General features: G+C 38.7%; 1 protein-coding gene across 1 annotated transcript; it reads right to left on the reverse strand.

The window, feature by feature from the left end:
* On the reverse strand, positions 27878-47868 carry LOC109716229 (caffeoylshikimate esterase-like; the record flags this gene model as incomplete). Its single annotated transcript, XM_020241561.1, has 8 exons — positions 27878-28430; positions 32902-33000; positions 33179-33316; positions 33396-33526; positions 42397-42543; positions 42997-43123; positions 44194-44223; positions 47734-47868. Coding segments are annotated over 8 exons (1035 nt in total), but the record flags the coding sequence as incomplete, so codon positions are not given.

Here is a 72089-nt window from a genome sequence, read left to right on the forward strand (position 1 = left end):
AGTGGTCCCTCTTAGACTACATTTGGTATAAGAATTACTGGGGAATAATTCATTTTATACTCTTTATTCTACGAAACATGTATACAATATAATTTTTTTTCTAGAATAACCTGTTAAAATAATTGTACTCTCACCCTAGAATAGGATTTATCACTGGAGATAATCAAGGGCAAGGTAATAATAGCCCTTTCTCTTTTCCCATTACGCCTCATAATTCCCGCCGCTTTACTCCCTCCATCCCACCAACCCTCTTTCCTATTATACATATAAGAAAATTATTATTGCTTAATCATAATAATAAGATATTTAATTAGTAAAATAAATAAATTATATTTTACTTATATATATTTGAATTTAAATAATTATTAATTTGTTTGGTTGACAATAGGATTTGGAATTGGAATCAACTTATTATTATTATTCGGTTAAGAAAATTTTAATTTACTATTTAAGCTCATAATCATAATTTAAATTAAAATCAAAATTTATAGTTTAAATTTAAATTTAGATTTGTAATTTAAATTTAATTTCAAAGTCAAAATGTAAAACTATATGTAAATTCAAATATAAAACATATATTAAAATTTAAATTTAAATATAAAAATTAATAAATTTTGAATTTATATTATAAAATTAAATTTAAAATTATAATTAAATCTACAAGAAATAAATTATATTTTTACTTATATTAAGTATTATTGTCACGCCCCGGATTACCCGTTTTCCTGGCCACGCCAACAGACCTGCCGTATACAAAGGAATTTTCCATACATACGAAGTGATAGCTGTACCTGTAAACAAATCCAAGCTATAACTGCAAGGTAAAGAGCTGCTAAACTGAAAAGTAATATATAAACCCTCGAGGGGTTCCAGTACATATAAAATGTCTACTACACTACTCGCTCCAGCGAGTACCCAGGTAACAACCATATGTACATAAATACCCCAAAACTACCTGTGGGAGGTACTCCTCTAGTACTGCAGCAATCTGGCAAGGATCTAGCTCGCAACTTTCCACGATTAGAATCAACATCAATAGCAGCCGCAGACGAAGAGGGGTCAACAACTGAATGTGAGAACTACTGCAAAAAGAAGTAACCCTCAGTGGGTACCACTACCGACCTCACGGCTCACCCATTAAGTCTACAGAAAGTATGCACAAGGATATATAGTAAAGGATGCTGACAAAACACTACAGCTATATGCCACTATACTATCGCTAACCACTATCTGTAGATAAAAACTGCACTCTCTGACCCAATCTCACTAGGGATTGTGAACACACCCGTCCCGCCTGTCGAAACTACACCAACCACCACCACGCTGGGTTGTCGTGGAGAGCACGTCCAACCAGGACACTACGACATCAACGCAAAAGCACTAAGCTCGACTCCGGAGCGACACTCGTGGGCGCTACCCAACCGAGTATGCAAGAATATCTCTGTCGAGCTCAATCAGGCTCTCACAGGCTGTAATCAATGCAAATGGGCCTAATTAGTCTAACAACCAAAGCTCATGTGCCCTTGGCACAATCTGATACAAATACAGAAATCTGGGTCCACCGTCAACCGCGACGGCACCCGACAGTCCGAAACAGTCTATACACTATTATAAAATAAGCTCGGCATCCTAGCACGAGCGTAAACTCATCATATACTAATCTGGGTATCTACCGCATACGAACAGCGGCGATACAAACGAACCACAGCTCCTAAAGCTAAATCTGGTAATTTTCAGAAAGTGACAGTATAGGATCTATATGTTTTCTCCTAAGTCAATTCCAAGTCCAACATGTAAAATTATCCTACTAGCTTAACTCCAAATTTAGATTTTATCTCTAATATTCATGAATTCAAGTACTAGCAAGAAAATAACCCAATGAAACATGTCGACGATATAAGAACTTAGGAGGTATTCCGGCGATTTCGGTAAACTTCAACCCACCTCGGAAAGCTCGTCCAACTACGGCGAGAAGTCAAAAGAAGAGGAAAACACACGCTCGCTCGGTCTCCAACGGCGCAACTGCGACGCAAGCATGCTCAAACGGCCCTCCGGATCGACGTCGAAAATCTCTCGAGCTTGAGTCGCGATCTCCACCTCGAACACGATCAAAAACTAGAAGGGGAGAGAGAGCAGCAAACAAAACCTCTTCTCAATGCTCTCAGTAAGTATATAAGGTTGAGGATAAGGTTGAAAGTATCGATACTTCAAATGACCAAAAGGCCGCTCATCAACTCAAAATTCCAGCTGGAGTATCGGTACCCGATTTGGTTACTGGTGCTCGGCCTCTCAGCCCGCAAGCTCGCACACCGAGTACCAGTACCAGCGCGATGATGTACCGGCACTCAGCATCAATTGGCGCAACCCGAGAGCATACTGTCCAGGATTTACACTGGGGTACTGGTACTTCTCTGTATGGTACTGGTACTTAATACTGAGAACCTGCACTTTGCAGATTCCAATGTTAAAACTCTGCTCTCGTGTCGCACTGAGTCCGTTTTGCATATATTTCGCGCCAAAACGACTCCGACTTGTCCCTACACTCTCCAGATGTGTCGACAAGCCTCAGATGCTGAAATCTCACTGGCAACCAACTACAAGGGATACTACATCCTCCCCCACTACAAAAAGTTTCGTTCTCGAAACTTAACGCATACCTCAATCCTGAGCCTCAAACAAGTAAGGGTAAGACTCCCGCATCACCGTCTCCGGTTTCCACATCGCCTCATGCTCCTCGTGATGAATCCACTGCACTTTTACATAAGGGATGACCCGATTGCGCAATTCCTTCATCTCACGAGCAAGAATCCGCACTGGTCGCTCCTGATATCTTAAGTCCTCGCCAAGCTCCAGTGGAGTGAAGTCGATCATGTGTGAGGGGTCAAACATGTATCTTCTCAACGTCGAGACGTGAAATATATCATGAATACCGACCAAGCGTGGGGGTAGAGCAATTCTGTAGGCTATTGATCCGACTAGCTCCAAAAATGTGAGACAAACCTCGAGTTTCGATCCGATACTATCGAGGTAAGCACACCATGCAATCTAACGATCTCATCCAAGTACAACTGAGCGAGTCTCTCTCTGGACCAGGTGGTCTGTACTGGTAGGAAGTGAGCAGACTTAGTCAGTCCGTCCACTATCACCCAAATAGTATCGAAACCACCTTCTGCTCTCGGTAATCCCACAACAAAGTCCATCGTGATCTGCTCCCATTTTCATTCTGGCATTAGCAGATTCTGAAGCTTGCCGGCAAGTATCACTACTAGAAAATTAGTCATTAGTGGCATTTATTTATACTGCTAAATGATCAACAAATGCTGCTAAAAGTTTTAGCAGCATATGACACCAAATGCTGCCTATGCTAATGTTGCTAAACATATTAGCAGCATTCATTATAAATGCCTTAAATATAAATCAATTAGTGTCATTAGGAACATGCCGCTAAAAGGAATTAAATGCTAATTTTAAATTGCTTATTAGTGGCACATAAATATAATGCCGCTAATACAAATATATGATTTTAGAAATTAAAATTTTAAAATCTTAATTTTATGAAATTAAAATTTTAAAATTATTTTAAATTTAATTTTTTTGAGATGATACCTGCTTCGTTTATTTTTTTTTTGAAATGAACTTTGCTGGAAATGTGAATTAACTAAGATTCGAACTTGAGACCTCGAGTACCAACCACCAAGCCCTTTGCTACTTGTGCTAGCAACTATTAGTTATTTATATTTTAATTTTTTTTAATTTTTAGTCTTCTATTTTAAAATTTTAAAATTTTAAATTTTAAATTTTAAAATTTAAATACTAAATTTAAATTTTTAATTTTGAAATATGAAATTTTAAGTTTCAAAATTAATAGTTTTAAATTTGAAATTTTAAATTTAAAATGGATTTAAAAATTTAATGTAGTATCCCTGGTGTGCAGCATTTGAGGCTTGTCGACACGTCGTGAGGGTGTCGGGACAAGTCCAAGTCGTGTTGGCGCGAAATAGACGCAAAACAGACTAGTGGGCACGCGAGAGCAGGAGTTAACATTGGAATCTGCAAACTGCAGATTTTCTGCTTGTTGTACCGATACAACATCGGAAGTGTACAGGTACACTTTCTATACCGGTACAACATCGGAGGTGTACCGGTATACTTTGCCTGTTTCCGCACAGCTGCTCTCGGGTTGCCATTTGTACCGGTACAGTTGCTCGTGTACCGGTACACCAGGGTAAGTGAGAGGGCTTTTTGGTCTTTTCTCACCTCGTTTGTGTCACCCTCTTCCCCAGTCTATATGTTTGCGTAGAGAGGAGTTGAGGGAGAGTTTTTCTGCTGGTTTTCTTCCCTCTCTTTCTAGCTTGGACCGAGTGTGGAGGAGCTCTCGGGTGGAGTTGTTTCGTCGCCGGCGTCGCGTCGCGGAGCCATTCGAGCACACGAGCGTTGTGGTGGCTGCGTTGGGAGGCTGAGCGAGCGTGTGATTCCGCCGTTTCGACGTCGCGCCGGTGTTGGATTAGCATTTGAGGTGGGTTTATCATCGGATTTCTACTCCTAAAGTCTCGGTTAATGGCATGTATATTTTGTGTTATGCATTTCATGTGTAATAGCTCGAATTTGTGAATTGTTCATGTCTTTGACATCTAAACTGAATTTGGAGCATAGTGTTATTGGTAGATAAATTAGACATGTAGACTTGGATTTGACTTAGAAGAAAATCCGCGAATATAACCCGTCATATGCTTACACTACCAGTTTAGCTTTAGGAGCCGTTGTTATTTGGTATCGCCGCAGTATCAGCGTGGTGGATACCCCAGGTAGTGTAGATTGCTGTTACGCTCGTGCTGGGATGCCGGGCCTATTTTTTTTTACAGTAGTGTTCAGACTGTTCCGGACTGTTCGGGGCCGTCGAGGTTGACGGTGGACTCAGATTGCCGTGTTGGCACCAGATTGTGCCGAGGGCACGTGACTTGTTGGTTGTTAGACCAGTTGGACCCTGTTTCTTGACTTTAGCCTGTGAGAGCCTGATTGAGTTCGACAGAAATACGCTTGCATACTCGATTGGGTCGCGCCCACGAGTGCCACTCCGGAGTCGGACTTAGTGCTTTTGCGTTGGTGTCGTTGTGTCCTGATTGTACTTGCTCTCCACTAACTACCCAGCGTGGTGGTTGTTAGTGCAGCTTCGACAGGCGGGACGGGTGTATCACAGTCCCTGTTGAGATTGGGTCAGTATTTACTTTTACTACAGTTGGTTAGTGTAGCGCATGATAGTGTAGGGACATGTAGCTGTAGGTTGTCTTCCAGCTTTTCCTACTATTTTTACTTCCTTCTGTAGACTTAGTGGGTGGACCGATGATGTTGAGGGCGGCACCCACTGAGGACTATTTATTTTACAGTAGTTCTCACACTCAATTGTTCCTTTTCGTTTTGTAGAGCCGTCGTCGTCGGCTACTACTGATCCTGATCGTGACAAGGGCGTCGCGAGTTAGAACCCTACCAGACGAGCCAGAGCTAGTGGAGTACCAGCTACAGGTAGTTATAGTTTTTGGTTCATTACATACTGATGTTATACCTCGCTGGAGCGAGTGTTTTTGTACCAGGATACTGTGTATGTACTGATCCATTTTTATTATATACTCATGTTCTTTTTCCTAACAGCTCTATACTACTGGTTGTAGTATTGTATTATTGCAAGTACAGTTACAGCTTCGCTTCGTTTACGGAAAAAATTTCTATGTATACGGCGAGTCTGTTGGCGTGCCCGGAGAAATGAGTAATCCAGGACGTGACATTTAAAATTTAAAAATTAAAAATTTTAGAATTTAAAATTTAAAATATAAATTTTAAAATTTTAAAATTTAAATTATAAGTTAAATTTTTAAAATTATATGTTTCGAATTTTAAACTTTAATTTTAGAATTTTTAATTCTAAATAAAAAAGGAATATATTAATTAGTAATGATATTTAGTAATAAGTGCTGCTAGTTTATTATATTTAGCGGCATTCACTAATTTATACTGCTAACTTATCATATTTTGCAACCTTAATAGTAAATTGCTGCTAAATAATTAAATCTAGCGGCAATTATCAAGTAATGCTGCTAAATATATTAATTGGTATGATTTAAATAAAATATTGCGGAGCAAATATTGCGGCATTTAGCAATAAGTGCTTTACTTTATTACATTTAGTGTCATTTTTTATAAAATGGCGGCATTCACTCATTTATGCTGCTAATTTATTCTATTTTGCAACATTAATAGTAAATTGCTGCTAAATTATTAAATTTAGCGGCACTTATAAAGTAATGCTGTTAAATATATTAATTAACGTTATTTAAATAAATGCTGCGGAGTAAATACCGCTAAATCATGAATTTGTAGTAGTGCACCTGATGCTCAGCTTTCACTTATTGGCAAGTCAGACACTGAACCACATATCTACCAATGTCCCGCTTCATTCCATTCCACCAGAAGTGCGCGTTCAAGTCCTTATACATTTTGGTTCTACCAGGGTGAACCATATAAGGTGAGTAATGAGCCTCTCTCAAAATCTCCTCTCGGTTCTCTGAATCCATAGGCACACACAGTCGGTCCCTGTACCGCAGTACTCCCGAACTGTCCACAGAAAAGGCCTCCGCATGTCCCCTCTCTAACTGCTCTCGAATCCTCAATAAGTACGAGTCTCCACTCTGTTTCTCCCTGATCCTGTCTAACAGAGTAGGCTGCAAGACCATAGACATCAGTCTCGGAGTAGACCCAGGGGACACTACCTCGAGCCTTAACCGCTGCAGCTCCTCAAGTAACGGCTTCTGCTGAGTAATCAACATGCCCAAGCTCTGCACTGAATTCCTGCTTAACGCATCTGCCACCACATTCGCCTTGCCGGGATGATATTGAATACTAATATCATAGTCCTTCAATAACTCTAACCACCGGCGTTGCCTCAAGATTAACTTCTTTTGGGTGAACAGATACTTGAGACTTTTATTATCAGTGAAAACCTTGCAGTGCTCGCCATACAAGTAATATCGCCACAACTTCAAAGCAAAAATCATCGTAGCAAGCTCCAAGTCATGCGTAGGGTAATTTTTTCTCGTAATTATTCAGTTGCTGAGAAGCATAAGCAATTACCCTACCATGCTGCATCAGCACACAACCCAAACCACTGTGTGATGCATCACTGTAAATCACAAATCCTTCCCCTATAATTAGGAGGGCAAGGATAGGAGCCGACATCAACCTCTGTCTCAACCCATCGAAGCTCCTCTGACAATCCTCACTCCAGATAAATTTAATTTCCTTTCGAGTCAATCGAGTGAGGGGTGTAGAAAGCTTCGCAAAGCCTTCCACAAACCGACGATAATATCCAGCTAATCCAAGGAAAATCCTCACCTCGGTCACCGTCATCGGTATGGGCCAATCCCGAATAACATCAATCTTCTTCAGGTCCACTGCTACTCCAACCGCAGAAATCACATGGCCCAAGAAAGAAACCTCCCACAACCAAAACTCGCACTTCTTCAGCTTAGCATACAACTTCTTTTCCCTCAAAAGCTGTAACACTATCCTCAACTGCTCCTCATACTCGACATTACTCCAGGAGTATATCAGAATATCATCAATGAACACCACTACGAATCTATCCAAGAACGGCTTGAATACTCTATTCATCAGATCCATAAATGCGACAGGGGCATTCGTCAATTAAAAAGGCATCACAGTGAACTCATAATGCCCGTATCGAGTCCGAAAGCCTTCTTGGGAACATCCTCTGATGCAGAATCGGGTGCGGATAGGATTGATCCGTTTAGGTTTTAAATTTTTTTCTAATTTTCAGAATTATTTTACTTTTTAATTTGTTTTAGTCGTTTTTGTGAAGATTTTTAGGATTTATCATATGGAATAAATTACTAAAAATTAGGGATATGGTTTAGATTTTTTTTTATATACTCAAATTAGGAAAATATCTCAAAAATCTTGAGATTTGAATTAGATTAGGATTACGGTTGGAAGGTTATAACTATAGCCTATAATTTGTAATTTGGGAACGAGTTATGATAGAATAAAATTTGGGTTTGTGTTTTGACTGTGGTCATGGTATCTTCGTCCCCTCTCATTCTCTGCCGTGTGTATCAGCAAGATCCTTCTCAAGAGGTTCTATCTTTTTCTTTCTCTTCTTCTTTTCTCCTTTCATCTATTTCTCTTATTCTTCAATCTTCTCTTAATTTTCTTTTAAAAGAAAATGTCTAAATCTTTTTTTTTTCTTAGAGCCGTACTACTTTTTTAATTTTTTTCCTCTTTTTTTTATTACGAAAATTAATTTAAAATTTATTAAAATCTTTAAAAAAATATTTTAAAAAATCTAAAAATTAATCTAAAATTTTTAGAAAATTCTAAATTTGGTTTTAAATTGATTTTGGGCTCATCACTTGGAAGATAGATTATGGTTTTCTTAATCTGTCCTGCATCAGTTTTGGTATCAGAGCAAAATTGATCAATAAATTAATTTTCATAATGCCGACAAACGCAATACTTTGTTCAATGCTTGAAGAATTTAAATTTTCTACCAACACTCGTTTTGAAAAGTTAGAAACTAATTTGCAATCAACTAACCAACAATTAGCGAAAATCAAACAACTCCTTGAAAACCTAATTCATTCTAAACCTCCACCGCTCACGAGCTCGTCTATAACATCTGCAACTTTCGTCCCACCTTTGTCCCACCAGAACATCATTTCTATTTCTTTTATCTCTTCTTTCCAAACTGTTCTGAGATTTGATGGTGTTCATTCTCGAGTGCAAATTAATCAGCAATTTTCTCGTAATCTTATTTCAAGAAAATTGGTAGAAAAATTAAATTTTATGCCCTGCCGTTGTTCTTCTCCTTATCTTATTTCTTATGGTGGCACTATTATCAAATCTAACTATATTAAATCCGGCATACTCACAATGCAAGATGAATACCAACAGGAAATTGTATTCGTCATGGTTGATATTGAGGGATGTGAGATAGTACTTGGACAACACTGGCATGAATCAAAAAATGCTTTTCAAGCCACAGAGGAAAATTAGTATATCTTTCATGATAATGGCATTCAATATGCTATTTTTCCAAACGTAAAGAAGCCGAAGCCGATGTAGCTACATCCAATCATGTCCGACTCTTCACCACCTTCATCGACTCCACAAACTTTGGAGCCATCTAGGCAGATTACGGAGCTGCCTGTTATTTCACCTTCGTTACCACCACCGAAGACTCCTTTTCTACTACAAGTTGAGTTTCAAACTGCAGTCGTGGCTGAGATGGTGCTGACAAGGATTATTCGACATTCAGGTGTCGGACTACATCATCATATCTGTGTTATGGTTTGGTGCTATTAACTTCTTCTTCTAAATATATTGATCTCGAGGACGAGATCCTGCGCAGCGGAAGCGAATGATGCAAAATTGAGGGCGGATAGGATTGATTCGTTTAGGTTTTCAACTTTTTCCTAATTTTCGGAATTATTTTACTTATTAATTTGTTTTAGTCGATTTTGTGAAGATTTTTAGGATTTATCATATGAAATAAATCCCTAAAAATTAGGGATATGGTTTAGATTTTTTATATATATACTCGAATTAGGAAAAAGCCCTAAAATCTTGGGATTTGAATTAGATTAGGATTACGGTTGGAAGGTTATAAATATAGCCTATAATTTGTAATTTGGGAACGAGTTATGATAGAATAGAATTTGGGTTTGTGTTTTGATTGCAGTCATGGTATCTTCGTCCTCTCTCCTTCTCTGCTGTGTGTATCAGCAAGATCCTTCTCAAGAGGTTCTATCTTTCTCTTTCTCTTCTTCTTTTCTCCTTTCATCTATTTCTCTCTTATTCTTCAATCTTTTCTTAATTTTTTTTTTAAAAAAATGTCGAAATCTTTTTTTTTTCTTAGAGTCGTATTACTTTTTTAATTTTTTCCTCTTTATTTTTAATTACGAAAATTAATTTAAAATTTATTAAAATCTTTAAAAAAAATAAAAAAATCTAAAAATTAATCTAAAATTTTAAAAAAATTCTAAATTTGGTTTTAAATTGATTTTGGGCTCATCACTTACAAGATAGATTAGGGTTTTTTTAATCTGTCCTGCATCATCTTCGGCTCTCACCCGCAACTGGTGGTAACCTGACTGGAGATCAATATTCGAAAGGACAGAAGATCCTTGCAGCTGATCAAACAGATCATCGATGCGCGGCAAAAGATATTTGTTCTTGATGGTCACTTTATTCAGATCCCGATAATCCACACACAATCTAATTGAACCATCATTCTTTTTCACGAATAACACCGGCGCTCCCCAAGGCGATACACTGGGTCTAACATACCCCTTATCCATCAAATCCTGAAGCTACGCCTTCAGCTCTCTCAGCTCTGCTAGTGCCATCTGGTAGGGTGCCTTCGAAATTGACGCAGTTCTAGGAACTACGTAAATCACAAACTCAATCTCTCTGTCCGGCGGCATAGTCGTCAACTCCGGGGAAAAAAAATCCGAAAACTCGCGGACTATAGGGATATCCTTGAGTCCCGGCGCCGCCGTAGGCACCTCTACTACAGTCGCCAAGAAAACGATGCATCCTCTACTCAACAGCTGTCTAGCCCTCGCAAACGATATCCAAGTGGCAAACAATGTACTCCTGTAGCCCGTGTACGTGAACCCCTCCTGGCTTGGCTCGCAGAACGTCATTGTCCTCGCTTCATAGTCGATCATAGCATAGTACCACGCCAGCCAATTCATACCAAGCACAACATTAAAGTCTTGCAGCTGCCGTAAGACCAACGGGTATGCGGGCATAATCCAAGAGCCCAACTGCATTGGACACGACCAACAACACTCTACTACCTGCAAAACATAGTCGAAAATCTGCACCTCTCATGCATGCAACAACGGCCCTACGTCTTGCCCATGCAATAATGCAAATGCTCGGCTAACAAAAGAATGTGATGCACCAATATCAAATAAGGTACGTACTCTAATACCAGAAATCAAAATGATACCTGCCACCACTCGGTCGGCTGCTGTAGAGTTCTCCACCTGAGCTGTATACACTCTGCCACTCGAGGACTGCGGTCGCCGCTCACTCTGCCGCGGCACAGATGCTCTGTCATCCTGGCGGTAACACGGTGATGCTCTATAGGACTGCTGAGGTGTCGGCGGTGCTGACGTCATCGAAGGTGCTGGTGATGCTGCTCGGGGCCAAGCTGCCCTCATATATCCAGGCTATCCACATGTGAAACATCGGCCCTCTCGCTGCTCACACTGTCAGGGCCAGTGTGGTCCCCCACAAATCACACACTGCGGAGTCCCCTGCGACTGTCTCTGCTGACGAGGTCCCCCAAAATGTTGTCGCCCCGAAGACCCACGATCCTAAGAGCATGATCGTGGAGGCCTCGGCGGACGCCTGCTGCTCGACTGTCCTCCATCATCTGGAATCGGGCGCTTCCTATCCTGAGTCTGCCCCGGCACCTGAGCCCACTCACGGATCGATACATCTCCTCTCTCCACCTACAACGCCTGCTCAATCGACGCATCCAAGGCCTCAACCTCTGTGCTTGTACCAACCGGAAGATCTCTGGCCTCAAGCCCCCCTCATAAAGATATGCCTTGTAGGCTTCATCCCTGACTACGACGGTACACAGTTCAGAAGCCGAGTAAACTCACGAGTATACTCCTGAACTGATCGCTCTCCCTGCTGTAGCTTCTTCAGATCCTCTTCGAGTTTCTGCTTCACGCTGTTTGGGAAATACGCCGCATACAGCATTTCGCAGAACTCATCCCACTTCATCTGTAACGCCACCAACCCTCGAGTCTACCTTATCCTCCTCCACCAGGAGTGTGTATCGCCGGCCAAATAGTGTACTCCCAAATGTACTCGTTCTCGCTCTGGTATAAACAGGTCCTCGAACAACTTCTCCATCGGGCTCACTTAGCCCTCTACAACCCAAGGCTCCGTGCAACTGCCATCAAAACGCAGTGGATCAAATCGACGAAAACGAGCAAGCCTCTCTGTCATCCACTCCCGCTCAGCCTCAGGCATCTGCGACGCTTCTCCATAGAATGTGATAGGCGCCGTAGGAACTGTGATTGGTGGGGGTACAGCTGTGGCTGGTGCGGCCACTGGAGTAGTCCATGGTGGAGCTAACTGCTCTGGTGCTCTAGGCGTTGTGCTCAGCGGCGGAGTAAATATCTCGCACATCCTCTATAACAGTGCCCCCCTGCTACCTCGTCGCCTCAATTAGGGCAGCTAACTGCTCTCTCATATCAGGGGGTGCACTCGGCCCTGCCTGCTCAGGCATCTCGTGTGGCGTGGCACGATCCCGCATCGACGGTCGACCTCGGCGTCGATACATGGCTACCTAAAACAAAAACAAGGGTCAGATACAAAACACAATCACTCTCGACCCAATCAAGCGAAAGTCTAGAAGGCCGCCCATGTTTCTCCTCAAAATTATACCGTCTGCAGCCAATATAATTTTCTTAGTCGAAACAGACACTCCTTCAATCACTCACTCCACTCAAGAAGGAGTTAAAACAATTCAATCGCTGACTTTCGCGATAAATCACGCCTCACGCCTCTCGCGTCTTCCCTTTCTAAGGTTTGCCAAGCTTAAGGTTTCCTAGGTCCCAACGACCTAATACTAAACTCTGATACCAACTTAATCTGTCACGCCAGGCACGCCAACAGACCTGCCGTATACAAAAAAATTTACCAGGCATACGAAGTGATAGCTGTACCTTAAACAAATCCAAGCTACAACCACAAGGTAAAGAGCTGCTAAACTGAAAAGTAATATATAAAACTTCGAGGGGTTTCAATCCATACAAAATGTTTACTACACCACTCGCTCCAGCAAGTACCCAGACAAAAACTATATGTACATAAATACCCCAAAACTACCTGTGGGAGGTACTCCTCTAGTACTGCAGCAAATCTGGAAGGGATCTAGCTCGCGACTCCCTTTCCACGATCAGAATCAGCAACAGCAACAGCCGCAGACGAAGGCTCTGCAAAAAGGGGTCAACAACTGGATGTAAGAACTACTGCAAAAAGAAGTAGCCCTCAGTGGGTACCGCTACCGACCTCAACGGCTCACCCACTAACTTTACAGAAAGTATGCACAAGGATAGTAAAGGATGCTTACAAAATACTACAACTATATGCCACTATACTATCGCTAACCACTATCTGTAGATAAAAACTGCACTCTCTATATAGTATCCTTGTTTGTTATTGTGAGTTGGTAAAGGGCATACTGGTCTTTGCCAATCCTTATCACCTCCACCGCCTTAATTAAGGCGGCAAGCTGTGAGTTGGAGGATTGCTAATTAATGTTGACTCTCATTTCTCTCTCTAGAATTGGAATGTAAGTTGGAGGAGGAGCTCGGTGGAGTGCCGTTGGAGCTCGGATTCGACGCCGACATCGCGCCGCGAAGCCGTTCGAGGGTACAATCGCCGCCGTAGCATCGCGAGGAGGCCGGGCGAGGGTGTTTTTCCGCCGTTCTCGATGTCGCGCCGGATTGGATTTAGCGATCGAGGTGGGTTTATCATCGGATTCTTACTTCTAGAGGCTTGTTGGTCGACATGTATATTTCGGGTTTTCACGTACTTGTATTATAGCTCTAATTCATGACCGTTTCATGTTTTGTTGATTAGAATGAGTTTAGAGCATGATTCTAATTATGGATAAATTATGAATAAGTTTAGAGCATGATTTTGATTATGGATAAATTATACATGTTGGACTCAGATTTGACTTAGGAGAAAATCCGCGAATAACCTGTCATTATGCTTACACTACCAGATTTAGCTCTAGGAGCCGTTATATTTTTGTATCACCACAGTGTCAGTGTGGTGGATACCCCAGGTAGTGTAGTCAGCTGTTAAGCTCGTGCTCGGATGCCGAGCCTATTTTTTTTCAGTAGCTTCAGATTGTTCCGAATTGTTGGGTGCTGTTGGGACTGACGGTGGACCCGGTTTGCCGTTTTGGCATCAGATTGCGCTGAGGGCGCGTGACTTTTGGTTGGTAGACCAGTTGAACCCAGTGTACTTGACTATAGCCTGCGAGAGCCTTATTGAGCTCGACAGAGATGCGCTTGCATACTCAATTGGGTAGCGCCCACGAGTGCCACTCCGGAGTCGGGCCTAGTGCTGTTGCATTGGTGTCGCTGTGTCCTGGTTGGACTTACTCTCCACTAACTACCCAGCGGGGGTGGTTGTAGTGTTGCTTCGGCAGGCGGAACGGGTGTATCACAGTCCCTAAATAGATTGGGTCAGCATTAATATTTTTACTACGGATAATTAGAGTAGAGCATGATAGTATAGTGATATCTAGCTGTAGATGTTTCCAGCTTTCCTACTATCCCAGCTCCTTTCTGTAGACTTAGTGGGTGGACCGATGATTGTTGAGAGCGGCACCCACTGAGGACTACTTGTTTTTACAGTAGTTCTCGCGCCCAGTTGTTACCCTGTGTTTTGCAGAGCCTGCTGTTCTAGTTGCTGCGCCTTCCGAGGCTGATCGAGGCAAGGGCGTCGCGAGTTAGAGCCCTACCCGACGAGTTGCTGAGATAGAGGATCCACCACTGCAGGTAGTTTCGGTTTATTTTGTTGAGTTCATGTACATACAGTTGTTATAACTCGCTGGAGGGAGTACCTTTGTATAGCGTTTTGTTGTATGTATGTGAGACTTGTTTTATCCTACCTGTTTGGTTTCTTTACAGCTCTATACTACTACTTGTAGTATTGTATATTTTCAGTTATCAATACGCTTCGTATACAGGGAAAATTCTTTGTATACGACGGATTTGTCGACGTGCCCGGGAATTGTGTAATCCGGGGCGTAACAGATTAAATTGGTATCAGAGCTTAGTATTAAGTCGTTGGGACCTAGAAAACCTAAGTTTGGCAAACCTTAGGAAGGCAAGACGCGAGAGGCGTAATTTATTACGAAAGTCAGTGATTAATTGTTCTAACTCCTCCTAGAGTGGGGTGAGTGATTGAAGGAGTGCCTATTTTGGCCTGAGAAATTATGTTCGCTGCAGACTACATAATTTTACGGAAAGATAGGTGCCGCCTTCTGGACTTTCGTCGATTGGGTCAAGAGTGCTTATGTTTATCTGACCCTGCTTTTCTTTTTGCAGCTATGTATCGTCGTCGAGGCCGACCGTCGACACGGGATCGGGCACAGTTGGCACAGGATCGTGTGGGACCTTCTGAGATGCCTGAGCAGGCGGAGCCGAGTGCCCGGCAAGAGCAGGGTGTTCGACCGGAGGCGAGTGCATCCTCGGGCTTGACTGCACAGTTGGCCGTCCTGACCGAGGTGACGAGGCGGCAGGGGGAGTTGTTGGAGAGGATGTGTGAGAGGTTAGCTTCGCCCCAGAGTTCAGCACCGAGGGCACCAGAGTCGTCTGTTCCACCTCCGACTACTCCAGTGGCAGCACCAGTTGCAGCAGTACCTCCGCCAGCAGCCGTTCCAGTAGCACCAGTTGCGCCTGCTTGGGGGCCAATACAGTTGACAGAGGCCGAGCAGGAGCGATGGACGGAGAGGTTTGCTCGTTTTTGCCGTTTTGATCCACCGATTTTCGATGGCAGTTGCACTGAGGCCTGGGTTGTTGAGGGATGGGTCAGTGCGATGGAGAAACTATTTGAGGATCTGTTCATTCCTAAGGGGGAGCAGGTGTCTTTGGGAGTCCATTGTTTGGCAGGTGATGCCCACGCCTGGTGGAGGAGAGTGAGAAGAGAGCAGGGACTGGTAGCGTTGCAGTTGAGATGAGATGAGTTCTGTGGAATGCTGTTTGGGATGTTCTTTCCCAACAGTGTGAAACAGAAGCTCGAGGAGGATTTGAAGAGGATTCAGCAGGGGGATCGTCCAGTGCAGGAGTACATTCGAGAGTTTACTCGACTCCTGAACTGTGTGCCATTTGTGGCCAGGGACGAGACACATAGGGTCTATCTGTTTGAGCAGGGGCTAAGACCTGACATTTTCAGGTTAGCGCGGATGCAGAGGTCGAGGACTCTGGATGCGTCCATAGAGCAGGCCTTGTGGGTGGAGAGAGGTGAGGTGTCATTGCAGGAGAGGACTCAGGCCGTGGGGCAGAGTCAGGACAGGAAGCGCCCCTTTTCAGATGATGCTGGACAGTCGAGTAGCAGGCGTCCGCCGAGGCCTCCACGATCACGCTCTCAGGGTCGTGGGTCTTCGGAACGTCAGCGTTCTAGGGGATCCCATCAGCAGGGGCAGACTCAGAGGACACCGCAGTGTGTGATCTGCGAGGGGCCACACTGGCCCCGGCAGTGCGAGCAGAGAGAGGGCCGTTGCTACCCTTGCGGTCAGCCAGGACATATGAGGTCAGCTTGTCCCCGTGCAGCATCACCAGCGCCATCCACTGCATCAGTGCAGCCGGCATCTCAGCCGTCCTTTGGAGCAGCACCGAGTTTCCGCCAGGAGGATAGATCGTCTATGCCGCGTCAGGACGAGTGGCGACAGCAGGCTCCGAGCAACAGGGTCTATGCAGCCTAGGTGGAGGACTCTACAGTGGCCGACCGAGTGGTGGCAGGTATCACTTTGATTTCTGGCATTAGAGTTCATACTCTCTTTGATACCGGTGCATCTCATTCGTTTGTTAGCCGAGCATTTGCATTGTTGCATGGTCTAGAGTTAGGAGCCTTGTCTCAGGCACGAGAGGTGCAGATCCCAGACCATACTTTACAGGTTGCGGAGTGTTGTTGGTCGTGTCCCGTGCAGTTGGATTTGTGGATCATGCCCGCAGACTTGTTGGTTTTAGGGCAGCTGCAGGACTTCGACGTTGTGCTCGATATGGATTGGTTGGTCCGGTACTTTGCTACGATTAATTGTGGAGCGAGGACAGTGACGTTCCGTGAGCCAGGCCAGGAGGAATTTACTTTTAGAGGCTGCAGGAGTACACTGTTTGCCACTTGGATATCTTCGGCGAGGACTCGACAGCTGATGAGTAGAGGATGTGTTGCCTTTCTGGCGACTGTTGTTGAGGTACCTACGGCGGCGCCGGGACTCGAGGATATTCCTGTAGTCCGCAAGTTTCCAGATGTGTTTTCCCCTGAGTTGACGACGATGCCGCCGGAGAGGGAGATTGAGTTTGTGATTGATGTAGTTTTTGGAACTGCACCAATCTCAAAGGTACCTTATCGGATGGCACCGGCAGAGCTGAGAGAGCTAAAGTCGCAGCTTCAGGATCTAATGGACAAGGGGTATGTGAGACCCAGTGTGTCACTTTGGGGAGCGCCGGTGTTATTTGTAAAGAAGAAGGATGGTTCGCTCAGGTTATGTGTGGATTACCGGGAGCTAAATAAATTGACCATCAAGAACAAATATCCACTGCCGCGCATTGATGATTTGTTTGATCAGTTGCAGGGATCCTTCGTCTTCTCGAAGATTGATCTTCAGTCCGGTTACCACCAGCTGAGGGTGAGGGCCGAAGATATTTCCAAGACGGCTTTTCGGACTCGGTACAGGCATTATGAGTTTACGGTCATGCCTTTTGGATTGACGAATGCCCCTGCCGCATTCATGGATTTGATGAACAGGGTGTTCAAGCCGTTCTTGGATAGATTTGTGGTAGTCTTCATCGATAATCTTCATCGATAACATTCTGATTTACTCTCGTAGTGATGCTGAGCATGAGGAGCACTTGAGGATTGTGCTACAGCTTCTGCGAGAGAAGAAGTTATATGCCAAGTTAAAGAAGTGTGAGTTTTGGTTGCGGAAAGTTGCTTTCTTGGGCCACGTGATTTCTGCAGAGGGAGTGGCAGTAGACCCGAAGAAGATTGATGCTATTCAGGGTTGGCCTAGACCGACGACGGTGACAGAGGTGAGGAGTTTCCTTGGGCTAGCAGAATATTATCGTCGGTTTGTGGAAGGCTTTGCGAAGCTTTCCGCACCCCTTATTATTTTGACATGGAAAGGGATTCGGTTTGTTTGGAGTGAGGACTGCCAGAGGAGCTTCGACGAGTTTAGACAGAGATTGATGACAGCTCCTATCCTTGCCCTTCCTGTGATGGGGGAAGGATTTGTGATCTATAGTGATGCATCGCACAACGAACTGGGTTGTGTGCTGATGCAGTATGGTAGGGTGATTGCTTATGCTTCACGGCAGTTAAAGGATTATAAGAAGAATTACCCTACGCATGATTTGGAGCTTGCAGCGGTAGTCTTTGCTTTGAAGTTGTGGCGGCATTATTTGTATGGCGAGCACTGCGAGGTTTTCACCGATCATAAAAGTCTCAAGTATCTATTCACTCAAAAGGAATTGAATCTGAGGCAGCGCCGGTGGCTAGAGCTACTGAAGGACTATGACATTAGTATTCAGTATCATCCCGGCAGGGCGAATGTAGTGGCAGATGTGTTGAGCAGGAGGGCAGCGGAGAGCTTGAGCTTGTTGATCACTCAGCAGAGACCGCTACTTAAGGAGCTACAGCGACTGAGGCTTGAGGTGGTGTCTCCTGGGTCTACTGCAAGACTGATAACTCTCGTCTTGCAGCCCACTCTATTGGATAGGATCCGAGAAAAACAGAATGGAGATCTGCATTTGTTGAGGATTCGAGAGCAGTTAATTAGGGGACAGGCCGAGGGTTTTGGTTTGGACAGCTCGGGAGTACTGCGGTACAGGGAGCGACTGTGTGTGCCTGTGGATTCAGAGATCCGAGAGGACATCTTGAGGGAGGCTCATTGTACACCTTATACGGTTCACCCTGGGGGAACCAAGATGTATAAGGACTTGAAGATCCAGTTTTGGTGGAATGGAACGAAGAGGGACATTGGCAGGTTTGTGGCTCAGTGTCTGACTTGTCAACAGGTAAAGGCCGAGCATCAGGTACTTGCTGGCAAGTTTCAGAGTTTGTCAGTGCCCGAGTGGAAATGGGAACAGATGGCGATGGATTTCGTTGTGGGGTTGCCTAGAGCACAGGGTGGCTTCGATGCGATTTGGGTGATAGTGGACAGACTGACCAAGTCTGCTCACTTCCTACCAGTTCAGACCACCTGGTCCAGAGAGAGACTCGCGCAGCTTTACTTGGATGAGATCGTCAGGCTACATGGTGTGCCAGTATCGATTGTATCAGACCGAGACCCGAGATTTGTGTCGCATTTCTGGAGGAGTTTACAGACAGCTTTGGGGACTCAGTTACATTTCAGCACAGCATTTCACCCACAGACGGATGGTCAGTCGGAGTGGACCATTCAGACTCTAGAGAACATGCTGAGGGCGTGTGTCCTGGACTTCGGAGGAGGGTGATATCGACACTTGAGACTAGCAGATTTTGCGTATAACAACAGCTATCAAACGAGCATTCAGATGGCTCCGTTTGAGGCGTTGTATGGACGCAGATGTCGATCCCCGTTGTTTTGGAGTGACGTGGGTGAGAGGAGGACACTTGTGCCTGAGATTTTGCTAGAGGCTGAGAAAAAGGTGAGAGTTGTTCGACGACACCTTTTGACAGCTCAGAGCCGCCAGAGGAGCTACGCCGATACCAGGAGACGAGACTTGCAGTTTCAGGTTCGAGATCATGTTTTTCTTAAAGTCTCGCCGTCGAGAGGGATTCGCCGATTTGGAGTGCGTGGAAAGCTCAGTCCACGTTTCGTTGGCCCTTTTGAGATATTGGAGCGAGTTGGACCAATTGCTTACCGGATTGCTCTACCACCCCGACTAGCTGGGATTCATGATGTGTTCCACGTCTCGGCACTGAGGAGATATGTTTTCGATCCTTCTCACGTGATTGACTTCACTCCACTAGAGATTGGCGAGGACCTGAGATACAAGGAGCGACCGGTGCGGATTCTTGCTCGCGAGACGAAAGAATTGTGCAACCGGGTCATCCCGTATGTAAAAGTGCAGTGGAGCAATCACGAGGAGCAGGAGGCGACTTCGGAGCAAGAAACAGTGATGAGGGAGTCCTACCCCGACCTGTTCGTTGCCCCGTCTTGAGGTATGTTTTAAGTTTCGAGGACAAAACTTTTTGTAGTAGGGGAGGATATAGTATCCTTGTTTGTTATTGTGAGTTGGTAAAGGGCATACTGGTCTTTGCCAATCCTTATCACCTCCACCGCCTTAATTAAGGCGGCAAGTTGTGAGTTGGAGGATTGCTAATTAATGTTGACTTCGTTTCTCTCTCTAGAATTGGAACGTGAGTTGGAGGAAGAGCTCGGTGGAGTGCCGTTGGAGCTCGGATTCGACGCCGACATCGCGCCGCGAAGCCGTTCGAGGGTACGATCGCCGCCGTAGCATCGCCAGGAGGCCGGGCGAGGGTGTTTTTCCGCCGTTCTTGACGTCGCGCCAGATTGGATTTAGCGATCGAGGTGGGTTTATCATCGGATTCTTACTTCTAGAGGCCCGTTGGTCGACATGTATATTTCGGGTTTTCACGTACTTGTATTATAGCTCTAATTCATGACCGTTTCATGTTTTGTTGATTAGAATGAGTTTAGAGCATGATTCTAATTATGGATAAACTATGAATGAGTTTAGAGCATGATTTTGATTATGGATAAATTATACATATTGGACTCAGATTTGACTTAGGAGAAAATCCGCGAATAACCTGTCGTTATGCTTACACTACCAGATTTAGCTCTAGGAGCCGTTATATTTTTATTTCGCCACAGTATCAGTGTGGTGGATACCCCAGATAGTGTAGTCAGCTGTTAAGCTCGTGCTGGGATGCCGAGCCTATTTTTTTTTCAGTAGCTTCAGATTGTTCCGGATTGTTGGGTGCCGTTGGGACTGACGGTGGACCCGGTTTGCCGTTTTGGCATCAGATTGCGCTGAGGGCACGTGACTTTTGGTTGGTAGACCAGTTGAACCCAGTGTACTTGACTATAGCCTGCGAGAGCCTGATTGAGCTCGACAGAGATACGCTTGCATACTCGGTTCAGTAGCGCCCACGAGTGCTATTCCGGAGTCGGGCCTAGTGCTGTTGCGTTGGTGTCGCTGTGTCCTGGTTGGACTTGCTCTCCACTAACTACCCAGCGGGGGTGGTTGTAGTGTTGCTTCGGCAGGCGGGATGGGTGTATCACAGTCCCTAAATAGATTGGGTCAGCATTAATATTTTTACTACGGATAATTAGAGTAGAGCATGATAGTGTAGTGATATCTAGCTGTAGACGTTTCCAGCTTTCCTACTATCCCAGCTCCTTTCTGTAGACTTAGTGGGTGGACCGATGATTGTTGAGGGCGGCACCCACTGAGGACTACTTGTTTTTACAGTAGTTCTCACGCCCAGTTGTTACCCTGTGTTTTGCAAAGCCTGCTGTTCCGGTTGCTGCGCCTTCCGAGGCTGATCGAGGCAAGGGCGCCGCGAGTTAGAGCCCTACCCGACGAGTTGCTGAGATAGAGGATCCACCACTGCAGGTAGTTCCGGTTTATTTTGTTGAGTTCATGTACATACATTTGTTATAACTCGCTGGAGCGAGTACCTTTGTATAGCGTTTTGTTGTATGTATGTGAGACTTGTTTTATCCTACCTGTTTGGTTTCTTTACAGCTCTATACTACTGGTTGTAGTATTGTATATTTTCAGTTATCGATACGCTTCGTATACAGAAAAAATTCTTTGTATACGGCGGATTTGTCGACGTGCCGTGGAATTGTGTAATCCGGGGCGTAACACTCTAACTCAATCTCATTAGGGACTGTGAACACACCCGTCCCGCCTGTCGAAGCTACACCAACCACCACCACGCTAGATTGTCGATGCAGAGCAAGTCGAACCAGAACACTACGACATCAACGCAAAAGCATTGAGCCCGACTCCGGAGCGACACTCGTGGGCGCTACCCAACCGAGTATGTAAGCATATCTCTGACGAGCTCAATCAGGCTCTCACAGGCTATAATCAATGCAAATAGGTCTAACTAGTCTAACAACCAAAGCTCATGTGACCTTGGCACAATCTGATACAAATACAAAAATCTGGGTCCACCGTCAACCGCGACGGTACCCGACAGTCCGAAACAGTCTATACACTATTGTAAAATAAGCTCGGCATCCCAGCACGAGCGTAAACTCATCCTATACTAATCTGGGTATCCACCGCATACGAACAGCTGCGATACAAACGAACCACAGCTCCTGAAGCTAAATCTGGTAATTTTCAAAAAGTGACAATATAGGATCTATATATTTTCTCCTAAGTCAATTCCAAGTCCAACATGTAAAATTATACTACTATCTTAACTCCAAATTTAGATTTTATCTCTAATATCCATGAATTCGAGTACTAGCAAGAAAATAACCAAATGAAACATGTCGACGATATAAGAACTTAGGAGGTATTTCGGCGATTTCGGTGAACTTCAACTCAACTCGAAAAGCTCGTCCAACTACGGTGAGAAGTCGAAAGAAGGGGAAACCACGCGCTCGCTCGGTCTCCAACGGCGCAACTGCGACGCAAGCACGCTCGAACGGCTCTCCGGATCAACGTCGAAAATCTCTCGAGCTCGAGTTGCGATCTCCACCTCAAACGCGATCAAAAACTAGAGGGGGAGAGAGAGCAGCAAACAAAACCACTTCTCAATGCTCTCAGCAAGTATATAAGGCTGAGGATAAGGTTGAAAGTATCGATACTTCAAATGACCAAAAGACCCCTCACGAACTCAAAATTTCAGCTGGAGTATCGATATCCGATTTGGTTACCGGTACTTGGCCTCTTAGCCCGCAAGCTCGCACACCGGGTACCGGTACCAACCCGATGCTGCATCGGTACTTAGCATCAATTGGCGCAACCCGAGAGCATGCTGTCGAGGATTTACAGTGGGGTACCGGTACTCCCCTACATGGTACCGGTACTCAATACTGAGAATCTGCACTTTGCATATTCCAATGTTAAAACTCTGCTCTCGTGTCGCACTTAGTCCGTTTTGCATCTATTTCACGCCAAAACGATTCCGACTTGTCCCAACACTCTCCAGATGTGTTAACAAGCCTCAGATGCTGAAATCTCACTAGCAACCAACCACCAGGGATACTACAATTGTATATATTATGCAATGATGTAAATTTGAGCCATACATAAGGGCAAACTTGGCATTTTGGAAAATCAAAATCTTTCGAAGGTATTCTAGGGATAAAAAAGTTTGTCCCTTATAGCATTATCGCATTTCCAAACGCAGCCTTAGGGTTTAGTAGTCCCCTTTGGGAATTAATATTAATTCAAGGGCCAAAAATAGTCTGGGGGTTGATCCAACAGTTAAAAAAGTCGAAAGCACCAACTATTTTATGCTTTCGGAAGCACCATATATACTCGGACTCTTAGTTGACTATATACAAAGAAGTAAAAATATAAACAAACAATTTAAATCAAAAAATTTAAGGTTAAATTTATATCTAGAATTCAAAATTAAATTTTAAAATTTAAATTTAAACTTAAATGTGAGTTGAATTTATAATTAAAAATTAAGACATAACTGAAATTAAATTTACAATTTTAATTTGAAGTTTAAGATACAATTCATAACTGAAATTAAATTCTAAAAATCAAATTTGAACATAAAAAATAAAATATTAATTCAAATTTGAATTCATAATTTGAACATATGATTCGAATTAAATTTTAATTTAATATTTGATCTCAAATTTTGAATTTAAATATGAACTCAAATTTCAATTAAAATTTAAATTAAAATAAAAGTTTGAGTTTAAATCATAATTCAAATTGAATATTTGAATTCATAATTCAAATTCGAAACTCATTTTGAAATTAAATTCAAAATGTGTTTCCACAACTCTACCACCCGGCCAATCCTTCTTACAAACTTAAATTCAACGTTGAGTGTCAACTTAATTAAAAATTTAAACTTTGAATTCATGCTTCAATAAATAATTTGAAGCTATAGTTTGGAATAATTTGAATTCAAAGTTCAAATTGAAGTTCTTAGGTAAAATAATTTGATTAAAATTTTAATTTAAATATTTTAATTTATATTTTAATTTAAAAATTCAAACTAGAATTCAAATTTAAATAAAAATTAAATTTTAAAATTTAAATTTAGATATAAATTCACAAATCTAAATTTAGAAATTTTGTGTTAAATTTAAATTTACTAATAAAATTCATAATGTGAAATTAAATTCATAATTTCAATTCAAATTTAAGTTGAAATTCAATTTTAAAAATAAATTCATAGAATAAAGTTAAGACCAAATATAATCTTTTGAATAAGCTTTTCATTTTCAGCGGCGTCAAACTTTTTTGAGCCAAAGTCTAAAGACGAAGTTATAACTTATTTTATTAATCCACTTTTATAAAATAACTTTCATATTTATTTTTACAAATCAAACAATCTATAAGACGTCACTTTCCAAAAACATTATTTCGATGTTTTACTTTCGGCTAGCCAAACAAGCAAAAAAAAGTTATATGGAAAGCTACTTTAGAAAGGACTAAAATGTTGGATTGACATTGTTTAAATCTTTTACGCCGAGAGACATTTGAGACACAGGGCAAAGTACATGGGACATTTTTGCAACCAAGCCAAAATTATAAAATTTATATGCAAAAGATTCATGATGGATCTTATAGTCTCGCCGCATTTTCTTATTTATTCTTTATTACTATTTCAAAATTTTTAGATTTATCATAAAATTATCAAAATACGTTTCTAAAACTCAGTTCCATTAGTAAACCCTAGAAAAAATAGAGATATTTGAAGAATTTTTTTTCCAAAATTAACAAGTTTATTTTGGTCCTCTAAGAATAAATAAATTATTTTTGAAGTTTTGAAGGGTATATTAGATATTTTTTTAAAAAAAATTTCCTACGAGTGTCAAACGGGCCGGATGGCTCGCGGGTCGGCCTTGTTCGCGCACGGCCCCCCACAGCAAAACCCATATGGGCCCTCCCTAACAAGCCGGCTCGGCTCGGCTCGGCTCGGCTCACACCTTCTTTCTTTTTATTATTTTAATATTTTTAAAAAATATAAATAAATCTATTTTAAAATTTATTTAAAATATATATATGTGTGTGAATTGAATATATGTTTAATAGTAATAATATGAAATGTTTAACTTAAATTTAAAAAATTTAAATAATTCATAAAACCTTTAAAAAAAAAAAGAAAAAAAAGAAAGAAAACTTTGTGCCTTGAAAGTTGGATAACGCCTAAGTCCCAATAAAAAAAGGAGTAAGGTCCCGTGAGGTATAGTTATTATTTTTTATTTTATTAAATACTAATTCTAATATAATTTGATATGTTAGGAAAAAAAAAATTACTATTATTGTTGGTTAGCTTATAATACATCGGGCTAAATATAAATCACAGCTTCTTGTAAAAAATTTTAAAAGTAAAAAAGTTTTATTTTCAAGTTTTTATTTTTGTTTTCAAATAAATACTTTAGATTAACAGATTATTTACAATCAACAATCAGATTATTTCCAATAGTCAGATTATTTAGACAAATTTTTTATTTTAAAAAAAATACTTTTGGACCAAAATATTCCCTAATAGTCAGAAAAAAAAAAAAAAAAAAAAAAAAAAAAAGCTGACTATTGGAAGTTTTGTCTTTTTATTTTTTATTATTATTATTTTAAAATTATAAATAATAAAAGTTTAAAAAAATAATAATAAAAGAAATATAATGAGACGGCACGAGGGTCTGCCCGGGTCAGCTCGGGCTGTGCTGCCCGGGCCGAGGGGCCATGCTGGACCAAGTCTAGGAAATCCGACCCGACCTGGTGCTATTGGATATTATCCGACCCGACCCGCGACTAAAAATTTTCGGATGCGGATTAAGTTATACTATGCAACTCAGAATCCGGATACGGATTAGAACTGTACTGTCCAACTCGATTTTTGCTATGATATTTTGGTAATCCAGCTCGCTATTTGTGAGCAAGCTCATGTTCGGCTAGAAATCAGCTTGAAATCGATCGCTAATATAATAAACGAGCCCAATATGAACTGGAATTAGCTCACTCCTGTTGGAGAATAATTGGGGGACGATGGACACAAGACACCTGATGTAGCTTTTCGATCACTTGTTTAATAAACGAGCCGAACACAAGTTGAGATCAACTTGCTCCTATTCGACTCATGTTCGACTAGAAATCAGCTTGAAATCGATCACTAATATAATAAACGAGCCGAACACGAACTGGAATTAGCTCACTCCTGTTGGAGAATAATTGGGGGACGATGGACACAAGACACCTGATGTAGCTTCTCGATCACTTGTTTAATAAACGAGCCGAACACAAGTTGAGATCAACTTGCTCCTATTCGACTCATGTTCGGCTAGAAATCAGCTTGAAATCGATCACTAATATAATAAACGAGCCGAACACGAACTGGAATTAGCTCACTCCTGTTGGAGAATAATTGGGGGACGATGGACACAAGACACCTGATGTAGCTTCTCGATCACTTGTTTAATAAACGAGCCGAACACAAGTTGAGATCAACTTGCTCCTATTCGACTCATGTTCGGCTAGAAATCAGCTTGAAATCGATCACTAATATAATAAACGAGCCGAACACGAACTGGAATTAGCTCACTCCTGTTGGAGAATAATTGGGGGACGATGGACACAAGACANGGTGAGTTGGGATACTCTGGTGATGGTAGGAGTGGCGTGGAAAAAAGTAGATTCCCGGCTTTTGAATTAACGTGGTTAATGAACCACAATAATTATCATATTATCGGATCAAGATTTATATATAACCAAACAACTTATGATACTAAATTGCCCATCTTTATTAGTTTTCCCATCCGGATTACCATCTTTTAAACCATTACGGTTTGCGAATTACGATAACTATCATATCATCGGTCTGAGATATATATATATATATATATATATATATATCTCAGCTTATCCTCGCTCAACTAGAGTTGAACACAAGCCGAGCAAATAATATAATCACTAGCTAAAGTTCGACTAAAGATCGGCTTGTACTCAGCTTATCCTCGCTCAACTAGAGTTGAACACAAGGTGGTTGGTTGAATAGTATGATTTAACGGGTGAAAATAATCAAGGCGGTAAAATCTAGTGGCGGAAAACTTGATAGCAACATGCATTTGGTATTATTGATAGTATAATAGCTAGAATATATATATATATATATATATATATATATATATATATATATATATATATATATATATATATATATATATATATATATCAATTATTAGATTTAAATTTTAATTTCTAATTTTCTTTCAAATTTTCATCTAGTAGTGCTAAAAAATTTGACTTTGCTGTTTGCAAGTGAGCTTATGGTCTGCTCATTAATAAACAAATCGAACACAAGCTGAATTTTTCAACTCGATATTTTAACAAGCCAGCTGGTTTTCGACTCGTTTTAATCGAACACAATCTAATCCCGGCTCAGTTGTGTTCGGCTCATTGACGGCCCTAGTTTTCAAAAAATAACATTCATGTTAAAATCCATATTTCATATTATTTTTTAAAATTTCTTTTCTACATTTTTCTTTATTATAAATTAAAAAAATATGGATAATTATATTTTGCTTCCAGTTCTATATATTTCTTAAATATTCAATTCATACTCGTATCCGATTAATACCCAACCCGAATCCTAACCTATTTTTATCGGATATGGATTTGAGTGCTAGTATCTAATCAATATCCCAATCCATATCCGAATCTGACATAAAAATATGAATACGAATCATATCCGACCCGTTTTTCATCCCTACCAGCCCGACCCGGCCCAAATTTGAAGCCGGCTGGGCCAGACGGGCCCTCAGTCTGGTTCAGCCCGGGCAAATGCCGACTGTACAGTCCCAGCTCGGCCCACATTACACACCAACTGCCACTGTCGTGGCCTGCAGGCACGCTGTGTCAAACAATTGAACATTTCATTGCTCTAAACAATTGAGCGTTTCACATTGTTAAACCTGAGTACATCTGAAACATTGTTTTAGTTTTGCCATAAGAGCATGCCCTTCACGGGGAGGGCAAAGAATTGAAACTAGTAACTCAAAGAGAAAATACAGAAAAATATGTACCAAAGAATTCACCTAAGATTATTCCAAATATACAAAGATGGATTGAATTAATTGTTACAGACAAAATAGATCAGTCCTCTCGCGAATTTTAATCAGAAAAAGAAGTAATAAAACATAGAATGGCATGGAGAAACTAACTTGGAGAATTTTGCTAGGCTTCTTGATTCTGTACACCTGATTATGATGCAGTACTTGTCGTACAGTGGGCGTTGAGCCAAGAGATGATGTCGTCGAGGACACTGAATATCGTCTCGTCGGGCTCACCTTCAAGAAGGGAATGGTATGCATCTTTGTATAGGCATAGCTTCTTGTCCGAGCTGCTCGCCTTCTCGTATAGAGCCTTGCTCACTGAAGGATCCGTCACGAGGTCGGCCTCTCCGTGTAGAATTATTAGCGGTAATGATACCTGAAAGAGGAAAAGGAGCTATGTTTCAGTTTTCAGTACTCCAGCATCTAGAGATGAATCCTATTGTCCAAACCAGCAAACGCGAATCGTTTACTTCTGATCGCTAATATGCTGAGATACTTCGTCTCCAATATCCAAAGAAATACTACCACACTGCTGCCGCAAGGCCCACAACTGCTTCCACAACCACCTCTTGTTTCAAAATCATCCTCGCTGCTACAACTGTTGCCGCTATCATCATTACAAACAACACTGGCGGCTAGTGATGTTGCCATCATAATACGTCTCTACCAACATCACAACTAGTGAGCACGTCTATTGCTGTTATCGCCGTTACCACCGACCATACAGCAGAGCTAACACTGCTAGCATCATAACCACCATAGCTGTCGCAACCACAACCCACTGATGTCCACCATTCCTGCCAGTGATACAAATGATGCCACCACAAATGCGCACTAACAATGACACTGACCGTCACTAGAGCAAGTGGCAAAAGGCTTTGTGGTTGGTACCCGAGACCCATGTTCGAATCCTAGTTGATTCACATTTCTAGCTAAGTTTATTTCTAAACGAAATAAACGAAGCAGGTAAGCGTGCTACCTATCTCTCAAAAAAAAAAAAACAATGACATAAAGACCATTATGAACACCACCACAAGCACTACCATTATTTTCAATCATGTTGCCACCACCTTTGCAACTACCATTGCCGCTCAACAGTTGTATTGCTTCTACAATCACAAAATCTGACAAGATTTACTTATATTTCTAACTTCAACAAAACAAACGATACCGACGGGAATAAGCCATTTAATTTCGGTTGCAACTAAGAACCAAATGCACTGGTGAATTGTTCACTCGGATTCCCATTTCCTCATTGCAAACCTAATGCGCCAAAATGAAGGTTTTCTATTTTTGATTCAATCCATCTGAAATTCATCATTTTTGTTCTCATCACCGTTGTCAATAAGAAAACAGAACTTGTCGTGATACTAAAGATATATATAATTTTTGAATTTAAAATACTCATATTATGAAGAAATCGAATTTTCGAAGTATGTAACACGTATTCAGTACACGTCTAACGAGTATTACTGTATGATTTGTGTATAATGGGTGCCTTATTAGTTATGTTAAATTTACTTTTTATCTTAGGGGGGGGTTTGGTTCGGCGTAAAACGAACCGAAAAATTGTTTTCAGTATGAAAAATGCTTTACCACTTGTTTGGTTCGATGTAAAAATATTTTCCCGTAAAAGTATATTTACAGATTTGATAAAAATTGTTCTTATTTTTCACTGTTTTTTAGCAGAAAACAAAAACTCAAGATACGTAAAACTTTTTCCATTCATTTTTTTTTTCACCGGACCAAACAAATGTGAATATTTTTTTCCTTTCAACCAAACAAATGTTGATGGAAAACTACTATTTTTTTTTTTTACAAACCAAACACTACAAAAAGTAAAACTTTTTTTCCACAGAAATTTTTTTTCCATGGAAAATTATTTTTCACGGTTTTACGTTGAACCAAATGGATCCTTAGGGTGTGTTTGGTTCCTCGTAAAAATTGCCCAAAAATGTTTATCGGCCTGAAAAATAATTTTCTGAATGTTTGGTTGAACATAAAATAATTTTTCACGGAAACATATTTTACAGATTTGGGTGAAAACTTGGGTTTTTGTTTTCCGCTTCTTTACGCGAAAACGAAAACTAGTTCCTCAAAAACACGCTGCTCATGGATTGTATAGTCGCGGTCCACGAGAAAGGCCGATTCTCGTGGACCGCGTGAGAGGTCCCACTATGGACCTCTCTGTCCAGATGCACCTATGGCCTTTCTTCTGATAATTGTTATATATATATATATATATATAATTGAGCCGAAATACTATTAATAGTATTGGGGCTATTTTGCTATCGAGTTTTTAACCCTTGGGTAAAAAATTATAGGGTTAGGCTGATAGTGGTCCCCTAGGGTTTAGTAATGGTCCCCCTAAGGCTGAGTGGGTGGTTGGTTGATTAATATGATCTAAAAGGTGAAATTGAATAAAGTGTAGATTTGACGGCTAAAAAATCGATAGCAAAAGAGTCTGAATACTATTAATAGTATTCTAACTCAACTCTATATATATATATATATATATATGAACTAGGCTGGAATACTATCAATAGCACCAAGCTATTGGTGCTATTGATTTTTTAGCCCTTGGATTGAGAAATGTGTGGTTAGGATGATGTGGGCCCCCCAGGGTTGAGTGAGTGGTTGGTTGAATAGTATAATCTAACGGGTAAAAATAATCAAAGGGTTAAATCTAACGGTGGAAAACTCAATAGCACCAAATCCTTAGTGCTATCGATAGTACCCCAGCCGGACTCTATATATATATATGCATAGAGTTGAGCTAGAATACTATCAATAGCAAACGGGCTCCGTTGCCACCCATTTGTTTTCGATGATGAAGCCTCCAAATCGACGATCGGCACCGTTGAACTTGATCTATACCACTTGAAGTGTTTAGAAATCAAATTTCAAATCTTTTCGACATCATTTGCCTAATGATCAAAGGGTTTCAAAATTTGTAATTTTAATGGTCGATATGAGGCATTTTTTCTCGTTTAACGGCGTAAAGATATCCAAATCAATTGAATTTTTGTTAGAAAATTCTTTAAACTATTTAAAGCAAGATCTATACTCTTGATCTTGATTACAAGACTCCTATTATTATTTTTTAAAGATTATTCATTTTCAGCCGTTCATTTTTGTGTCCGCTCGCTGGATAAGAGAACAATATCGAATATGTATGAAATTTGATTTCTAAACACTTGAAGTGGTATAGATCATGTTTAACGGTGCCGATCGTCGATTTGGAGGCTCCATCATTGAAAACAAATGGGTGGCAACGGAGTATTCAAACTCAACTCTATATATATATATATATATATATATATATAAAATAAAGATAGTATTTTATATTTTATATAAATATGTTATTATATAACATTTTATTTATAAATATATAGTAATTTATTTTATAGTATTAAATATATAATATTAAATATTATATTATATATTTATTGTATAATATATTTTAAATATACTTTATTTATAAATATAAACTATACTATAATATATATATATAGTATGATAATTATTATATATTTAATAATATATAATATATAGAATAAAAGAAATTATATATAATACTTTTTTATTTACTTTTCTTTTCTTTTCTTTTCCTTTCAACCAAACAATCGTAATGGAAAACTATTTTTCGTTTCCTACAAACCAAATATTAAAGAGTGTTTTACACCGAAAACTATTTTTCATAGTTCTACGTGGAACCAAACAGCCCCTTTAACTTCTTTGGAACTCATAATATTCCTAAGCTAAGTCTAGTTGACAAAAGTTTATGGCAAATTTTCACGGGAAAAGGAAGTAAAACTGCTAAACAACCATCAGCAGTAAATAAACCATTCAAGGATGAGGCAGAGTGCCTCCTAAAAGGAAAACCAAGTTTAATTACCTAGCATTGTTCAGCTACTAGAATGTTTCGAATATCAAATCGAAATAATGAACTGATACGACATTTATGCACCAGCACAAAGGTGTGGTCCCTTGGCCACTCCACAGAAGGCGAAATTGTAATTTCAACTATGATTGAATAGCAGTAACATGAGTTACTTGCCTTTAATAAGACATCATGAGTACATAAAAGAAGGTTACCCATGAAATTTCATTATATATGTACGTAAAACACATATGGCATATTAGCGAATTATTAACCTTTATCGGGATTATTTTATTGTTTGATCTTAATGAATGTTTCTTGCATTGACTCGAAACTTAAATATGACTCTTTATTAAGTTAAAATACATTTTATAAGCCCAACTAGTTCATCAGAACAATTATTCGCTTCTTGAATCTTCCAAAGGGTGCAATTTTACTAATGATATCCTTGTAGAAATATTTGGTGCAATGATAAATAAACATACAATGTATGCACCAATCTACTGTGCACACTCTTTAGGGTTTACCCCCACATCTATACCTACCTTACAGAATACTCTGGAAAAGATCATCCAATCTACCTTAAACACCCCATTATTATGGAGAGAGTAACTTTTCTACTCAGTAATTCATCAAAGAAATGAGAAACAAAACTACCCAACACAATAACAAAGCTCCGCACTTCTACTCCTAAACTTTTATAGATATTCTCATGACACGGTAAGTAACAGAGATATAGTTCATCTACCGAAAATCATGATTCAATTTTAGTTTGCTGAAATGTATCAGATCAACTATGTTAATTATGCTGCTGCATATCACTTGCAAAAGATATGAAAATATCATACTGCCCATATGGTATAGACAACAGAATCAAAGCATGGAACGCATGAACACAAATGCATTATCCATTGTAGCAGTAGTACTACACAAGTACAAAGAAAGGAGGTATGTAAAATCTCACCTCTTCTAGTCTGCTCTCTATCTCTTGGGTAGTTCTGAGCATCTCTAGTGCAGTCCGGAGCCGTGGTTTATCCTTGTAAGCAATTATATTGTAAGAAGTCTGCATGTAGGCAAAAGATAGAGCCTTATTAAGCTGCTAATTTGACGGAAAAGAAGTGTTACAATGTACACCTGTTGACTGGAAAATATTGATTAAATATAATCCCGCTGAATCGAAATTTTTTAGTATCTCATAGCAGTGAATATAAGAGCTTTGGATGAGGGGATAAGAAAGAAACCTGTTCTCTCTTTTTTAGATCTTTGAATGCCAACTCAGCTAAATCCTTTTGAGGAACCAACTTCTCTCTGGGAAGTATTTTAGCTATACAAATCAAAATTTGCTGAACAGGCCAGGAAGGAACAACATCTTCAGCTATCTGCTAGAAAAATTTACTTAATAGAAGGGACGATTGAAGTTCATCAAGATTCAGAAAATAAAGCAAAGGTTTTATATACCTTGCACATTGGTGCTACTAATATTGCACCATCCCATGCATCAGGCTGTTTGAAGTGTATTTTTAATGCAACTGCTCCTCCCATTGATTGACCAAATAGAAAGCTGGGAATACCTTTGTACTCAGGATTTGCTATAAATAAAAGTATACCTTAAATAAGATACCGGACAGATTAATATAAAACATCAAGAACATTATACGGACAATCTAATATTATTAGTTATATATTCAACAATTTTTAACAGGATGGAGGGCATATATGCGCCAAGATTTATATCAAGGGGAAGACGACTATACGTTAAGGGTATGTTTGGTTCATGATTGGAATAGGAATGAGAAATAAAATTGAATTAAATTGGAATGGTAAATGGAATGACGAATCATCTAGAATTGTTCGGTTCATTACTGGAATGAAAGTCGAAATAGAAATTTAGGATTTTGGTTAAGAAAGAAAAAATTGATGAAGGAAGAGGATGGGGAGGTATTTGTGAGAGAGGACTTCGAATGATTTACTTTGGGATGGGCCACTCCAAAATTAAAAGCCAAATTAGGCCATAAATGGATTAAGTATTCCCATTCCAGAGTGGAATGAGATCAGAGTCCGATTTCTGTAAAACAAACAGCAACTATCGTAATCAATGAATCTCATTCAAATTTCATAATCTAAAATAGATGAGCCAAATAAGCCCTAAGTATTACCTCTGATAAATCCGGTAAAACCCGATATATCTTAAGACAATGGATAATATATTATCAACTAGCACTCCACATATATTCATCTGTTACAATAAAAACATATGATAAAGAGCAATATCTATAACACTCTGATCCTTACTGTGGGCGATAAAGATTAGTTTGTCCATTCATAAGAGCTTAAGAGATCATCCCTTCAAGAAATTTTGAATAAGAAAGAATTTTCTGTAATCCAAGTGGTCATATTGTCTAGCCAAATGTAAGACCAAACAAGTGTAAAATTAAAAACTAATGCCACCAAAATGCACCGATTTAAACGAGAGGCTATCCAAGACTTCCTTTCTATTTGCTTACTGTGCCCAAGAATTTCTTTGGATTTGTCAATGAAGCAGCTCTTTGAGACTTTAAGAACCATCTCAAGCTCAATAGCATATGCTTGTCCTTGGCATAGTGTGACTTCAGAAGCTTTAAAACCCTAAATAAAAAATTAAAAATTTCAAAATCCTATTCTATTATGTAAGAGTGAAAAAGTGAGTACTTTTAGACTATGGAGACGAAAGCCTCACACCATCCAAAGATGGTTCATCTCTATATCAGAGAGAGAGAGAGAGAGAGAGAGAGAGAGAGACTCTGCTTAAGCTTGGAGATAGATGAGAGAAGGGTACGTGATTTTTTTTTTCTTTTTAATTGTCATGCTGAACCAATTCTTTTCTTTAATGGGTTCGTACTAAACCCACCGATCGTGACGCCGTGATGGACTCGACGTCACGGCGTGTCTTATTTTTTGTTTTTCGATGGGACACTTCACGAACACCCCCATCGAGCGTGCGTCCATGGTGTATCTGCATCGAACTCGTGTCTGACGCGGACATGTAGGAGATATGTCCGCATTGGTGACACATAGCTCTCTCTCTCTTTCTTTCTCTCCTCTTTCTCTCTCTCTCTCTCTCTCTCTCTCTCTCTCTTATCAGATTCGACAACTAAAATCAGGCTAGACTCGACAAAAGGCTATTACCTCCTTTCAACAAATCCAGAAACTAAGATATGCCACCATCTCGTCCTCCGATACCGACATCGACACCTTCTCTTGAGATGTGTAGCTTTTCGTGAAGGTTAGACACTGCCTCTCTTTATTTTCTCGCTTGCACTCCTGACCGAACCGAAATGAACCGAGCCGAACCGAAGCATTTCAGTTCAATACTAGTTCAATTCAAAGAATATTTAGTACAATTCAATCGCAAAATTGGTAAACCAAAAAATTCAATTTGGTTCCACTAATTCTATGAAAACCAGCCAAATCGACTAGCTGCTCACCCTTACACCTTCCCCTCCCCAACCCAAAAAAAACCCATTCAATTGTGAAATTGGTAAAATCAAAAAATTTGATTTGGTTCACAAAATACATGAAAACCAATCAAACCAATGCCACCCTATAAGCACACCAACCAACTCAACGTCTTCATTCTCTTTTCTTTCCCAGGTTAACATACAAAAGACAACAGGCCTTTCACCTTTCTTTCACACACAACTTTTTCCTTTCTTTTCACAAGTTTACATACCCCTCTCCTTTCTCACTGGTTTATATACCTCTCTTTTCACAGGTTGAGTAATTTAAAGCAATACATGCTTTCCTATGTACTTGGTATAATTTGACGTCAAATGAACACATATATAGAACATGGTACAATTATTCACCAAATTGTTATATGTCATAAATGTGTCAGTAGATAGATGCTAAACATATCCTTAGAGGCTTAAAGATTTAGTGATTGCTAACGTGTAATTGAAAATTTTTCAAGGCTTATACCTCGTCATAGAAAGGCCAAAGATCATCATTGCCTTCCAAGTCTACTATATTCCAAACATTACAAAGGGGAAAGTTGTTCTCCCCCTGCACCACCCTCCGCCCTCCGTTTTTTTTCTCTTCCCACAAACCAAAAATATAAAAAAAAAAAACAGCAGAGGGAAAATGTTTGAGGTCCCTTCACATTTTAGTCAAGCATGGTCATACTTAGTCAATACTAATTATATCCTGGAAAGAAGAAAATAGTTGGATGAAACATACAACTATGTGATCAACTTTGTCACAATTATGAGTTCCTAAAATTATTACTTACAGTTCATCTCTATCTTAGCATTATTCCTAATCACTATTTTTTTTTGAGAAAAGGGCAGCATGCTATGAGCTTCATTCATTAGGAAAATGAATTTAGTTACAGAAGTAAGAAATCAAGGACTCAACCCAAAAGGTAAAAGAAGACAAAATAGGTGAAGAGACAGAAGAGAAAAAAGAAAAAGAACAAAAATGAAGAACAAAAAAAAGGGGACATCGATGTGTCAAAGCAAAAGCATTAAGTTACCCTCTGCCACCATTCACGCACAAGGTTACTGCGACTAACCATTGTTTAAATGAAGCCCCTTCCACTAGTTCATCAATCACCTGATCCTATTAACGGCAAGCAGAGGGTCAGTGTTAACCTCCTTTTTAATCACCAGAAAACCCACCAGCTAGCTAATAGTACAATTAGACTCTTACTAGTCGACTGCCTCCCCTTCGCCATCCACTTTTTCTAGCCTCCTCTAACATCATCACTCAAATCCTCGATCTGCACCCCCGCCAGAGCCATCACTAGCACATACCTAGTAAAGACGCATCTCATGAATAAATAATCCATCGTCTCAAAGACACTACCACATAGCACACAAGATGCGTACCCCGTCCACCCTCTCTCGGCAAGATTGTCCGCTATGAGAGACCTCTTTTTGAGAGCTAGACAAATGAAAATTTGTACTTTAAGTGGTATACGTAATCTTCATATCTTTTTGAAATAGTCATTCCTCAATCCCACATCACTGAGCACCAAATATCTATTAACCTAAATAAAGCCACAATGTTTCTTGCCACGTGGCAAAAAACCCTTCATCTTCATAATAATAATAATATATAATATAATATAATAATCTATTAACCCCTCTCCTATATAATTCATTAATGTTTCATCAATTAATTCTATATTAACGTTTCACCTATTAATTATAATGTTTCATCTATTAATTCTTCTTTTTTTTTTTTTGTAATAACTCTCTCTCTCCCACCCTTTCCCCTCCTATTAATTATAACGTTTCATCTATTAATTCTATTTTTTTTGTAATAACTCTCTCTCCTCCACCCCTTCCCCTCCCCTCTCCTCCCCAACTATACGTTCTTGGCCGTATAGTATATGATTCATTAATGTTTCATCAATTATTTGTATATTAACGTTTCATCAATTATTTGTATATTAACGTTTCATCAATTAATGATAATTATAATCATAATTGATTGCTAGACCAATTATTCGTAGCCACCGTTTCATTCTTTCATTTTGTTAATTTTTTTATGAAATTTTAAAATATATTTACCTAATATGTAAAATAATTAGATTTTAAATTTAGGCTCTAAGTATCAATCATTACAAGATTAATTCTATTTGAATGTTCTCACGCTGATCTTTCTCTACACATTTCGCCTTTGCAATTTTCATGCCACCGATCCCATCCGTTATTATTTTTAAAAAAAATATAACAATTTTTTTATATATATTTGAGTGATTTGGCGAGAATTAGCAATATTTTGAGGTTAATTAGAATTTTTTTGGTTCAATTTGAGCGATTTGGCATGGATAAATGACATTTTGAAATGCTATGTGTTATAGAAATGCTATATGTTACTTGCACAATTATTGTTCGTATTATATTACACCTTCCAGACTAATAAATGAATGAACAATCTATATTGTAGAGTCCGGCTACTATACTTTTATGAGTATTGGCTCCCTTATACTCATAAGTTTTCGGCCCTTAGATTTATTCCATAATCATTTTCACTCGTTAGATCATACTATTCAACCAACTACCCACTCAACCTTAGGGGACCACTATCATTCTAAGTGGGGACCACCATTATCCTAACTACACATCCCATCAATCAACGGTTAAAAATTTATGAGTACAAAGGGTTCTATACTCATAAAAGTATAGTAGCCCCAGCCCTATATTGTATATATTAGTATATTTCTATATACTCTAATTAGGATTTACTTAAAATATTTTTTTTCCTGTTGCATCGATTGCTATACAATTATCTATATTGTACCCTTTTTGACATAGTAATATTTTATTTAGTTATATTGATATTTTATTTATAAATTTTTTATTTTAGCAGTAACTATCCGCCGCATCACGCAGGTACCTACACTAGTATAGATTTAATAGTGAATATTCCATTTGCATTCCAATGCCAAAACATCCCACCTGCCTCAGAGAGCCTATCTTTGAGTTCATGTACTCGTGGATTACGCCCTTGCTCTCTTATATATACCCTGTCAAAATTTTCCTCATCTCCACCCATTACAGGCGAAGCATTCACTAACTTTAGTTTTTTCCTCTCTACTCCGTCACTCACATTGAGGAACAAAAATTGCAACACAACCTCTCCGCACCCTATCTTTACAGAAGTCTATAATCCTTCCATCCCCTAACGTATATGACACCCCTTCTATGAACATAGCTTTGAGGGTGGTTACGTTCATCCACAATATAAGGTAGGACTGAACGATCTTTCCTCCCGCAACAGTCTCTTTTGTTAGTAAAGCGCTCTAATGAGCTTATTCCACTGTAATTCTAGTATCGTGAAAAACCTCCACCACCATTTAGTGGGCGGAGCATCGTTCATCATTGCTAAGTCTAAAATTCCCAGCACACCTCCATTTTTGCTCCTGCACACATTCTTCCAGGCTACTAAACACCCATTCCCTGTTGAAGTCATTCCTCCGCTCCACAAAAAGTCTTTTTTAGCAAGTCGATTCGCTTAATAAGCCATTTCGGCACCTTAAAAATTGACGAGAAATAGATAGATTAGTTAGAACTATATTTACCAGCGTAAGCCTACCAACTGTATAAATAAGCTTGTCCTGCCAACCATCTATTCTCCTTTGTATTTTCTCAATTACCCCTCGCAATCCTCCTTTTTCAGCGCCCTATCAGATAGGGGCAAGCCAGATATTTAGTCCAGAATTTTTTCACCCTATATTCCAAAATATCCGCGAGCCTAATCACATTGACCTATTTTTAGCCACTATAGAAAAGTATCAACTTCTCCCTGTTAACCTTCAATCCGAAGACCCACTCAAAGAGGTGCCATAGGAACTTAAGGTTCTTCATATACTTCTTTCTAGCTTCGCAAAAAAAAAAAAGTGTCATCTGATATTGAATAAGTATAACCCGGCTCACCCCAAACAGGTCAATCCCTTTTACTAGCTTATTTCTGACCACCTCTTTTGACATCTGAACTAAACACTCTGCCACCATCAAGAAAAAGTAGGGGGAGAAAGGGTCCCCCTGCTTCATCCCTTTCTTGCTTTTGATCCACATTTACAATGCATTGCTATATCTATTCACACCATATCTCATCAAAGACCCACCACACCATTATCCTACGTAAGAAAGCCTACTTGATCCTATTGTATGCCATTTCTAAATCCACTTTGACTCTTACTCTCTCCTTTTTAGTTTTACATCCCCACCCGATAAGGTCACAATCCGTGACGAACGAGTCAAAAATATTTCTTCCCTTCAAAAAAAGTAGATTGGGAAGGAGAATAGAATGCATGACTAATTCCAGTCTATTAGCCAAAACATTTGAAATTATCTTTTATATCCCATTCAAAAGATTTATCGATCATAAATCGTTTTCTTGCACTCTTCCTACTTGGTGACAAGGCATAAGGAGTAATTGAGATGGCCCGTAAAAAGTCTTCCCTCATACATCTCTTGAAAGATGTTTTAGATATCCTCATTCAAAGTGTCCTAGAAAGTCTGATAGAAACTCAAATGTACTTTATCACTAAATTTAGTTCACAAAAAGTAGTACAAGCTTTTTTTCCTCTTCTATCTCACGTATGTGCATGTTCATACACAAAAGAAAGCAACATGCCTAATCAACCCGTAATCCATAGCAGGACATATGTCCTCTGTGAAAGTAATATTATTATTTTACTATGCTTTGTTGCAGAATTTTTTCTTTAAATGACTATTAAAATAAATGATTATCTAAAAATATTAATAGCAAATGGAAAACAATTAAGTCGCTAAACCATAATTTTTAAAAAGCACAAGGTGCACCAAAAAGCACAGAGACTCCTACAACCTAGGTGCAAGGAATAAGGCACCAGCCTAAGAAAGATGAGGCTCACATTTACTCCAGTTTTTAGATGAATAAATAATGGTCAAAGACCTATATTACTACAATGAACAAATCGTAAGATTCAAAAATCAAATAGTAACAGTAACATAACATAGACTAAATTATCAAAATAAACAATAACACTAGTGCTAAAAAGTGGTATAAAGGAATGCTTAAAACCATAAATTACGAAACCCGTGGAGTACGTCTCCTATACTTTCGAAAGTACGGAAACCTTCGTACTTGTAAGTTGTTTTCGATAATAGGACATCCAATTCGACGATCGGCTCCGTTAGGTATAATCTACCCTATTGGAACTATCTAGAAACCAAATTTTATAATTTTTTGACATCATTTACCAAGCGATCAAAAGGTCTCAAAAATGACTTTTAACGGTCGATGTGGCATGTTTTTAAGTTCAACGGTGTAGAAGTATCCAAATTATATAAAAATTTAATAGAAAATTCTACTTAACATCAATAGCAAGATCAATACTTCCGATTTGAAATTTGAGTCCTTTATCACTGTTTTTTATGAGATTTTCATTTTCAGCCGTTCATTTTGAGGCTACTCGTTCACTAGACAAACGAAGTCAAAAAATTATGAAATTTGATTTCTAGATAATTCCAATAGCGTAGATCATGTCTAACGGAACTGATCGCCGAATCAGATGTCCCGTCATCGAAAACAACTTACAAGCACGGAGGCCTCCGTACTTTCGAAAACATAGGAACCTAGCTCAAAACCGTGTACATCAACTATATATATATAGATAACTGAAAATGGCAACTTGGGTTTCTAAACCCATCTATGTAAACTTCTAAATCCTGTTTTTGAAATCCGAAGCTTGTATCTCAGTTAGAATCACCCAGCTGATTGCTAGCCCCGAGTATAGGGTGTGTGCCCAGGCCCAAAGGTGTACATCTTAGCAAAAGCGCCTTACCTGGTGTAGATAAGACACTAACCCTGTGCTTCACATCTAGATGGCAAGGCAAGTGCCTCAGACAAGCCTTTTAAAACTACATACCAAACAAGATATATGTTTTCCCAATCAAGCTTCAACAAGTTCGAGTATGCAGCAAAGAAAATCCTCTTTCTTATCCAAGAAGTACATAATCAAAACTGAGTTGTAAGATGAAAGCTAAATGACTCTAGATTTTATTCCCTTTCATAAATTGAAAGCAAGCTCTATGAAAGACCTATTGGTGAGAAAAGATGAAATTGACCTGATAAAACAATCACCCTATAGCTCCATATTTGGAAAAATATTATGAAACTACGCTCATATGGGGCTAGCATGCTACTATGTACTACTACTAATTAGGTCTTAGGCATTTTGAGCCACATTGCAAGCCCATTGTATTTAACTTATTGTAGTAGTAGGTTGGTTTGGGCTTTACATACGAAATTCACAACAATGTAACGGGACCACTATGGGGTCACTATTACATATGATCAATTAGTGGGAGTAGGATGCTGAGGATGAGCCAATAGTGTGGCCTATCATGTCATTGGAATCCGGCAACTCACAAGCATATATGGGATTGGACGTGGTAAAATTGTTACAGCTAGTGGTCTTGACCCTTCAATGTTCTGAAAATATTGGCTTTATCCACAAAAAGTGTTCTAATACTGCTAGTAACTTTGGCTTAATCATTGTGAGCTATGCTGGCAGGCTTGTCCAGCTTAACCTCCTAGAAGAAGTATAATAGTTTGCCCACTAAACACCCACAACACAACACTACTTCCATCCTCCTCGTTGACTCCTTCCCTCGTTAGAATGAGATTGGCGCCTACGATATACCATTACGTGGCCTTATATGATAATACCCAACTAGTCAACCAAAACCAACAAAAATACACACATGTTAAATTTATAGGTTTGATCACCATTTTAACTAGTGCGATAGCACATTAACTTGTCCTAGGAATTCAACTTAAAATACTATACTACGAGCTCTAATCGATGAATAGTAAGCTAATGAAAACAACAACTCACCAGAATATTTGTAAGAAACATTTATAAACAGTTTCTTTTGCAGAAAGTGTTTAGAAAATTTCCTTAAAGAGGCAGATAGCAAAATACCTTTGATTTTGGAGAAGTGCTCAATTACGTCATCAACTAGAGCATCAAAGCTCGGTATATATCCATGTAGACCTTCTGAAAGACCAAACCCAGGGTAATCTAAAGCAAAAACCCCATATCCAGCTGAAGCTATCTTCTTTGCAATTCCTGGAGCATAGAGAAAGGTAAGAACTAAAATAGCCTCGAAAATATACAAAAAGAAATGGCTGAAAATCAAGTTAACAAGCTACAATTAGGGATGCAAATGAATCTGGGTTGATGGAGCTTGTGGCCCGATTCACCCTGAATGGGGTGGTAAGTAGGAGCCAAAAATATAAAAAAAGATAACACGCCTCGAGTCTTCTCCGATCTGCCAAGAAAATAGTGCAGGAGATGAGAGACCGCTTTCTTCTTCTGATCCACCCTAATTCGCCAAAAATCTGCTCCCTCCCAGATCCGGCCGGAATGGAGCAGTAAATAATAAGGCAAACAATAGGATAAAGTTTAACCCACCCCGAATCCGCACCAATCCAACAAGAAAATGGGGCGGGAGGTGGGGGACCCCTCCCGCCCCCGAATCCGCCCCATTTGCATCCCTAGCTACATTAGTAGAATATATACCTTCAAAGAAGAAAGTGCAGGTGTCTCCATAACCGTGACAAAAACAAACAAGCGCCTTGATTCTAGAGTTCTCTGGAAGCCAACTCTTGGAGAAAATCTCAATGCCCCTAGAGTTACGAACATAAGACTGCAAAACCATTCAAATGAGTTAAAGAAGGACTACAAAACTTCAGGCCAAAGCATAGAGCCTAAGCGCAAAGTGTAAAGCGTAGGCATGGGCCTGAGATAGTTGAGGTGCACATTTTCATAATCTTTAAAGATGAATATAATACTCTTTAGAAGACCTAGTGACGACTATTAAATGATACTAAGGCCCTATTTGGATGCATGAATATCTTATTTCAGATATACCTTCGAATTATTCAAAAAGTTGTAGTATTTGGTAGATGAGAAATGTGATCAAACCTCTAGGATGGAATAACATATTCCACTTTCTAGTCAATTTTTCAGAATAAGGTAAATTGCCTTGTAGGTGAAATATGTTTATCCTACCAAATCATTGATGACAAGACCTTTCAAGGAGCAAAAATTAAACTTTTTGCCTCCAGTCACACAAAAAAAACTTCATGCCGAATAACTTATTCAAGGATAACTTATTCCAACATCCACACAAGACCTAAGTGCACTTAAAATCAAATTATCACAATAAACAATTCATAAATAAGCACACTAGGGGAAAAAAAAGACAAAAACAATTAAAAGAAAAGAGGTAACATATGTAAGAGAAGAAAACAGCACATTTAAAGAAAATTTGAGGGCTCAAACAACGATATTTGCAAAGTACATATATATATGACGGCTAAAAAAAGAACCACCACAAATTCAATGAAAAAAGAATATAAAATTTTTTAGAAACCCACTTTTAAAATTCAAAATTTTCAAAAAGATATAACACCTCAGCAAGGCACACCTTATGTGCACCTACCGCCTAGGCTCAGGCACGCACCTAGGCCCTCCAAGCATGCGCCTAGAGGAGGGTGCCTCATCTTAGAGGCCTCTAGGAGAAGGCCTGTAAGCTTGGCGCCTAGGCACTCAGGACTCAAGCGCATGCCTTTTTAATCATTGGGCCAAAGTAACATAGTCCACATTGATACTACAGGCAAAGACAAATTAAAATGGGAGTGAATTCTTGAAAGCAAGTTTTGTCAAATGAGCGGCACGGGGGAGTTCCTAATCTATCAAAGCTGAACTGAATACCTCCTTCGTTTTGACTCCAGCGTATTGTGCCTGTTGTAAACACAAGAAGAGGTGTGAGCTATATTCCTCAAACTATAAAGAATAATCAATAAAATAAAGGTGATATTTCCATGAGCTGAATAGAGCACTTTACAAGGAGTAGATGATCATATTCAACAAATAAGTTAATGAAAAGATCATTATCCAGAAAATACTGATGTCAACAAAAACTAATGACAAGAGTGCCTCAAATAAAGTTGGAGTATTGATATAGCTCACTATATTTATCAATAGAACGAACTTCATATGTGTAAGTATTTGAGTATTGATATAGCTCACTATATTTATCAATAGAGCGAACTTCATATGTGTAATGTGTAACTGTATCAATATCCTATAGTCCATCTGTTGCTCCAAGGCAACAGTTCCTGAACTATGCATACCATGCATAAATAATGCATAAGAAGATATAAATAACTAAAGCATGATATATCCTTAAAATTCAAAAATTAGATGATTAATGAAAGTCGGCAGGATAAATTACTCCACAAACTACTTTATAACTCGATAAATTCAATACAGAAACAAGGTTTACTAACTCAACCTGCTCCATAGCAGAATTTTCTTTATATTCTTCACGAAATTACTTGGACAATGAGGCAGACCCTAAAGATACTTGGGACCATTGTAAACTATTCCAACACATTAAGTGCTTGCAAAATTACATAACTATATATATATGACTTGTAAGCCAGGAATAAACAATGTTAAGAAGTTCTTTTGTTATATTTGCTTCCCTTACAGTTATCCAATTATTACATCAATAACACAGCACTCCTCAAATAAAAACACCTTTAAGCGGAGTTCTAGCCTTTCTCCTTCCATGGCATCAATAATACAGAACTCTTCGAATAAAAACATCTTTTAGCAAAATTTTTGCCTTTCTCCTTCCACCGGAGAGCAAGGCAGGTGCATAGAAAAATGTACAAAACAAATTTCAGGAGTTCATACAAATAAAATATAAAAATTTAGCTAGACAAACTCCTCAGGCCATTCCATCTTCCCTGGCGTGCAATGAAATGCAAAAAACATTTAGTCTTTCCAGTTGTGTCATACAAGAAAGAGCTAAAAACAAAGTTGTAGATCATTTTTCAAATAAAACAATTTCCAGAAACTTTGTTTGTTTTCATCCTAAATACAACATGCATGAATTTTGAAAATTCTATGAGATTTAAGCCTATCAGACTGCCACAGAAACTAAAAACAGTTCTGCTTCGAGATCTATCCAACTACTATTGATCCTCAAAATTTGTCAAATCCAAGTTTAAATAAAAGAAAGTGCTTGTTAGAACTCAAAGAAATGAAAAGTGAAGAGAAAAACATTATAACATCTATATATCCAAGAACTTTTGATCCCTAGGCAAATTTTAGCTGAGAATCCAAAATTGACACACAAACTCTGCATTACTTCCAAATTAAACCTGTACTGCTATGGTGCTCAAATACTTCAGTTTGCTTGTCGTATCATATCAGATATGTATTAAATACCAATGCTCGCACAATACACGCTCGATACGTGTCAGATACTTCTCAAGAGTATTCGGCATTTTTGAAAATTCAAAAAAAAAAAGAGCTAGATAGCGTTAAAATTCAAAATTATACCGTATATTTTATGGATACACTACGAATACTTGCAAGAAAGGGGGTAGAATTATTTTGCAATGCAATGATACTTGTACCATGAATTCATGGCTGATAAAAACTAAAGGATACTGCTGGTGTGATTAATTTTGTTTCTTGATGAACAAAAGTCAACTATGTTCATATCTTTACACAAGTTAAGTCAATTTATTGCTGTGGATAAACCATTCATCCAAAGTTCTAGACTTTTTAAAGTTGTATATGATATATAATATATGCATAAAACATATTTGTTTTGCAATATCCCCTATGTACCGTATCCTAAGATTTTCAAATTTGTCGCGTCGTCGTATCTGTATTATGTCATATCTGTATCCCATAGCTGTGTCCGTGCAACGTTGTTGTATTAGCTTCAGCCATACCATTCAATCCTTTAAATAATAGATACATTCCTCTATCTCTATTTGTTTTCTCTATCTGCCTATCCCCTTTCATTTTTGCTGTTTTCCTTCCATTTTTTTAAATTTATAGGTTTTAAGTCGCATACACGAAATATACACTTATTTTCTTTTCCAATAAGTAGCTTGCTTCGGTGTTTTATACTTTCCAATACTCTTAATAACCCACCCTCTTCCTGTTTTAATCGTACTGTGCAGGACCAGTTTACTCTGATATTGGTATTCAAAATGCAATAATCTTCGACAAGATTAATTAATAGGGTAAAATCTAGACACATCAATTAAAAATAAGGTTTTTCTTAATTGTAAACTCCAAGGAACCATTAAAAATTGAGTTACATACTGAAACATCACATATAAGGGGGCCTTCACTAAATGCTTAACCTATATGATAAATAAAAGAACTCATAGAACTAAAAGTCACTTAGAACCTAGGCAATTATGATACATCCAGGGCTGATAAAGAACAATTATGATACATCCAGGGCTGATAAAGACCTCCTGCAATTTCCAGTACAGCACACCATTTTGTATATAACTTTGAACCAACAATTGTCAGATACTAGCATAAAAAAAATCAGATACTAACACTATAATAGGAGTAAGGACAATGAGACATTAGTCCCAATACTTATTTGGTTGGCTTATATCAATCCTATTCCTTCACAATGCTCCAATCTACATATGACAAGAGTCTTGCTCAAAAGTCAAAACATGTCTATCATAACTAAAAAAAAAAAAATCTAAATATTTTACCTAGAGTCGATAGTAACATAATGCTCCCTCCCAAGGCACTTGCTAACTAATATAAATCAGTCCTCTTCTTTCTTATTTCGAGCAAAAATATATAATCACTCTTCAGTGCTGCACCATATGATATCTTTTACACGTGACTTAACAATCTTACACGGTTTTCACACAACATATCCTTTATGGACACAATATTGTGTCAAATTCAATTAGAGCACGTTTAGCTCTGCTGTAGGATATAGTGCTGCTTTGAGAAAATTTTCTCCGAGTAGTGATACAAGAAGAAGCGCTACATTTTATTCGGCCGCAGAATCAAAAGTGTGATTAGAGCTTCTACTTTTCAGCCACGGAATACCATTTTCCCTTCCAACTGCAGCAAAAGCTCCAAACTTTTTTCTTTGTTTGCAGCCAAAAGCATTACCAAACAGGCCCTCAGTAAAAGGATATCCACAAGTACTCTGGCTCAGATATCTACATTCATTACTACAACATTTCTTACCAGCCACAAGAACTCCGGCTTGCATAATACCAAAAATTAACAAATTTAGCAAATAACACGGAATCATATTAATCGAGATTAAGCAATACGCTTAAACCCGATTAAAATGCTTTAACGATCTAAAACGATTCAACAACAAAACCGAATTGGGCAAACCCATGAATGTCTAAGATCCAAAAAGGAGCGAACAAGGGGAACAAATCCGCGGAATACCTTGAACAAGCAGTGATCGATCCCGAGCTGCGCCTCCTTGAACGCCTCGCGCACGCGGCGCCGATCGGGCGCGTGGTCGAGGTTCGCCTCCGCCACCACCCTCGCCACCTTCTCGTCCACTCCCTCCCACCTCACCCCCCTCCTCCCCTTCTCGCACAGCGAGGCGACACCGAGCCCACTAACGAAACCTATTGATCGTTAGAAAAACCCTAGACGCCGACGACGAAGACGACGACGATCGAAGAGAGAGAGAGAGAGAGAGAGAGAGAGAGAGAGAGAGAGAGAGAGGGGAGGGATACCGCGAGAGGGACGAGAGAGGAGCTTCGCGAAGGTCATCGTCGGAGGAGGAGGATTCAACACCATTTAAAGCGGCGGGGAAAAGTGAGGGGGGAGTAAATTTAATTTTAATTTTTTTTAAAAAAAAAAAAGGGCGTGGAAAAATTTGGGAAATAGGGGTTAAAATGGAATTTTATTTATTTATTACATAATAATAAATAATAAAGTGGAAATAATGGTGTGTAACACGAGAGAGAGAGAGAGAGAGGAGAAAGAATCTGCGTTTCGTTATGGAGTGGACATTGATGGGGTACGAAAAGGTCGGTGGGGGAGGGGATGAGACGTTGGTTTTCGGTGTAACGCGCGTTTGCCACGTTAAACTCATATGTGGGTCCCGCATGTTGAGGGAGTTATGTAGAAGCGTTACACGGTAGGAGTTGGGGATAAGGTAGTGGAATATATCCGTATCCATTGGAATGGTGTTGAGAGAAATTATTGGATAGGTATTGCTTACCATTATCCCCAAACCTTTTTATTCTTGTTATAATTATTATATTTTTAATTTTATAATCACTTTTATCCTTTTTTTTTTAGTTTGATCGATTCCACACCTCTTTGCTTATTTCACAATCCAAAATACGGTCGTAGGTTCTCAATCTTGCACACAATATTAATTATCTATTTTTTGAGCATTCTAGCGTCTTAATATTAATTTATACGTGCTACCAAACTTTACCTAAAATTTGAAGTTAAGTAGGTGTCAAAATTTACTTATGACAGAGCCCAATAGTACTATATCGGATGAAAATGAGCTTGTGAATAGATATATAAGAGACCATGAGCACAAGTAATAATAACTAAGTTCAATCATTTTCGACTGATTGGTTTGGATTCAACAAGTTATTATTGCTAACTAATGTGGTTCATATGAGTGGATAAAACTTTATTAGACTAAAATAATCTCGTCAAGATTAACTAAACTTTGGAGGCTAATCATATTCATACATGTAAAGTGACACAGAGTCAAATCAAGAGCCATACAAAATTTTATATTAAAACAAGGACTTTTTTTTGCATTTGGCCTCTTGAAAAAAAAATATTTTGAAAATAATCCCAATAAATTTATATTTACAAAAATGACCCTAACCCTGCTACGCATGCGCCACGTCAGCGTCACGTGAGCGGGCTGGGGCCAATTTGTTAAGTTAAACACGATGAACCATTCATCGTGTTTAGACACAGTGAATGATTCACCGTGTTCCATACTTTTATTTCTCTTATTCCTCATTTCCCTCTTTTCAAAAAAATGAAAAAATTGGATCTATGTTCAACGGATCACACCTACCAAGAAAAAGTATTTTGTTTCGGTTCGACCCGTAGTCACATATGAAATATCCGATGGGATAAATTTAGCAAACATGTTTGAACACGATGAATGATTCACCGTATTCAACTTAACACCCTCGTGCTTGCGTGGCGCTGATGTGGCACCTGCGTGGCGGGAATAGGGTCAAATTTATAATTATAAATTTGATGGGATTATTTATAAAAGAAAATTTTTTGAGAGGGTCAAATGCAAAAAAAGCCCTTAAAACAATAATATAGACAAAAATTATTACTATATTTCAATATAATAGGAAGTACTCATTAAAAGATTGCTTCAGTATAATCAGAGGTACTAAAAGATTGGGATAATTATCTATATATCACTCAAAAACTTTAAAAATATCTAAATTATTTTTTTTTTTCAAATATGTTTTTCGTATATTCCTCCGTTATTCAAAAATGCTCCCACAGTTAACATTGGTTAAGTTATCTCGGATTAAACATTAGTTATATGTCTACCGGAGTTAAAAAAAAAAATCAAAATACCTCTAAGAACGGACAAATATTTTTTTGTCCCTAACTTAAGGGTAAATAAAAAAAAGTTGATGATGATAGAAGGGTATATTTAAAAGGGTAAAATAGTAATTTTACAGTAATAACGATTACTGTAAATAGTAATTTTACAGTTAGTAATTTTACAGTAATTTTACAGTAAAATAGTAATTTTACAGTAATTTTACAGTAACAACTATTACTGTAAATAGTAATTTTACAGTAATTTTAAATTATAGAAGGGTATATTTAAAAGGGTAAAATAGTAATTTTACAGTAATAACGATTGTTGCTAACCGTTTACTAACGGAATTTATTTCTAAAAGTATATTTAAAATAACTTGTAATGTTAAAAGGATATTTTTAATATTAAACTTCTAAAAGTGATAAATTAGGAAATCAAAAAAAAAATTGCAAGGATACATAACAACAAAACAACAATATGCACCAAAGCTCCTCAACAATGAACTATTAAAAATATAATATAAAACGTGTTTGGCATAGTCACTATATATAGTGACTATACATATCTCAAGTGTGTTGGAAAAAAATAATAAAAATACCAAAACGCAGGTAAAATCTAGTATAATTTTATAAGTTTGAACACATAGATCACTTTCGATGACTTTAAATTTTATATTTAAAACACCTATGATGGCGTTTAGTGACTAAAATAAAAAACAAGTTATTATCAAGATCAGATCCCGTGGATCCCCCGTTACAATGGAAATCAAACGTGGGGTTATTATTATGCTTCAATAATTATATTATTTTATTTCATCTTTTATGGGAAAAAAAAAAACCCACTTTGTATTAAATCACAAAATGATCGAGAAAAGATATATTGTTTTTAGTTTTATTTCTTTTTGTGCCGTGTAGCGCCAAGATTACTGTTAAGTGGTCAGAGTCAAGAGAGTTGTGCGGTCGCTCAGATTTGTGGGAACTTGGTTGGTTGGTCAAAAGAGATCTTTTGATTAATTGGTTTTGAAGCAGTCGTAATCCAAGCAGTTTTGAAGAAGAGTATTTTAAAAAATAAGGATAAACTTCAAATATCATTCTGTGATTTCGCACTTTCTCACTTTAGTACTCTGTGGTTTAAACTATATCAAGTTAGTATTCTGTGGTTTCATTTTTATCTTTTCGTCAGCTTTTCCGTTAATATTTTGTTAAATTATATACAAAAAACTTCAGATATCTATCTAGGTTTATCAAATATTCACTTTAGTACCATTTAGTTTTAACTTTATTACTAATTTAAAGAAAAAAATTAGTGGAATCGATAATAAAAGGATAAAAAGAAAAACACATGACACTAGATTAATACACTTTAAACCACAAGGCACTAAAGTGCGAAAGTATGAAACCGCAGGGGTGGTATTTGAAGTTTTTTCTAAAAAATAAGAATAATTACCTATATTATACCAATTAAAATTTTGAAAATTTTTTTTCTTTCCAATATACCTCTTATATATTCCTCCGTTATTCCAAAAAAGTAATACATCAATACACCATATAAATCTCAACTATTTATTTTTCTTAATAAATGGTTTAGATTTAATTGACTCTAGAGATGACCTACTATTGAGGCATAGGTACCATTCATCAGATACTCTAGAAGTGACCTACTTTTTTTAAAAAAAATAACTTTTGAGTTCGATTGTTTGATTCACTATAAAGTGAAAAATAAAAAGATATGCTTTTGTAGCCTTTCTTATGAGATCATGTTTGGTTGTCTGAAAGTAGTTGAAGTGAAAAAAGTCAATTTTTAGAAAAATGACTTTTACGAAAAATAACTTTTCAGTTTGATTGTTTGATTAATTGTAAAGTGAAAAACAGAAAGTTACGCTTTTGTGTGGTTTCGGTTGTTTGATTATTTGATTATATATAATTTGAATTCATGTTTGAATCCAATTTTGACTTACTATTTGATCTTAAGTTTTGAATCCAAATGTTTAATTTGAATCAAAATTTAAATTTAAATTTAAATTTAAATTTTGATTTTAAATTACAATTCAAACTGAACATTTGAGTTTATAATTTGAATTCAAAGTTCAAACAAAAACTCTTTTTTGAAATTAAATTCAAAATGCAAACTTAAATTCAATTTCAAATTTCAACGTAAAAATTTAAATTTTGAATTCAATTTTCAATAGATAATAATTTTAATTTGTAGTTTAGAACAATTTGAATTTAAAGTTCAAAGTGAAGTTCCTAGCTAAAAATAATTTTCTCAAATTTTAAATTTAAATATTTAAGTTTTAATTTAAATTTAAGTTAAAAAATTAAAAATAGAATTCAAATTAAAACAAAATTGTGGTTTTTATTTTATATTGAAATAAAATTTATAAATTTGAATTGAAAAATTTTGTGTCGAATTTGAAATTAATTACAACTAAATTAAAAACGTAAAACTTTAATTGCGATTTCAATTCAAATTTAAATTGAAATTCAATTCTAAAAATAAATTCAAAAATTAAAGTTAAACCAAATATAACCATTTAGATAAGCACTTCTTGCTTTAGGTGATCGACCTTGAAATATTTTGGGCCGAAGTCAAAAAAGTGATATTTAGCTATAACTCTGTTACTTTTAGGGGCCGTTTGGTTAGATGTAATTATAAATGTAGTGTAGTTAGAGATGCATGTAGTTGAAAATACAGCAGTTATAACTACATGAATCTTGTTTGGTTGGATGTAGTGAAAAACGCTGCAAGTATAAATAATTTATTTGGTTGCATACAGTTGAGAAATAATTTTTAAAATTTTATTATTTTTATATATATGATGGTGAGATTACCTCCAATGTAAAAAAGAAAAATAATTTTTGTTTAAAAAATATTGAGGAGGTAAGCAAACCTTTTATTTAAAATTTCTCTCTCCAACTGATGTAGTTGGAACTGCGGCCAATTTGGGCGTAGTTCGAACTGCTGCAATTGAGCCTCCTCCTGCAATTCCTACTGCAGTGATTGGAGTTAAATACATTAAACCAAACACGAAATTTGTATTTACATGCAGTTACAACTGCAGTGCAGTTGCAACTACATGCAACCAAACGGTTTATATCCATTTTCGCAAATCAAATAGCTGATAAAGCGTTACTTTCTGAAAGCAAGATTTTTAATTTTATTTATTTTTTTGAAAGAACACCATTAAAACATTTATTCCACAGGATAAACAATCACAGACTCCTCAAACTCTTCAAAACAGACCCAACTAGAAGCTACCTGGGAGGCAAAGCTTCATTTTAGCTAGATAGTTTATTAGTACTTTGTGAAAATGGACCATATCTGGAAGACCATCCTATAAGAATATTGTTGTTATTGGATTTCAAAAGGCGACGAAACGAAACAATTTGCTATCTATGCTAATTGCAGTGAAATCTGAATATGTCGATCAGCCGACCAATCATGCCCTCAATGAAAGCGGTCTCAACACTGCAGACAGTGCATACCCAAATGCCAGTCGAGCGGTTGATCGGAAGTCGATTCCCCACCTGCACGTTTGTTGAAAGCAGCATTCAAGCTCCCCGCATCCTGGGGAACTCAAACATAAATATGACGTTAACACCCTAGTACGATTTCAATTCATTCAACAAAAGAGAAAAAAAAGTGGATTTTTTCTCATAATTTGACGTGGGAGCTGGCGATAATTCATTTGCTATTAATTATATATTATTTTATCAACAATCCAAAATTACTCTCCTTCTAGAAACAGTTACGTTATTATCAATATTATTACTGTAAAATTACGTGCTAGATTTGAAAATATAGTCAAAATCTTGAGCTGTTAGAAATACGAAACCAATTCACTTGGGCCGTGTTTGGTAATAGGATAATTTTTGCAGGGTTAAATTTTTTTTATTCCTAGAATATCTCAATATTCTATGATAGAGAGGATTGAAAATAATTTTTTGTTTAGCAAAATTTGTACTTATTCTCTGCAATAGACAAAATGATGTTTGATAACTTTCTTGAAAGAAAAAAAAAAATAGTTAGTAAAGTTGATTGAAATATTTAAAAATACCAAGTTTGCCCTTGTATATACCGTGAATTTTTTTCTTTGTATAATACATATACAATACTTGATAAATTTTAATATAATTTTTTCAAATATAATTACAATACAAAAATTATAATTAAAAAATAATAATATTTTTCTACTGAGCAATGCAATATGCAGTAAGTAAGATAATTTTAAATTAATTTATACAATTAGAAATCAATAATATATGCAATAGTATCTAATTTATTTAGCTGTCAATCATTTCACATAGTTAAACAAAAATCCTAATATAAATATATTGGACTAACCAAATCTCTACGTACTTGGCATTCGGAAAAGAGATGAGAGCTTTGGTAGGTGGGTAAAGTGGCGCCGAGAAGGCCTTGCTGCCCCTCGGGTTCCAGGAATAAACCTTATTCCATGGTTGGGAAAGAATAAAATTAACGGATTATTCCAGTGAAAATTGGAATAACCTGTTTTGACCGGTATAAATTATTCCGGTATTTTTTTTTTCCGTTTGGCATAATAACGAGAATAAATTTGATTATTCTGCAGTTATTCCGTTACCAAATGGAGTCTTAAAGCGTATAAATACAATGCCCACGGGTCTCGATTGTAACTCGGCCCAACCAGCCTCACGCCACTTCAAATATAACTCGGCCCAACCCAGCATCACGCCATTTCGAATAAGACTCGACCCATATGGCCTCCCGCCACAAAACAGGATGCTGGCCTATTTAAGCCAACAGTCATATCCAAATGAATTTGATCTTATACCCAATAACAAAATGGAATGTAAATAAGAGGTATCCAAAAAATAGACAGCACGTATCACTAGGGGTGTAAACGAGCCGAATACGAACTGGCTCGTTAAAGTATCGAGCCGAAAAATTCAGCTCGTGTTCGGCTTGTTAATAAACGAGCCGAACATGAGCTGGCTCATGAGCTGGCCAACGAACAATAAGTTAAAACGGATTAGATTTAATATATATAAAAAATAAATTTATAAAATCTTATCTATTAGACTTTAATCTCATAGTTGAAACTTTATATATAAATGAGTCTTTTTATAATTAAGCTTGCATTTATATTTTTATTTTGCTAAAAATTAAATAATAAAAATATATATTATATATAATTATTTATTTATATATAAAAATATAAATTAAATAAATTATATAAATATAAAATATATATATTCNCGTATTTCTAACAGCTCGAGCTTTTGGGATTAATGGTTAGCGCCAACGATCCGACATTAATCACGTTCGTCCATCAAAAGCGTAAATAATTAATATATGTCAACTGTTGGATCGGCTTTATCCTTATGGGGATCGCTTTGAATAAATCATATAAATCACATCCAACAATTTCCTCAAATGGAGTAAGAAAATTATTATAATAATTATCAGGACAAAGTATATTCTTTTCAAGCACAACACACTCAACTATATATCAGGGGATTACAAGGAGTATGCATTACGTATAGTGAGAACTTACGAAAGAAAAAAAATTTGGGTTTATATTTTTGTAACAAATATATATATAGCCAGCCAGTAGACTGATCCAATTATGATATAATATGTGAAGTCCAAGTAAAGAGCGAATCTCTATGCCGACTAGTTTAGTATATAAGATTTATAGTTCTAGTAGAAAGCGAATATCTATATGCTACAGTACTGGTTCATTAAGATTTAACATTTACGAAAATGGATAAAAATATTTCTAACACTCAATATCAACCATCCTCATGTACATGGTTCATTAATTTGGTAGACTATGTAGACCCTTTTGAGAGGATTTGGGTCGAAAATTTTTTTTTTCTCACAATCAATTTTACAGTATTTAATCTGCTGATTGGGCTTATTAGAAATGTTTTAGAATATATATTTGAAGATGCCATAAATTAACTTTTATAAATTTTAATATTTTCTATTAATTAGTTCATCAAGTCATTTCTAGTTTGACTATGTTAATGATGATTGGATAGAGTTGCTATTTTAATATATAAATAAATATAATTTGAATATATCGAAATATTGTAATAATATGTTTTTTTGATGCCATGATAAAAAATGATGACTTGTTTTTAATTAATAAAGATAAAGAAAAATAAGTAAAAATTCGTACCTATTAGCTAGATTTTGGCCGTATATTCGGCCAAAATCCGGCCAAGAAGCAGGAGTGAAGGGAAGTAAAAAAGAAGGAAAGTCAATAGAAATGCTTGGAAAATGAAAGAAAAGTCATTATCTTTTTATTACAAGAAGATACGACTTTTTCTTCTTCTTGTTTCCTTTTATATATTCTAGCATTTTGGTTAGATTTTGGCCAGGGGCCAAAATTTGGCCAATAGTTAAGGATTTTTGTTTATTTTTCCTTGCCATTTTTTTTTTCTTACTACCTTTTGACCTTTTTTTTTTTTTTTTTCCTNTTTTCCTTGCCATTTTTTTTTCTTACTACCTTTTGACCTTTTTTTTTTTTTCCTATATATGATCTACACTATAATCATTTAGATCTTCACCTCCATTTTGCTTTGCTCTCTCACTACTCGGAACTACCCACTCTTCTAATTTGTCAGATGCCACTAATTTAATGTATGTTTTTCCTAACTTAACAAACTCGATCGGAGATCGAAATGTTCTGCTATACGTTGAGGGACGGTACGTAGTTGGACCAAGTGTATAATCTGAGTGATTTTTTTCGACCATCATATTAATTATTCTATATTTTTCTATATTATGAACTTATCTATAAAAGCCCAACCTTCTAGTAATAATAGCTCACTAGGCCTAAACTAGTGGCCTAAAATGCTTAATCTCAGTTTTTAATACTAGTGTTCATGATCTCTTATATTCTTAATCATAATTTCATTTTCATCCAATATGAGACTATTGTGGTATCACTTACTCCCTCCGTTTAGGTCTTGGCATTCTTGTCAGTCTACTACATATACAGTCTAAGATCATCAAGCGATGTGAGGCATACCTTATACTTTTGGTTGGTGAACTCGGCTCTGATACCAAATATCATGTCTTGCTTTCTAAGAGGATACCCATCCTAAAATTACTTTAGCCCTAGCACACTTAACCCTCTTAACCTCTTAGCCCAAATCATCATTCAAAATGTTATATCAAAATTAAAAATCTCACAAGCACCAAGCTTTTATTGCAAATGTCAAGTTCCACTTCTCGGGACGGTACCCATTCTAGAATTACTCTAGCTCTAGTATGCTTAACCCTCTTAATCTTTTGCCTAATGCACATCCTGCTTTTCGGCGGTTACTCATCTTAGAACTACTCTACTGCTAGCATCTTAACCCTCTTAATATTTTACTAAATGGCATGTCGCTTAACCCTGTTAATTTTTTAGCTTTAGCTACCACCCATGATGCTATAGTGAGTTCAGAAAACTACAAGTACCAAATGATATGAGATTCGTCTCGCTAGTCTTAACCGATCTTGTGGGACCTACACTCTACTTGCTCTATGATTCTGACTCAGCTATGACTTATCTCACACTTTCGGCTGGTGATTGACTCTAATAACAAATGTAACGTCCCAGTCCATTAGTAATAATAATTCGTTGTACCCAAACTACTGGCCCAAAATCTTTCAACCCAATTATTATTATTAGAGTTAACTCCAATCTTATGTGGAACTATTGAGGTGTTAAATTCTCTTTTATCTAGTTTTACAGGTACTTATGTCTTATGTCGGACCTTCTTTCTTTATTTAGAAATAAGCTTATTTTAATTCCTAAAACTCTATATTATTGTAATCAAACACTACTTTTGTAATAAAATGTTTACTGGCCTTACTCAAAAAAAAAAGTTTTGAATAAAGAGATTTTATACCTTGTTTTTTGAGCCTATTTGTTTCACACCATATATTCAATTTTCTCTTTAATTACTTGATATATATGTAAAAGTAGCGACTAAGATCAGTTCATACATTGTACATTCAATGGCAGTAAATATCGATTTTGAGGAACGATTTAAACAATGTATGATCATAGAAGGAATGCATTTTCGAGTTTTAATATTACCAATTGAAACTTGGTCTTTAGATGGCCAAGTTGTTGGATTGCAACCTATGTTGGACTTAATTTAAACCTAGCACTGCTATGTATTTAAACTCTATTGCTTATGAACTAACACTTTTTTATTTAGAAACTGTTTCTAGTTTATACTGGTTAGTTATGTTAGTTTGGATATGTGTTAAATCTCCGCTGTTTATGAATTACATTTTTTTATTCAGAAATTGCTTCTGTTTTAAGTTGGCTAGCAAGGTTAATTTGGATTAGAAAACAATAATAGAATCCTAACTCTCATCTGTGTGATCATGTATGAGAGGTGCTCTTTCTATTTTAAATTGTTAACGAAGTTAATTTGGATTAAAAAAACCATTACTTAGGACAATAGAATCACAACCCCTCATCATGTGTGATCATCTATGAGAGGTGCTCCTCCTATTTTAAATTGGTTAGCGAGGTTAATTTGGATTAAAAAACCATTAGTTAGGACAATGTATAGACACTACAACAGAATTAGATTATAGGGACACATGTTTGGGACACTTTTGAGTAAGTGTTCCATTTATACTAAAACTTAAAAACACATCTACTAATGCCTAAATATAAAGTCCAATCCAACTAAAAATAAAAGATTACTCTACTCAACCCATCACACCCAGTCCATTTGGCCCGATTACAAAAGAAAAGAAAAAAAAAAGAAAAATCAATTATCATCTTTTCTTCTCTCTTCACTCAATCCACTGAAATTCTAGATGAAGAGTCTTTACTGTCGTCCTCCTCCGCCACCGCAGCCAGCGAGATAGAGTTTCGGCGGTTGCTAAATGCTTAAATAAGTGTTGGTAAATTAGCAACACTCTTTTAGGTTATAGCGACACTCTTTAACTGTCACTATATACCTAGCGACCCCACATATAGCAATACTTTTTAAAAGTGTCGGTAATTTTAGCTAGCAGCACTTTTTTGACATATACCTACATTTAAAAGTGTCGCTATAAACCGTTTTTGTTTTAGTGAGAATCCCAACATTTATCATGTATGATCTTTTACGAAAGGTCCTTCTATACAAGGATTTAAGTGTCCATCAGCACAGATCGTATCCACCATGCCGTATCATGCCAACAAATTATCAGCATGATACAGCATCCGTGCTGATGGTACGGTTCAAAATTCTTTATTCTTTAAATTAGTAAATAATTTTCTCAATTAAGTTCAAAGATTTGATAAAGATACATAATAAACAGTTAGAATAGTTTGTTGCTAAAGGATATAAATATTTTATGCCATCATATGTCGCCACATATATATTTTTTGTGATCGGCACTCATAGGCATGGCCCGGTACGCACTGTGCCGTACCGTGCCTGTAAGTTTCTGACACGCCCTGTGCCATGACAGTAAAATCCTTGCTTCTATGGATGTTACAAGACAAGTTAGAATTTACTATTTAGTGGTGGTATTAATATGGATTCTAGGGTTAGAAAGTTGATAGTATTCCAACTCAATAGCATTCTAGCTATAGAGATTTTTGACTTGAAGTGTAATTAGACCGAGTACTCATGCTGGGCTAAGCAGCCCATGCATGGCCTTGGGCTGGCCTGGCCCATTTTATTTTACATCGAGTGCATGCACAAGTGTATTCCATCACATCAATCATCTGATTACCTAAGAGAGTGTTTGGTTTTGCGTAAAACTAACTCAAAATTATTTTCGGTTCAATTTTTTTTTTTTCACTCGTTTGTTCCGTCATAAATGTATTTTTTTTGCAAAATGCTTTCACATATTTGTCAATTTTTTGAAAACGAAAACTCAACCAACGAACATATGTAGCCTACGAGGTGCAAGCTTGACGCGATCTACATAAATGAGTGAAAATTTGACTCTATGAAAAAGTAAAAATATTGTGTACACCAGGTGTATTGCATATATACACTATTTTTTTTTTATATATCATCAATCTTCTACTATATTTTAATATATATATACATATAATTGGATATTTACTGGTTGTTTTTATATATAAAATTCTAATAGTTAAATTAAAAATATGAGATAGACTAGACAAGTGATTGAAGTGTGGTGCATGAGTGCACACAATAAAATGAATTTTATAATTTTTCATTTCCATTTCCTATCATCCAAGCAAGGGTAGCGCTATGGAAAATTTAATTTCCTTTCCTACGGACCAAGCACTAAACTTAAATTTTTTTCACTAAAAATTATTTTTTTTATAGTTTTACGTGGAACCAAACAATTCCTAATTTATGTTTGACATTCTAATCCAATCCCTTCCTCCTATCTCTCCTTCTCATTCATGCAAAAGCTAGTCCTCCTCCCCTTCAACTTTCTAACTCAAAATTCTAATTTAAATTTAGAATTTATATTTTAAATATATATATTTCAAATTCAGATGCGAATTTGAATTCAATTAAAAATATATATTTTTAAAGTGTATATTCTTTTTCTTTTTTTCTTTTTTCTTTTTTTTAAGTGTATATTCAATGTTGGGTTAGTGATATTAAATTCACTTATTAGCCTAGTTGGCTTTATTTTGGATTTGGTTCAACAACTCATATAATGATCTATTTAGTAATTAGTTTGGGCTTTAGTTGACCCATTTTGGCATATTGGGCCAAGTGATGTTAAGAGAGGATTCTCTTTGGGTTTAGAAAGAGAGAGTTCTCATTTTTGCTCTCACGGGTTCTCTTTTCTTGAGATAGAGAAGAGAGGTATCGAGAGGGTTGGAAAAGGAGCTCTTTTATTCTTCTTTGTTAGAATTTTGTTAGATTTGTAGATTAATTATAGTTGGATTAGGATTAATATTGAAATCTGTTGGAGATAAATTAAGATTTACATATTAATTAGAGTATGAATCTAACTAGATTAGGATAAATATTTAAATCTATTTGTGAGATACCGAACCTTAGCAAATTGGCAAAGTTACATTATAAGTTTATGTTTGATTGAGTTTGAGACGTTTTGCGCAAAATAGACGTAAAAACGGACTTTGAAACTCAAGATTTATATTGTAGAGGAATAAGTGGAATACTTAGTTATAGAGGGGCTTGTTGGCAATTTTGCTTTCTTAAAGCGGTGGAGTCCACGTGCTTCCCCTATCCTTATCCCCACCACTTTAATTAGTTGTGGAGAGGCAGGGAATGATGTTAATTATCCTTTCCCTTTCTCTCTCGAGCTTAATTGTATGCTTGGTGGAGGCCACGACGGTTTGAGCTCGGATCGACGTCGGCGTTGCGCCGAAGAGCCGTTCGAGCGTGTGGACGTCACGGTTGCGCCGTTGGAGGCCGAGCGAGCGCGTGGTTTCCCTTCTCTCGACTTCTCGCCGTGGTTGGGTTAGCGTTTCTAGGTGGGTTGATGTTAAGTTACCGAAATTTTCGGATTTCCTCCTAAGCTTCAGTTGATAGCATGTATTATTGGATTTAGTATGTCATGTTTAATAGCTCGATTCGTAGATTTGCATTGTTCTTAAATGAAATCTGAATTGGAGCTTAGAATGCTAGATTTACTATACATGTTGGACTTGGATTTGACTTAGGAGAAAACATATAGATCCTACACCGTCACTTTCTGAAAATTACCAGATTTAGTTTCTGAAGCTGTTGCGCCTTGTATCCACGCTGTTAGTGCGCATTTGATACTCAGGTAGCTTCTGAAGCTGTTGCATCTTGTATCCATGCTGTTAGTGTGCATTTGATACTCGGATAGCTTCTGAAGCTGTTGTGCTTGCATCCACGCTGTTAGTGCGCATTTGATACTCGGATAGCTTTAGGCGTTGTTGTTCATTTGTATAGCCGCTGTTTGTATGCGGTAGATACCTAGATTAGTGTAGGATGAGTTTACGCTCGTGCTGAGATGCCGAATTTATTTTTATAGTAGTGTGTAGACTGTTTCGGACTGTCGGGTGCCATTGCGGTTGACGGTGGACTTAGATTACTATTTTTGCATCAGATTGTGCCAAGGGCATGTGAGTTTTGGTTGTTAGACCAGTTAGACCCATTTGCTTTGATTATAGTCTGTGAGAGCCTAATTGAGTTCGGCAGAAATACGTTTGCATACTCGGTTGGGTAGCGTCCACGAGTGCCACTGCGGAGTCGGGCTTTATGCTTTTGTGTTGTTGTCGGTTTGTCCTGGTTGGACTTGCTCTCCACTGATGACCCAACGTGGTGGTAGTTAGTGTAGCTTCGGAAGGCGGGACCGGTGTGTTCACAGTCCCTAGTGAGATTGGGCCAGAGATTGCATTTTCTACAGATAGTTAGTGTTGGATCGAGATAGTATTGTCACGCCCCGCGACCGCTCGCCTATTTGGCCGGGTCGCGGTGCCGTCAACAGACCGCCGAACGGACAGAGTTTCCCCTGTACGTCCTAGGCGTCGCAATCAAAACAATGAACGAGTGTTCCAACCAGGAACTGATATCAATCGAGATTGCTTAAGGAAGTATCAATAACATAAAACTAACTGCTATTACAAGCATTCATTTCATACAATATTTTTCTTTTATATTTACTTAACTTTCAAATACAATCACATTATTATATTTGATTTACAAGTTTGATACATCTTGGTTCACTATCCTCTAGTCCCCTAAGCTAGACTGCCTCAGGGTTCTGCTACCTCGGTCTCTGTGGTAGAGCGCTATCTACAAAGCTATGCCCTTGCCTCGCGCCGCCGCGCCGCTCACGTGTGTACCTGTAACACCCCAAAACAACGTAGGGTGAGAACCAACTCCATGGTTCCCAGATGTACGACCACCCAAGGAAAAAGCTAGACCAATAGGTCCGAGGAGGCACTGCAATATGTTAGATCAACAATATACAACAGATATATATTCAAATTGAAATACATGCCATGCCTCACAATATGCGAATGAAATCATGCAACTCTATGCAAGTAGATTAATTGATTCTACTTCCTATTATTAGCCATTCTTTACTTGTAGCCGTTCTTTACTTTATTAGCTATTCTTTATCATTAGCTTTTCTCTAGTCCTTACTTGGTCACATTATGCTCATTGGCGATTCTTTTCTAAGGTTGCTCATGCCTTAGCTATCTATGCCACTCGACTCGGTCTTGAGTCAATCCTCTGCGGATAGTCCGCACATTGGCTGCTTAACAGCCAAACACACTCGATGACTCAGCCACCCGGCGGCGAAGTCATCGCACACGCTCAGCTCTTGCTCAAGTCATCCTGCGGCATAATCCACAAACCGGCTCAACCATCCGGCGGCAAAATCGTCGCACACGCCACGACAATGGTTCTTTAGCCCCAGGCGGCGAAATCATCGCACGCACCCCGCACCACTCTGGGTGTTCCACAAGTCCTGGGATTCCGGAATCCACTTCACATTACTCAAGGATTGGTCTTAACCCTATGGAATTGACCTATCTAGGTCCAAGCCTTTACTCAACCTAAGTTAATATTTTAGGTTCGTTGCTCTCTACTCATAGCCTAGGTTTGTTAACACTAGATCCATTATTCTCGTCTACCTAGATTCACTTGACTCTAGGTTCTTACTTTTACCTTACAATCTATGTTCTCTAACATTAGGATTAATGCCTTTCTCGTTAACCTATGTTCATTAACACTAGGCTCATTATCACTCTTGTTCAACCTATGTCCTTGACGCTAGGTCCATTGTCATTCTTGTTCAACCTATGTTCATTAACACTAGGCTCGATGCCACTCAATCTTTTCTAGGTTCATGACACTAGGTTCAATGCCACTCGATCTATGTGTATATAAATGTTCGCATGCACATGTCATATATTTAACCTCTTTACATTAAGATCTCCACAAACATGCTTGTCATATATTTTTTTTAGCATTCTTATTTCATATCTATATGCATTCTTACATTAGCATTTTACCATATGCATCATCTATGTCATTTCATTAACATGCATCAATATGAATTCGTATGTTTCTTAGACAAAAAGGGTGATCTAGTCGCTTCGGTAAACACAACCCATCTTAAATCGCTTTCCGATTGCTCGTCGACACTTGCAAAAGGCCTTCCGCGGCACTCCGCACCCGTTTGGGCCCGATCTTGTAGTAGCACTCTAATAGCGCGTCGCTTCGCCACTACAAGAGTTAAAGGTCTTTGCCTTGCTATTATGGCGCTCGGGACTCGATCTCGCTATTTATGGACGTCGTCTCGGCCTTCCAGGCGGAAACGAAGCTCCAAACGTCTGTTTCTTCAATATCTTTGTAACGGCTTGTCGGATTGCCGAACCGACTTCGCCAACGCGTTTCGTTACCTATCAATTAGGTTTATGGAGGGTCAAATAAGATCAAACCCTCCCAAATCACAAAACCCTATTTTGGATGCTCTAGATGCTATTACTACCAAATCCACCAAATTGATCTATGATTTGGGCACAATACATCTCAATAGCATGATAGGGTACCAAAAATATCATTTCTAGGGTTTGAAATCCCCTCCTTAAAGATTTACCATGAGATGAGGCAAAGAGCTTACCTCTCTAGGTTGCTCCAAGCACGAGGAAGACGAAGGAGAGGATGAAGATCTCCTTCTTTATTTTCTTCTCCTTCTTCTCTTCTCTTTTCCTTCTCTTTCTTCTTCTCCTCTTCTCCTTTTCCCTCTTCTTCACGCACAGAGAGAGAGAGAGGAGGAGGTGGGAGAGTGAGGGAGTGAGAGAAAGAGAGAGAGAAACCCTCTCTTAATCCCCTCTCATATTGTAACAAAATGCTAAGAAGCCCCTCAACTTTCCATCTCTCAACTGGCCCTCACTGGGCTGAACCTATGCGAAGGGACCGATCTCCCCGACATGGGACCGATCCCAGAGGACCTTCCCATTTTCCACGCGTTCGGGAACCGGTCTCTCCCTGAGGGATCGGTCCCCCGGAGACCGGTCTGCCCACTAAAGACCGGTCCCCGAGAGCTCGTCTCGCGGGGCTTAGCCAATTTTTGGCCATTCTCGCTGGTATCGCCTGCGGGGACCGGTCCCTCCCTGCCAGGGACCGGTTGCATCAGCAACCCCGCAACCCTCAGCCGATGGGACCGGTCTCTCCCCGCCAAATACCGGTCCCCGAGAGCAAATCTGCTTAAGATGCAGATTTTGCATCTTTGCTCTCGCGGACTCCATTCCAATGCACTTTTTGGGTTTCGTGCATCCCTAGCTTTTTCGAGGGGTACTCACTCGACTATTAGTCGATCCTGGACGAAGCGTAACTCTCGGATTTCGAGAATTCACTTTGTTACAAGTATAGTGGTATATAGCTGTAGAATTGTTTCAGCTTCCTTTACTATCTTTGAGTATACTTCTGTAGACTTAGTGGGTGAGCCGTTGAGGTCGGTAGCGGTACCCACTGAGGACTACTTCTTTTTGTAGTAGTTCTCACACCTAGTTGTTGCCCTTTTTGCAGAGCCTTCTTCTCCGGCTGCTACTGTTGCTGATACGGATCGTGGAAAGGGAGTCGTGAGTTAGATCTCTTCCTGTTTTGGCTGCTGATCTAGAGTTATACCAGCTACAGGTAGTGTTGATTTTTTATGCTTATACATACTGATGTTATATCCTTGCTCGAGCGAGTGCTTTGTATCTGGAGACTATGTATGTATAGTGAACCTAATGTTATTTATATATGCCATTTAGTTTAGCAGCTCTATACTACTAGTTGTAGTTTTGTATAATTTCAGGTACATGTACAGTTATCGCTTCGTATACAGAAAAATTTTCTTTGTATGCGGCGGATTTGTCGGCGTGCCTGGAGAAACGAGCAATCCGGGGCGTGACACTATTGGAGATAAATCAATTAAGATTTAGATATTTATTAGAGTAGGAATTCTAAATATATTAGGATTGTGGTACGTTTTGGTGGAGCTTTATAAATAGCTCTTGATGAGATGCTTTTGAGCAGAGAGTTGGTGAGAGAGAATGTCTTCTTAGGTGAAATCGTACCAGGAGAGAGAAAGTAATGATTGCATGCACCTAGTATACGGGTGCATGTGAGAGAGAAAGAGAGGGAGTTGTCTTCTTTGTGGGTTTATAGAAGACGAGAGAATGGTGGAAGAGATTCAAGAAAGAGAGCTCGGGTTCTAGCTACTTTATGCAGAAGAGGAATCATGTGTAATCTTCTCTTATTTAATGAATCTTATTTTATTCACATATTTTCTGTTTTGATTTTTCTCACTTTTGTGATTGTATTAGCTTTTGCTGAGGAGATGGATTTATAGTAAAAATTCGATTCGACGCTTCCGTTGTGGAATCCGAACAATTGGTACCGGATCAACAACAGTCAGTATCGAAGCGGGTTACGGATTCTCAAAATCCAGTATTGGGGCGAGTACCAGATTCCTACATTCTTGCTTGATTCAAATCTTCCAAGATTGATTGAAGGAATTCTAAGAGGCATTTCGAAGCGCGTTTCGCGGATTCGGAGGGTGCTTAGATGAAGATGTAGCAAGAAGTATTTTTTCCAATTAGAAGGTTGCAAGCCCATTGTAATAGAGTGGTAATCTCTAACCACATATTGTAATCTTCTCATTGGATAGTGGATTTGATCTCTCCATGCCCGTAGATGTAGCTCGGTTTGGGTGAACCACGTAAATCCTCTTGTGTTGTTGTGATTGTGCTTGGATATTTTTCTTTCAACTTTATTTACTTCAATCTTGTATATCTTGGTTGTGGATAATTTAGATACATCACATTTGTTTACTAGTGAGATTAGTATCTTGATAGTGAGGGTTTCGTTATTAGCTCACTACATTCAACGGTCCAATTATCCCCTGTGCTGAATTTTTAAAGTATAGATTTGAATTTGAATCTAAAGAGTAGTATTGATCAAAGAATTTTGGAACGGCAAATACTACTGTTACACTCTATCTGGGGTGTAGATCTTACATCCCACTCATCCAATGTGTAGGAATGTTTTACTTGTCACATCATGTGAGAAATAAAATATTGTCAACTATTGAGGTGTGTCTATCATATAAAAATTAGTTTTTGGACAGTGTTGTAGGTTTAATTTACAACTCATTTTGAGTTATAACCCTAGTATTGCTCTATGATGTTACACAATGAAAGAAATTATTTTGGTCATTTGATTAGTGTGCACCTTAATTTGTATGAAGTTTTTCACTGCATGCAGCTAATATACCACCACAACAAAAGATATTTTAGACGACATTTTTTAGGTGACGTTCTATTCTGGTGTCTTTAATATTTGGCATGCAAGAAACCTTCTTTGCATTTACTTCCCCTTCAGGGAATGCGTTCCAAATCAATCACCGACATTGCCTAAAAGCAATATCATCGGTGCATCGCTTCATCGTAAGTGCTCTAATTCCGCACCGACATTTTGCTCTAATGTGAGATGGCCCACTTCGGCACATCCCCACTTTCAATCCTCAAATTCCACGTGGCTTGCTATTAGCTCAAGGCCTCACCAAGAGCACCTCATTACTTGATACCATATGCCACGGTCAACATCATACCACTTTCGCAACGACTCACACGAACACGTCGTTCGTGAACTAACTCCCCGATAAGGCTACTCGCCAAATCACTTTCCTCGATTTTCGTTGGTGGACCAAGGGCCACCAATACTACGTAGGCCTACAGCCTAAACCTGTCTTAACATACGCGCAGCGTCTCTCACTCGCAAGCGTAGACCCAATCATAATCGGGGCAAAATTCTCACTTGGGAATTCGCACACACTCCAACTAGGAGCAACCAAGACCCCAAACCGCATTAAATTCTCGGGTTGTGTCACAATCGTACTCTCAGCATTCTCTCAATCGCATTACACGCTCTATCGAGCAATCTGTGTCACTACCGACTCCTATGCACCTAGTGCGAGCCACCAGCCCCACGAGTGATCCATGGCACGCTTCACACTTGGCAATGCCCAAGTGCTACTGCCAACAAACTCACTCTGCCGATCCATATTCGCACTCCACGAGTACCTGTACTCGGGCGTCGTATGCTACTACAGCATTCCACACTAAGTCTCGATTTTGGGCAATCTTACCCCCGCGTATCGTCCACTAAGCACATTCTCCTACCTCACATTGAGGTACAACTAGGCCCACAGGCCAAACTTGGGTACTAACCAACCATTCTCTCAACAGTGATTCACTTTTACTGTTCGATCTACCGAAACAACATCTGGAATACTCGGACTACTCGAGTATCCATCAGCGTCATAACTCAACTCTCGCAATTTGCTACACACATTGCTTTGCGAGTTGGTCCATCATTTTCATCTCTACTACGAGTCTCATCACCAGACCATCACTAGCAACTCGCTAGTGCCACATAGCTCGCTACCTACACCGGCAGGTACTACGCTCTCACAACACAAGCAGGCCCGGGTATCCACATTTACCCGTCCCCTTGGTCCCTACTATACTTACACATATAGTAGTAAGTGACTATATGCTCCATGCATGCAATGCACCACTTTATATCATGCAGAAACACATAACTGCATTAATAACTCATACCTGCCACGACGTCGTCAGCAGCAGTTCCCATATCCCGGGTCGCGTGTCCATGGCCACTTGGCGCCCGCCGCGAACCCCTCGGTTGCATCATTGTCATCGCTCGCTCTCCCGACCGTGCCGCAGGTGGCAGACCCACCGGCGGTCCCGGAGAGGAAAAATCCGTCGCCAACGCCAAGGCTCGGCTATCACTTTGCAGACACTCATCCCGCATATGGCTTGGCTGCCCACAACGGATACATCTTCCATCACGCAGCGCACACCGCCACGCCTGGTGGGTACCACCACAAATCACACAGCCTGGGGAGGATCGAGTAGAGGACGACTTTGAGTGGCGCCTAGAACTTGACTGCCCACCCGAACTGTTCGATAGTGGCCTCACCCCTCCCCACTCATACTTATGAGATTCGCGCTCCTCATGCACGAAAGCCTCGCCATGCTCTGCCCACAATGCTCAATCCAACACCTTCGTGAAGGTTGTGAGCTTAAGGATTTGCACCTTCTCGTAAATATCTGGTCGAAGTCCATGTAAGAACCAATCGGTCATATCCTTGTCATCCCGTACCACATCCGGGACGCATCCCACGATACGGGAGAACTCCCGTTCGTACTCCCGCACTGAGCGGTCTCCTTGACGCAGCTTCCTGAACCTGTCCTTAAGCCTTCTCTTTTCACTGTCGGGGAAGTAAGCTGAGAATACCAATCCCCGAAACTCATCCCATGCCATAGGAGGAAGACTAGGCGATTGGTTCCCCCGAATGCCTTTCCATCACACCTTCGCCGATTGCTTCAAGCAATGCACGGCTAGGGGCACCTTGTCCCGCTCCAATGTGTACAGCTCCTCGAAGAGCGTTTCCATGGAGTCAATCCACATATCCACAATCTAGGGATCGACATTCTCTCCATCGAAGGTAGGCGGATCAAACTTCTTGAAGGTCATGAGGGCCGCCAAAGCCCGCTCTTTCTCCGCCTCCACCAATGCACTTTCAGGAGTCGGATCGCCCGACCCCGACGGAACCATCTCTGCCGCAAGCCCCGCCCATCCTCGACGAGCCGCAACTGGCGCAGCCACTAGCTGCTCCACGGTCTCCTGGAGTCTCTTGATCCATTCTTCCTGGCGCATGGTAGCCTCCTACTGACGCTGCACTACGCCCACAAGCACTCCCAACTGTTCGCGGAGCTCCGAGCCTCCTCTCGCTCCGGATTGCTCAGGGACATCACTTGTCCTATCCCGCGTCGATCTAGCCGAAGATCGCCTACGCGGTGCCATCATTCCCTGAAACATGACAACACGATTAATTCTCAACCTTCGAGGTCGAGTACGAAACATTTAACATTGACTCAAATCGGGCGAAAGTCATACAAGGGCGTCTATTCTCATCACTCGGTTTCATGTTGTCGTACAGCCAACATGAACACACTCGGTTGAGAATAAACCACACCTTGAATTTACCTCTAATCTCTTTTTTAGAGGTTTACAACATAACCCAATCCATTATCCTTTCGCCACAAGTCACAAGTCCTCGTCTCTCACGAGCCTTAATCTCCTATGGTTTACTATCCTAGGGTCTCCTAGGTCAAGCTAAACCATTTTCTTTATACTCTTTTATGTTCTTTTTAGGTTCTTTTTATGCTTTGATACCATCTTATCTGTCACGCCCCGAGCCCGCCTATTTGGTCGGTTTCGGGCACGCCAACAGACCGCCGAACGGACAGGGTTTCTCCTGTACCGCGGACAGAGTCTCCCTTGTACATTCAAGGCGTCGCAATCAATACAATGTACGAAGTTCCAACCAGGAACATATTTCAACCAAAGATTGCATAAGGAAGTATCAAAACATAATTCTACTTGCTATTACAAACATTCATCTCACATATTATATTTTACATTACAAATTATATTCTTAGATTACATCACATTTGATTCCATGATTTCTACTTCCAAATACAATCTAGTTTTAACATAGTTATTACAATATTGTTCTTATAATTATCATACTCTTGGTTCTTTGCATTTTATACCCCTAAGAAGCCGACTCAGGGTGCTGCTATCTGGTCTCAATGGTAGGGCGCTAACTACGGAGCTACGCCCTTTCCTCGCGCCGCCGCGCCGCTCGCGTGTGAACCTGTAACACCCCAAAACAACGTGGGGTGAGAACCAACTCCATGGTTCCCAGTGGGTACGGCCACCCAAGGGAAGAGCTCGACCATCAGGTCCAAAGGAGGCAAACAACATGTTAGTCCAATAGATAGATGTAAAATCATAAATCATGCAACTAACGTTACCATGCTTTTGTCTCACAACATGCATCATGTACATTATGCAACTCATATAAGTAGATTAATTGCTTCTACACTTTATTCTTATCCATTCTTTACTTTTAGTCATTCTTTACTTTACTAGCTATTCTTTAGCATTTGCCTTTCTTTATTCTTTATTACTTGCCATTCTTTAGCATTAGCCTTTTCTTATTCTTTATTTTTTATTCTTTATACTTTGCTAAGGGTACTCATACCTTAGTAATATTATACACATTAGCCTTTCTTTCCTAAGGTTACTTTACCTTAGCCAACTATGCTGTCCAACTCGGTCTTGAGTCAATCAACTGCGGATAGTCCGCGCTCTGTCCGGCTCGAGGTGAAGGAACTCTCACATGCACCTCAGCCTTCAATCGCAAACCACATCGCCCAACGGGTCGCCCAGAGCTGCGTACACTCGTGGTCAGGGATCTCCCGGTGGGAGAGGAACATGCCGCATGCACCCGCAGCTGAGATCCCCGATAGGGAGAGGAACATGCCACATGCACCCTAGCGCTCATGATTCTTGCTCAATAACAAGTCTCGAAGTTCTTCCGGTGGGAGAGAAATATGCCACATGCACCCGCGGCCAAGAACTATCGAGCTTGTATGCTGCACTAGCAACCGCTGCACTCGCAGCAGGGATTTCGGAATCCACTTTACATAACTCAAGGGTTGGTCTCACCCTATGTTATCGACCTATCTAGGTCCAAGTCTTTACTCAACCTAAGTTAATACATTAGGTTCAATGTTATTATCTTCTTAGCCTAGGTTCATTGACTCTAGGTTCAATATTTTTAATCACCTAGGTTCATTTGACTCTAGGTTCAATGCCACTCATGTTCTTGTTTTCCTAGTTGTCCACACCTAGGAATCATACTTGACATACCACTCGTGAATAACCTATGTTCAATGACACTAGGTTCATTATTACTCTTGTTTAATCTATGTCCTTGACACTAGGTTCAATGCCACTCGATCTATAGGTGCATTTATGTCCACTTACACATATCCTATACTTAGCATTCTTATCTTATCATTATGCATTATCACTAGCATGCTTTCTACTTTATGTTAGCATGCAATGCCATTTATCTCATGCCTTTAGCTAACATCATTCAATGCATTTACTTAGCATTCTTATCTTGTCATTTTCATTACTTGGCACATATCACATGCATTCTTTATTAGCATTTCAATTATGCATCCATTTCTAAAACATGCATCTAGTTCATGTTACTTGGCATTTAACTCATGCATTTATCTAGCATATGTCTTACATACTCCTTTAGCGTTTAGCTCTTGCATTCATTAGCATACTTCACATACATTTACTTAGCATCTAGCTCATATCATTATATGCATTTATTAGCATCATTATGGTACATTCTTACT

Source organism: Ananas comosus, linkage group 10 (assembly GCF_001540865.1).
Source record: "Ananas comosus cultivar F153 linkage group 10, ASM154086v1, whole genome shotgun sequence".
In the NCBI taxonomy this organism is placed as follows: Eukaryota; Viridiplantae; Streptophyta; class Magnoliopsida; order Poales; family Bromeliaceae; genus Ananas; species Ananas comosus.